The sequence below is a fragment of the Cervus canadensis genome, chromosome 7, assembly GCF_019320065.1.
Source record: "Cervus canadensis isolate Bull #8, Minnesota chromosome 7, ASM1932006v1, whole genome shotgun sequence".
NCBI classification, from domain to species: domain Eukaryota; kingdom Metazoa; phylum Chordata; class Mammalia; order Artiodactyla; family Cervidae; genus Cervus; species Cervus canadensis.
Genome location: NC_057392.1, coordinates 91385527 through 91457615, shown reverse-complemented (window position 1 = coordinate 91457615; position 72089 = coordinate 91385527). Strand labels below are relative to the sequence as shown.

The 72089-nt window shown below is 41.7% G+C and overlaps 1 protein-coding gene across 2 annotated transcripts; it reads right to left on the bottom strand.

The window, feature by feature from the left end:
• Positions 1-12760: 12760 nt before the first annotated feature.
• TM4SF18 (transmembrane 4 L six family member 18) lies at positions 12761-40299 on the bottom strand. 2 transcript variants are annotated; one of them, XM_043474051.1, is made up of 6 exons: positions 40038-40299; positions 39747-39940; positions 36232-36321; positions 20326-20468; positions 13916-14096; positions 12761-13163 (listed from the first exon to the last, which is right to left on the bottom strand). In XM_043474051.1, the coding sequence occupies exons 2-6, from the start codon at positions 39921-39923 to the stop codon at positions 13149-13151; spliced, it is 606 nt and encodes a 201-aa protein (XP_043329986.1). In that variant the 5' UTR covers positions 39924-39940; positions 40038-40299; the 3' UTR covers positions 12761-13148. The 2 variants fall into 2 exon arrangements, with proteins under 2 accessions (XP_043329986.1, XP_043329985.1); XM_043474050.1 differs by having other exon boundaries at positions 40042-40296.
• Positions 40300-72089: the final 31790 nt, after the last annotated feature.

Below are 72089 nucleotides of genomic sequence, written 5' to 3'. Positions count from 1 at the left end.
TCCAGGAATTGCCAAGGTGACACTGGAATCTACCTTGGTGAACACAGCTCATACCCTGGAAAGTAAATTTTTCTATTCTGCATCGTTTTAAGATTTTACCAGGATGCTCCAGTATTCTTGCCTGGAAAATCCCATGGATGGAAGAGCCTGGCAGGCTACAGTCCATGGGGTCGCAAAGAGTCGGACACGACTGAGCGACTTCACTTTCACTTTCGTGCATGCATGCTCAGTCGCTTTAGTCGTGTCCAAATCTGTGTGGTCCAATGGGCTGTAGCCCATGTTATTCTCCAGGCAAGAATACTGGAGTGGGTTGCCAAGCCCTCCTCTAGGATATCTTCCCAACCCAGGGTTTGAACCCGCATCTCTTATATCTCCTGCATTTGTGGGTGGCTTCTCTACTGATAACACCACCTGGGAAGCCCTTTTACTAGGATATCTATCCCTAAACAATATGCTGTTTATTTTTGAAGAAAAAATAACAGCAAACAAACCTGTTTGTGTTCGGAAAGGGCAACAATGCCACTGTTTTTCCTGAGAGAAGATAAGCTGAACGTCTCTGGGTCACAGTCTGGTTCCACTCCAGCTCTCAGGAGTGGAGTGCCCTTAGGAGATCCAAACCATGGAGAACAGAAAGAGCAGGAACATCAGCTGCACGAACAGAAAGAGCAGGAACATCAGCTGCACGAACAGAAAGAGCAGGAACATCAGCTGCACGTGGCTAAGCCAAACCAAATACAGATAGAAACTGTGGCCAGGCTTACTGGCCTGAGGTCAAAAGGATAGGATATTGGCATCAGGGTTCTTGGTGATGACTGTCCTGGGCATTTCTGTCTCTCAAGGCACACCACGCCAGTGGGCTGGTTCCTCTACATGTGTGGGCAGGTTTTATTCTAGAACTTTCTCTCCCTTCTTTCAGGGGCTCCCCCGACCTCTCTCCTATGCTTCGTCTTTTGCTTCCTGGGCCCTATTCCGTCCTCTTCTTGGAGGAAGAATAATTCTTTCCTTTTGGTGAAGTGCATTCTCTCTGGGGGGCCCCCTGGTGGCCCAGAAGGTAAAGAATCGGCCTGCAATGCAGGAGACCCCGGTCTGATCCTTGTGTCAGGGACGACCGCTGGGAAAGGAAATGGCCACCCACCCCAGTATTCTTGCCTGGAGCATTCCATGGATGGAGGAGCCTGGCAGGCTGCTGTCTGTGTGGTTGCCAAGTCAGACAAGACTGAACGACGAACACACACACATCATAGAAATAACTTCCTTCAGAATTTAAAAGGCACAGCTCCACAGTCCTTATCTAATAGAGCTGCTCAGAAGCTTAAAGCCAATATGATTCCCTACATTTTGTGTTTATATGTGACCTGTTCTTTTCTCTCTCGAAGCATGTAAACTGTCCTCTTTCAGTTGGGGAGAGGGTAGTTTAAACTTCATTTGGTCTATTTTTTCCATCTGGATATGCATGCTCTTCAGTTTCATGGAACGTTCTTGAATTATAATGACTTCTGCCCTCCATTTTTTCTGTTGTAGAAATTCCTGTTATTTAGTATTCAGTTTCTCAGACTGACTGGTTCTCTATTTTTCTTAGTTTTTACCCCATTAAAAATATATATATTTTTGCCGCTCTAATGTCTGAGTAATACCTTGACTTAATTTTCCCAGTCTTCTACGGAGATTTTGTTTATGCGGTCTTATTTTTAATTCCCCAGAGCTCTTCTTTTGTCCTATGAATATTCCTGCTAAAATAGCTTTCTTTTTTTTTTTTTTTTTCATGAGCACAGAAACTTCTCTTCTCTTTCTGAGGAATGCATGATAATTTGTGTTTTTTTTAAGCTTTTTTTTTCTGCAAGTTGGTTGCCTCCAAATTGGTGTTTATTTAAATTTGTTCTGATCTCTTGTCTTTTCTCTGGGAGGCTTTCATCAGATGTCTGGGGGTCCTTGTCTATCTGCTGATGGCAATGAATGAAGGAAACAGCTGACTGGGATTGAGTGTTTGTGTGTGTGTGTGTGTGTGTGTGTGTGTGTGTGAGTGAGTGTGGTGGGGGGGGCGGTGGCTTATGGGCTCTGAACTTCGCTTCTGGGTGAATTGGTTGAGCCATTTATTGAGAAATTTCAAATATCATTATAACATTGAGTTCGCCAAAAATTATTTCAGGTTTTCCCATACCAGCTTATGGAAAAACCCAAATGAACTTTTGGGCCAACAAAACGCTGTCCCATGGCTACTGGGACAAATAACCATGAACTTAATGACATAAAACACACATTTCCTGTCTTACAGTTTTGGAGAGCAGGAAGTCCAACATCAGTGTCTCTGGACTAAAATTAAGACTTCAGCCGGCCTGGATTCGTTCCGGGATCTCTGGGCAAGAAGTCATTTCCTTGACTTTCCCAACTTCTCCAGGCTGGCTGCATTCCTTGACTGACCCCCTTCCATCCTCAAAGCCTCCGGAGCAGCAGCTTCTCTCCTCTCCGATTCCCATTTCTGTTCTTTCTGACTCTGCTGCTCTTGCCTCCCATGTGGCTACATTGGACACATCTGCATAATCCAGGATAATCTCCCCATTTTAATATTCTTAATTTGATCACATCCACAAAGTCCATTTCAAGGTAACATATTCAAATGCATGTGTAGCCACTCAGCCATGTCCAACTCTTTGTGACCCCCATGGATTGTAGCCCACCAGGCTCCTCTGTCCATGGGGATTCTCCAGGCAAGAATACCGGAGTGGGTTTCTTTGCCCTCTTTCAGGGGATCTTCCCAACCCAGGTATCAAACCCAGGTCTCCCGCATTGCAGACAGGTTTTTTTTACTGCCTGAACCACCAGGGAAGCCCAAAATTGCCATATTTACAGTCATAAGGATTAGGAGGTGGACATTTGCAGAGGTGGAGGGTATTATTCAGCCGATCAGGCTTCCCTCGTGGCTCAGACGGTAAAGAATCTGCCTGCATTGCAGGAGACCTGAGTTCTCTCCCTGGCTCGGGAAGATCCCCTGGAGAAGGGAATGGCCATCCACTCCAGTATTCTTGCCTGGAGAATCCCTCGGACAGAAGAGCTTGGTGGGCTACAGTCCAAGGGGTGGCAAAGAATTGGACATGATTGAATGACTAACACTTTTGCTTTTCACTTATTCAGTCTATCACAGTATCTACATTTTTCCTCTTGTACTGGCCAGACTCGTGGGAAAGAGACTCCAGCTTGGAAAGTAAAATAATGGCTGCTGCTGTTATTAGTGGGATGAGAGGGCTTGGAGATGGGGCTGCCTTCATAGTCATCAGTCAACCAGTCCCTTAATCTCTGGTTTTGGTCCAGTAGCCCTATCTTTGGTGAACCTGGTTCTCCAGTTCAGAGACCCTCTGTTTGACCATTTCCAGAGAATATACTTTCAGATGTCTGCCCCTTCCCAGTGGCTTGGGGAGAAGAGGGGACGTAGGGATCCACCCAAACCTTCTTGTTTTAGAGGTCTTCCTTTATTCCCAGTTCCAGAGGAATCTGGTGCTATCCACTTGGGAGTATTTTGAAGATTTCAAGATATAAGTCAGGTTTTCACAGTTTACCCAGTGATAGCTTGGGATTTTCATGTTTTTTGAGTTGTTTTTTTCAGTTACATCTCATCAGTATGCTTCATAGCTTCCAAAATTTTATTGCTGTTGTCTCCTCCCATGATTTGCCCACATTTGTTAAGACATAATGTCTTAAAAAACAAAAAAACCTATTTATTGTAAATCTAATGTAATATTAGGCAGGAATGAAATTATATGTGTGTGTGCATGTGTGCACTTGTATGCATGTGTGTGTTTTCATATTAACCTAGAAAAATCTTTTATTTTGAATCGCTTGTGTTCCTTGGGTCAGGCATGGGTTGGCTCTTACCTGGGTGGCCAGGTTTGCAAAACCTCCCCACCTGCCCCATTACATACCCTCAAACTTGATTCTTTGCTTAGGTTTCCTGCCAAGACTGGAATCTTGTCCCTAATTCCCATTTTCAACTCACAAAGCAGGAAGCAGAACTGGCTGGAGTCTTGCTGGATGTAAGTAGTGTTTTCACAATACTATACTTGAGTTGCCTCTACTCCTTATAGTTATTCTTGTGTTGTTGGAAGAGGGTGCTTTTGCTATGACCATTGTGTTCTCTTGGCAAAACTCTGTTAGCCTTGGCCCTGCTTTATTTTGTACTTCCAGGCCAAACTTGCCTGTTACTCCAGGTATCTCTTGACTTCCTACTTTTGCATTCCAGTCCCCTATAATGACAAGGACATCTTTTTTTGGTGTTAGTTCTAGAAGGTCTTCATAGAATCATTCAACTTCAGCTTCTTCAGTGTTACTGGTCAGGTCATAGACCCGCAGTGATTTTGGAGCCCAAAAAAATAAAGTCTGACACTGTTTCTACTGTCTCCCCATCTATTTCCCATGAGGTGATGGGACCAGATGCCATGATCTTAGTTTTCTGAATGTTGAGCTTTAAGCCAACTTTTCCACTCTCCCCTTTCACTTTCATCAAGAGGCTTTTTAGTTCCTCTTCACTGTCTGCCATAGAGGTGGTGTCATCTGCATATCTGAGGTTATTGATATTTCTCCCGGCAATCTTGATTCCAGCTTGTGCTTCTTCCAGCCCAGTGTTTCTCATGATGTACTCAGCATATAAGTTAAATAAGCAGGGTGACAATATACAGCCTTGATGTACTCCTTTTCCTATTTGGAACCGGTCTGTTGTTCCATGTCCACTTCTAACTGTTGCTTCCTGACCTGCATACAGGTTTCTCAAGAGGCAAGTCAGGTGGTCTGGTATTCCCATCTCTTTCAGAATTTTCCACAGTTTATTGTGATCCACACAGTCGAAGGTTTTGGCATAGTCAATAAAGCAGAAGTAGATGTTTTTCTGGAACTCTCTTGCTTTTTCGATGATCCAGTGGATATTGGCAATTTGATCTCTGGTTCCTCTGCCTTTTCTAAAACCAGCTTGAACATCTGGAAGTTCACGGTTCACGTATTGCTGAAGCCTGCCTTGGAGAATTTTGAGCATTACCTTACTAGTGTGTGAGATGAGTGCAATTGTGCGGTAGTTTGAGCATTCTTTGGGATTGCCTTTCTTAGGGATTGGAATAAAAACTGACGTTTTCCAGTCCTGTGGCCACTGCTGAGTTTTCCAAATTTGCTGGCATATTGAGTGCAGCACTTTCACAGCATCATCTTTTAGGATTTGAAATAGCTCAACTGAAATTCCATCACATCCACTAGCTTTGTTCGTAGTGATGCTTTCTAAGGCCCACTTGACTTCGCATTCCAGGATGTCTGGCTCTAGGTGAGTGATCACACCATTGTGAATATCTGGATCCTGAAGATCTTTTTTGTACAATTCTTCTGTGTATTCTTGCCACCTGTTCTTGATATCTTCTGCTTCTGTTAGGTCCATACCATTTCTGTCCTTTATTGAGCCCATTTTTGCATGAAATGTTCTCTTGGTATCTCTAATTTTCTTGAAGAGATCTCCAGTCTTTCCCATTCTGTTGTTTTCCTCTATTTCTTTGCATTGATCAGTGAGGAAGGCTTTCTCATCTCTCCTGGCTATTCTTTGGAACTTTGCATTCAAATGGGAATATCTTTCCTTTTCTCCTTTGCTTTTCACTTCTCTTCATTTCACAGCTATTTGTAAGGCTTCCTCAGACAACCATTTTGCCTTTTTTGCATTTCTTTTCCATGGGGATGGTCTTGATCCCTGTCTCCTGTACAATGTCATGAACCTCCGTCCATAGTTCATCAGGCTCTCTGTCTATCAGATCTAGTCCCTTAAATCTATTTCTCACTTCCACTGTATAGTCATAAGGGATTTGATTTAGGTCATACCTGAATGGTCTAGTGGTTATCCCTAGTCTCTTCAGTTTAAGTCTGAATTTGGCAATAAGAAGTTCATGATCTGAGCCACAGTCAGCTCCTGGTCTTGTTTTTGCTGACTGTATAGAGCTTCTCCATCTTTGGCTGCAAAGAATATAATCAATCTGATTTCGGTGTTGACCATCTGGTGATGTCCATGTGTAGAGACTTCTCTTGTGTTGTTGGAAGAGGGTGTTTGCTATGACCAGTGCATTCTCTTGGCAAAACTCTATCAGCCTTTGCCCTGCTTCATTCCGTACTCCAAGGCCAAATTTGCCTGGAGTCAAGGTGCTTCTTGACTTCCTACTTTTGCATTCCAGCCCCCTATAATGAAAAGGACATCTTTTTTGGGTGTTAGTTCTAAAAGGTCTTGTAGGTCTTCATAGAACCATTCAACTTCAGCTTCTTCAGCGTTACTAGTTGGGGCATAGGCTTGGATTACCGTGATATTGAATGGTTTGCCTTGGAAACGAACAGAGATCATTCTGTCGTTTTTGAGATTGCATCCAAGTACTGCATTTCGGACTCTCTTGTTGACTGTGATGGCTACTCCATTTCTTCTAAGGGATTCCTGCCCACAGTAGTAGATATAATGGTCATCTGAATTAAACTCACCCATTCCAGTCCATTTTAGTTTGCTGATTCCTAGAATGTTGACATTCACTCTTGCCATCTCCTGTTTGACCACTTCCAATTTGCCTTGATTCATGGACCTAACATTCCAGGTTCCTATGCAATACTGCTCTTGACAGCATCGGACTTTGCTTCTATCACCAATCACATCCGCAACTGGGTATTGTTTTTGCTTTGGCTCCATCCCTTCATTCTTTCTGGAGTTATTTCTCCACTGATCTCCAGTAGCATATTGGGCACCTACCAACCTGGGGAGTTCCTCTTTCAGTATCCTATCATTTTGCCTTCTCATACTGTTCATGGGGTTCTCAAGGCAAGAATACTGAAGTGGTTTGCCATTCCCTTCTCCAGTGGACCACATTCTGTCAGACTCTCCATCATGACCCGACCGTCTTGGGTGGCCCCACACGGCATGGCTTAGTTTCACTGAGTTAGACACGGCTGTGGTCCTGTGATCAGATTGGCTAGTTTTCTGTGATTGTGGTTTTAGTGTATTTGCCCTCTGATGCCCTCTCACAACACCTACCGTGTTGACTGCAAGTGTCTCTTAAAATTCTGTGTTTTCTGTGTTTCTCTTAAAATTCATGGTTCTATGGAACCATGACGACACCTGGTTCCACCAGAACTTAACTTTTCTCAAATCTTGGGCTGATAATAGCTCAAAAAACCAGTATTCATATCAATTGTTTTACCGCTGGGGGATGACAAACCTCATGCTTTCCTATTTCAAAAATGCCTATTGTGGGAGAGCGGCCTGGTGAAACTCCATCAGCCTTGAGGTATCTCTCCTGTCTGATTTATAGATTTCTAACAGATATAAAACATCCAGCTAAAGACTAGCAGAGAGGCACTCTCCATCCCCCTTCTGATGTCTATGTCAGAAGTTTTCTCTGCCCCTTTTTCACTTTAATAAAACTCTGCTACACAAAAGCTCTTGACTGATCAAGCCTGGTCCCTGGTCCTGAAGCTAAATCTTCTTCGGAGATCACAAATCCGACATCGTTCACCATAAGCTCTCACATGTATGGGTGTGAGAGTTGGACCATAAAGAAAGCTGAGCACCAAAGAATTGATGCTTTTGAACTGTGGTGTTGGAGAAGACTCTTGAGAGTCCCTTGGGCTGCAAGGAGATCAAACCAGTCCATCCTAAAGGAAATCAGTCCTGAATATTCATTGGACGGACTCATGCTGAAGCTGAAACTCGAATACTTTAGCCACCTGATGAGAACTGACTCTATGGAGAAGACCCTGATGCTGGGAAAGATTGAAGGCAGCAGAAGAAGGGGACGACAGAGGATGAGATGGTTGGATGGCATCACCAACTGGTTGGATATGAGTTCAAGCAAGCTCTGAGAGTTGGTGATGGACAGGGAGGCCTTGGCAAGCTGCAGTCCCTGGGGTCACAAAGAGTCAGACATGACTGAGCAACTGAACTAAACTTAGAGTTTTTCAGTGAGAAGGAAGTGTGTTGGCCAGAGGCTGGGGTTTTAGGAACCTGATGGCCGTTATGGTCACAGTCTCAGAGCGGGCGGTAAAAGCTGGTCTCTCCTGCACTCTGTCTAGCCTAGCAATGCCTCCTCTTACCTTAACTGCGTTCTCTCCCCAAACCTTACACCCTGTGCTATTCCTATGACCGTGACTTCCTTCTACCCTCTGTCCCTTCTGCCGTATTTGTGGCATTTCCAAGTCCAACCCTTTCAAATCTTCTCTAGCTGCACTTGGATTCAGGGTTAAGTCACCATGGTTCTAAGAGCTTTATATGTACTAACTCAGTCTTTGCAACAACTCTATTATTATTCCTGTTTTACAGATTCAGAACCTGATGCACAGAGAGGTTAAGTAAACTTGACCAGGGTCACCCAGCAAATAAGGCAGAGCCCAGATTTGAATCTGAGCAATCTGACTCCAGAGTACATCTTTAATCCACGATGTTTAGGCCACTTATAAATCTCATCCATGTGTCAGACCCTATTTTATATATATATGTGATATAATTTTGTATATAAATACATCTTATGTTATATAATATAAATATACATATATAATAGATAAAGTAAATATACACATATAATAGATAAAGTTACTACACACAGACACACACACACATATATATGCTCATTTAATCCTCATAGAAACTATAGATCAAACAAACAAAAGGAAAGATATTGAAGATATGAACAACAAAATTAGCAGTTTACCTGATGGACACTTATAGAATCCTATACCCAGTATTTGAAGAAGACAAAATATTTAAGTACAAAGAACACTTATAAATTTCAGCCAGAAAACAAGCCTTAAAATGTTCATAGTATCAGAATCATATATGCCACATTCTACGATCAAAATACATATAAAGTGGAAATCTCAAAAAATAACAAAAACTCATATATTTGGGAATTTTAAAGCACATTCATAGCTTAAGAAAGAAATTATAAAGAAAATTAGAAAATATGTATAACTTAATAACAAGTTAAAGACAACATTTCAAAGTTTGTGAGATGCAGCCAAAGTAGTACTTAAATAAAAATGAATAAACTAGTCCCATCCTTGCCCATGGTTTCACCTTCTGCATTTTCAACTGAGGTCTGAAAAAATTAAATGGAAAATTCAAAAATTTAATTAAATATGCTTTAAATTGCATGCCTTCTGAGCAGTGTGATGAAATCTTATGTGGTCCTACTCTGTCCTGCTTGAGATCCCCAACCATTGACATCATCCACTCCCCACATCTGATCATTATTGATATCATGGCTCAATGATCCAGATAACTGGAAACAGATGATCCTCCTGCAGAAGATCAATAGTAGCCTAACTCTATGTCACAATCCCTTCATCATTCACCTTATCGCATCACATGGTCATTTTATTTTCTCATATTATAAGCAGCAGCAGCAGAAAGGTAAGCACAGTACAGTAAGATATTTTGAGAGAGATCACATTCACAAACTTTATTACAATATGCTGTTATAATTGTTCTACTTTATTATTAGGTATTGCTGCTTTTTTTTTTTTTTTACTGTATGTAATTTGTAAATTAAACTATCATAGGTTTATAGGTGTAGGAAAAGAAGGTAGGATGAATAGGGTTCAGTATTACCCATGGTGTCAGGCATCCAGTGGGAGCCTTGGAGTGTATCTCCTGCAGATAAGAGGAGACCACTATGGTCTTTTTTCTTTAACTGATTTTTGGCTGCGCTGGGCCTTTGTCGCTGTACACAGGCTTCCTCTCGGGCGGCGAGTGCAGCTTCCTCTCCAGCTGTGGTGCTCACTGCAGGGGCCTCTCGTCGCAGACCACAGGCCCCAGGGCATGGGCTTCAGCAGCCGGAGCCCACAGGCTCAGTAGTTGCAGCCCACGGGCTTAGTTGCCTCACAAAATCTTCCTGGACCAGGGGTTGAATCCATTTCCTCTGCTTTGGCAGGTGAATTCCTAACCACTGGATCATCAGGGAAGTTCTAGGACCATTTACATGCTTACAGGCTTAAAAAAAGAAGAAAATTAAAAATTAATAAACTAGGCTTTCAATTTAAGTCAGAGAAAGTACAATGAGGAAGAAGCAAGGAAAATAAGAGAGAGATAATAAATATAAGAGCATAAATGGACAAAATAGAAATCATTCTCCGTTAGGATTAATTTGCGATACTCAACCTCTCTGAGACTTAAAAAATGAAATAGGTCCCTTCTTAAAAGTGTAAGGAAAAGGTTATCATACACAGTTTCATGTCCAGTTCTTTCCTATTTTAAGGTCCTCAAATGGATTGTTCAGAAAGGATTAGAGGATACTTTTTTTTTAAATGACATTATTTTTTCTAATTCTTCAAGTAATGCATTTTCAAAGGAAAATGTGGAAACATAGAACAATACAAAGAAAAGAAACACAACCCATGGTCTCGTCATTAGGTGATAATTATTAATTAACTTTTAGGTATTTTTTCTATGTCTGAATGTTTGTACATGTCCACATGTAGTTTCATGGTGATTTGAAAATTTGGGTTCAAACTGCATAGAAAGGTTTGTATACAGATGTTTTACTTAAAATTGCAGCATCAGCATATACTCTTTTTTGGCCATACTGCCTGGCTTGTGGGATCTCAGTTCTCTGACCAGGGACTGAACTTGGGCTAGGCAGTGAAACTGTGGAGTCTTAGTCACTGGACCACTAGGGAATTCCTAGCATATACTCTTTAAATATAAAAAAGAAAATTGGATGGCTGGTTAATATTTGATTTACTGATAGATATACTGTACTGAATTTGACTGTGCCCTTCTTGTGGCTTACCTGATCGCTCAGCGGGTAAAGAATCTGCCTCCAATGCAGGAGACACAGGAGACATGGGTTTGATCCCTGGGTTGGGAAGATCTCCTAGAGGAGGAAATGGCAATCCACTCCAGTATTCTGCCTGGAAAATCCCATGGACAGAGGACCCTGGTGGGCTACAGTCCATGGGTCACAAAGGGTTGGACATGACTGAGCAGCGAACACTTTCTACTTTCTTTCTTCTTTCTTGTTAGAGAATATTCCCAATTGGGAATATTGGGAAATTGTTCAGCTGACATCGATTCACAGTCCACTCAATGTGTGGTACCATACTTAATCTAAACACCGCTGAGAGAGTCTTACTGACAAAACCGGGGGTGCTGACCTGCTATAAGTTCACTTATAAGAGGCTTTCAGAGACCTGAAAAATGAGACTGCTGGCATGAAGAGCTTATGGACATGATAAAGTAATCAGAGAACCTCTCTGATGTTGACTTTCTTCCTTATCTTTAATTATTTTCCTGATGGCATTGTCTGCATTGCTTCATTTTCTGTTTTGCAATTCAAATTTTCAAGGAAGAATAACCACCAATCTCATTTGGACAGTGTTTGCCTTTAGCCTAAATCACCTGCTGCTAGAGTAACAATAGGTTGCCTATGACTTGGGTGCTGCTCCCAGCTCTGTTAGTTAGGTCCCAGGCATGGGGATCATGTGGTATCCAACATGGCTTGCTTTAGGATACTCACTAGCTTCAGCAACAGCTGTGGACTGGGCAGCTTCTTTAAAAGAAGCTATAGGGTGAGCTATAGCTATTTCCATGGCGTCTGAAAGAGTCAGACATGACTGGGTGACTGAACAACGAACAATAGGTCAAACAGGCACCAAGGAAAGAGCCGTTCTCCAGACTGCTGGTTACTATTGCCCAGCTTTGGCATAGAGCAGGTGTTGGTAGAGCAACATTGACAGTGTCAATGGGGAAAGGCAATGGGGAAGAGACAGAAGTGTTAAGGCCCAGTGGGCCCATAATGGAGACAGATATTCAGTGGGGCAGCCACAGAGAGCAGAAGAGCCTGGCATGACTGTCCAATGTCAAGCAACTCCTATGCCCACTTTGTGCTAGGCCCTATGGATGATGGGAAAATATAAGACATGACTGCTGTCCTCCAGGAAGTTACACCAAGTATAGGTAGAAAGCTCATAAGTGTTTTACTTTTTAAAAAACTTAAAAAAAAATAAATACAGTAGTGGTAACTTCCCATGACACAGGCATCAACTAGTCAGTGGTCACTTTCTCTAAACCACCGAGCGTGTCCTCAACTGCTCATTCATTTCAAGTCAACCTCTTGTAGGCCACCATAGTCACCACTATGACTGGTGGTGACACCACATAGTCTCACTAGGAGTGAGAAAATAAGGCCAAGGGCTCAGTTACATTGTATAAGTTTATATACAACTTTTTTTTTTTTTTTGGCTAATCTATCTCACTACTTTCCCCACTGAACATTGACTGAAGTGTTATTCTGTGATGTTTACAGATAGTCAGGATTGGAAAACATTTGGAAAAAGCATATTCTTTTAAACTTTTTACAGTAAAAATATGTTTTTTTAAAAGTATTTGAAGAGTAAAAAGTAATAAAGAAAACATGGAATATATAGAAGAGTGGGAAGGGTCACCTGTGACCCAAATCAACCACGGCTGGCATTTCTGTGTAAATCCATCTAGATTTAGTTTTTATCCTATATTTTGATTGTTTGGTTTTGTTTGTTTTAGATAGCTATGCTTATACTGCAAATATAAATTTGTGACCTGCTTTTTCACTAGTACAACTCATAATCTTTATTTATTTTTTTATTTTTTGGCTGCCCCATGCAATGTGTGGGATCCTAGTTCTCCTACCAGGCATCAAACCCTTGCCCCCTGCACTGGGAGCTTGGAGTCTTAACCACTGGACCACCAGGGAAGGCCCCAGTACTCATTATCTTTAAAACATCATTTTATATCATATTACAAAGAATGTACCATGCTTTATTTAATCCTTTCCATAAAGTTCTATTTTCTGGGTATTTCTAATTTTCCAGAATATTAAGTGATGTTCAAATATATGTGTTTGCATTAAGTTTTATCTTGTATTCTTATTTATTTTCAGAGTGAAGTTTATTGAAGTTGGATTTATTTGATTTTATTTTATTTTATTTGATCAAAAAGATATGAACATTTCTGAAGATCCTGACACACATAGCCTTGAAAAAATTTTTAAAAGGACAGCATTGCAGTGAGGACAGCAAACACCATCCGGAGAGAAAAAAACATCATTTGAATGTGACCCTCCAGTCCATTCAGGAGACACAGGTGGATGGCCATATCTTGATAAAGAAAAACATTCTTGTCCTTGTCAAATGATTCCAGGCTATAAAAAATGAAGAAAAACAAAGTGAGTAAACTTGACTTGATTAATGATCCATAATCCAAGTAGCAACTTAAATTTATAGTTTACATTCTAAACATGTTAGAACTAGAAAATATCTATTTGAAACTACTAGAAAAGGTATTAACTATTATATGTTGCTAAACAAGATGCAGGATGTCTCATTCTTGATTTCTCTTTAGTCTGAACTTGCTGAATAGTTTTAGCAGTTTCAACCATAATTAAATTAACATTAATATTTTAGCAGATGAAACAGAAGTACTGTCATTTCAACAGGATAAAGACATATTTCCCTTCTTCAAAACCACTAATAACTCCATAATAAAGAAAGATTATTATGAATAGCTGAATGTAGCAGCGTTCAAAAGAGAAGTTACTTCACTGGGATTAGGTTGTGAGCCTTCAACAATTTTATGAACAGGGACATTCTCAATGAATGGCCAGATTTATTTGAGCTTTGAGTTATTTCTACATAGAAATGTTGCTCATTCAAAACACGTGTTGTTTTCACCATGGAACACAGAAGGTGATTTTACAATTATTCCTTTGGTTCAGTCCATTTAGACAAGCCAACAGACAGACTGGAATATAAGAAAAAATTGAGATATTAGAGGCTGGGTAAAGATGAGGGCAGTAGGAATGGAAGGAAAATGATGCAATTCCAAAAAGTCTTTCAGCAAGACACATTGAATCCTGGACCGTGGAGGGACAGATGCCAGTGGGGGGTCTGTTACCTGGATAATGACTGAATAGGTTCCACAGAGGGTCTTGGACAGCTGAATGACCACTCTGATGAGGCAGACAACCACTTGAAGCCCACTGAGAACTATGAGAATAGAAAATAAGATGATGTTCCACTCCACTACATGCGCGGGTTCCAGGCACTGAATCCATTCTCTGGAATCTGTAAGGAAACTGAGAGAAGAAGGCATTTGTCAAATGATGCATGGCCAAGCCTAAAGACTTGGTCCAAGGAAGAAGGCTGCAAGTTGTTGTATGTTTGGGAAATTAATGTGTATGATTAAAAACATAATGTTATTCAACATTAATTAATCTGTCAAATTATCAAATATAAATATTGAACATGGGGTATGCACAGCACTGGACTATGTTTATGGTGATCATGCCTCAGACAATTCTAATTCACTTAGGAGACAAGATGCATACTGATGAATTCAGCGGCAATGAGAAGCTGCACATGTCAACACCAAGAGAGGCAGAGACTGACCATTTCCTAGGAGCCCGAAGTTAGCTTGGGCTCTCAGGAACAGGGCTGAGCTAGCAGTGGATATAAAATAACAGGTGGTAAGACAGCAAAGAGAAAGGATGCTAGTTATTCCTATACTCCGTCCCAAAGTCCTCTGTAACAGTGGTTCTTAAATTTGAGCATGCATGCTCTGTTGTGTCCGACTCTTTGCGACCCCATGGACTGTATCCTGCCAGGCTCCTCTGTCCGTGGGATTTCCCAGGCAAGAATACTGGAGTGGATGCCATTTCCTTCTCCAGGGGATCTTTCCAACCCAGGGACTGAACCCGAGTCTCTTGTGTCTCTTGCATTACAGGCAGGTTTTTGCTGAGCCACTGGAAAAGAGTGAATTTGAGCATACATCGATTATCTGGAAGGCTTGTGAAAATGCGGACTCCTGGGCCCCAGCCCATAACTTCAGGTTCAGAAGGTCTGGATGGGACTGGAGACTTTGTGTTTCTAAGTTCTCAGGTGATGCTGCTGGCCTGGGGTCCACTGTATGTTCTGCAGCTTTTAAGAAGATTGAGCTTATGAAGGGAAAATGCAAAAGACCCAGCGGTTTGATTCATCTAGCTAAGCACAGGATTCTGAGGATTAAACCATCTTCACTTTAAGATAATCTTAAAACCACGCTGAATTATCCTGACTGACTTTTGCCCACTTCCAGGTCAGTTATGGCCATTAGCATTTCTCCAAATGTGACACGCTTTGTTGAACTAAATTGAAACAAAAACTGATCGCCTCAAAAAAATTGAAAAAAAAAAAATCCCCCGAAGAAAAACAATCAAGTCCAATTTCAGGGCAGAGTTGTTTATAAATATCTTGTTAATAACAAGATGATTTTTCCCAAAGCAGCCATTCAGGCAACCTTGGTGCCAGCCAAGTGACACGTAACTCTCCTTCTTCCCTTTCTTCGTTTCCTTTTCTCAGTGTTTTGGGACATTCAGAGGCAATCTTGAAAATTTCTTGATATTGCTAATGGATGTCTCAAGTGGTAAACAGTACTGAATACGGACTCAGAACTCCTGAATCTGTAAGATCTAGGGCTAGGGACTTTACCTCTTCGATCTGGACAATGGGTGTAAAATACCTAACCCTAGGGTTATTGTGAATATTTGATGAGAGGAATGTAGAAATGCTTTGGAATCTATAAAGCATGATGCAGATGTAATTTCCTGTGATCATTTCCCAAGAGCCACTTCATACACCCTCCTAGCCCTAGTTCAGTCTCAGGTACTGGGAAAGATAATCACTTCAAGATCCTTTCTCTAGACTGTTCCCAGTCTATCATTTGCACAGATCATCCAACACCTTAAAGGAAGATGACTTGCAAGATTTCTATTTTTATCCTAGGAGATGGTTCTATTTATTTTCCTTGCATAAACAGAGTGAGGCACTAGCAGGAATAGTACACTGGCAGGATCTGGGAAGCAACAGAGAAGTTCGCCCTGGTGTTCATTCTTTCCACAATCTCTATACACAGTTTAACACAGCATTTACTTCATTATGTTATAAATATATCCACAGCTATATCTGTGTATCTAGTTCCTCACTAAATAGTGTACTGTGAGAACACTGCAGTGATTTATCCATCTCTGAACAGGCACATCTAAGGCCTAAGGCAGTGCCTGGCATATTGCAAAGATCAACAAATGTTTGTTGAATGGGACTGATTCAGGATCCTCACTGGTCAGGATGCCAATGGCTGAACTTGCCCACCACTTAGCAGATGGAAGACATTACATGGTAAAGAAGGTTATGCAAAGCCATGATTTTAATAATAAAACTTGGCATGTTGACAGATTATCACATTCAATTTGTGCTTTCAGTTCAGTTCAGTCGCTCAGTCGTGTTCGACTCTTTGCGACCCCATGAATCGCAGCACGCCAGGCCTCCCTGTCGATCAGCAACTCCCAGAGTTTACTCAAACTCATGTTCATCGAGTCGGTGATGCCATCCAGCCATCTCATCCTCTGTCATCCCCTTCTCCTACCCTCAATGTTTCCCAGCATCAGGGTCTTTTCCAATGAGTCAGCTCTTCGCATCAGGTGGCCAAAGTATTGGAGTTTCAGCTTCAGCATCAGTCCCTCCAATGAACACCCAGGACTGGTCTCCTTTAGGATGGACTGGTTGGATCTCCTTGCAGTCCAAGGGACTCTCAAGAGTCTTCTCCAAAACCACAGTTCAAAAGCATCAATTCTTTGGCACTCAGTTTTCTTCACAGTCCAATTCTCACATCCATACATGACCACTGGAAAAACCGTAGCCTTGACTAAATGGACCTTTGTTGGCAAAGTAATGTCTCTGCTTTTTAATATGCTGTCTAGGTTGGTCATAGCTTTGCTTCCAAGGAGTAAGCGTCTTTTAATTTCATGGCGGCAGTCACCATCTACAGTGATTTTGGAGCCCCCAAAAATAAAGTCTGACACTGTTTCTACTGTCTCCCCATCTATTTCCCATGAGGTGATGGGACCAGATGCCATGATCTTAGTTTTCTGAATGTTGAGCTTTAAGCCAACTTTTTCACTCTCCTCTTTCACTTTCATCAAGAGGCTCATTAGTTCTTCTTCGCTTTCTGCCATGGTGTCATCTGTATATCTGGTGGTTATTGATATTTCTCTCAGCAATCTTGATTCCAGCTTGTGCTTCTTCCAGCCCAGTGTTTCTCATGATGTACTCAGCATATAAGTTAAATAAGCAGGGTGACAATATACAGCCTTGATGTACTCCTTTTCCTATTTGGAACCAGTCTGTTGTTCCTTGTCCAGTTCTAACTGTTGCTTCCTGACCTGCATACAGGTTTCTCAAGAGGCAAGTCAGGTGGTCTGGCATTCCCATCTCCTTCATAATTTTCCACAGTTTATTGTGATCCACACAGTCAAAGGCTCTGGCATAGTCAATAAAGCAGAAATACATGCTTTTCTGGAACTCTCTTGCTTTTTCGATGATCCAGCAGATGTTGGCAATCTGATCTCTGGTTTCTCTGCCTTTTCTAAAACCAGTTTGAACATCTGGAAGTTCACTTCTGTTTAATTTTCAATTATGTGAAATGATTATTACCTCCAGTTTACAGAGTCTCGGAGATATCCAGACATTTGTCTAAGGCCATACAGTTTGTAAGCAGAAGATGGGGAGACTTGAACCTAGATTCACAAGCATACAAGCCCTGTGCTCCAAGGCTGTCATCTCAGCAGAATGTTCTCTTAGGTTTGTGTGAATTTCTAGAGGGAAGTGAACCTGTGTGATTTATTTTTGATTCTCTAGCACCTAATCCAAGGCCTGGACATAGTAGGTGCTTAATAAATATTTGTTGAATAAATGTACATACAAATAGCCAGTCTGGGGTGGGGGGGACTTCCCTGGTGGTCCTGTGACTAAGACTCTGAGCTCCTAATGCAGGGGGCCCAGTTGTGATGCCACATGCCGCGACGAAGATCAAAGATCCTGCAAGGGACAACTAAGGCCTGGCACAACCAAAAAATACATAAAATAAAAGTAAATATTTTAAAAAAACTGATTTGGGCAACTTTCACATTGAAATTGGAGCCTTATTTGGTTTGGTGGTGGGGAAATTTTAAGGGTTTGACAGCATAAAAAATGACTCCTTGTACCCATTGGGACTTTCTACATTAAGGCTCGCTTTCCCGAGCCCCTTCAGTCCCAAAGGAGTGTCTCCTCCAGGTGTTCAGAAGAAAACTGAAATAATTTTCTAGGTTCTCAGACCTGAAGGAGAGTTCTGCTCACAGCATGTGGCAGCTTGTGGAAGCTTTGGAATAAAAGCAACTACGGGCGCAGAAGCAATTATGTTCTCCAGCAGGATGAGGTGACCATGTAAGACCTGAAATGCATGTGAGCTTTGTTTTCCTTTTTAAAATAATTGCTTTTCTACTTTTACTTTTGGCTGCATTAGCTCAGTAGTGGGTCAGTTAGTCGCCCCAGGGCATGTGGGATCTTGGGCTTCCCAGGCGGCTCAGTGGTAAATAATCTACCTGCCAATGCAGGAGATGCAAGAAACTTGGGTTTGATCCCGGGGTCAGGAAGATCTCCTGGAGAAGGGCATGGCAACACACTGCAGTATTCTCGTCTGGAGAATCTCATGGACAGAGGAGCCTGGTGGGCTACAGTCCATGAGATTACAAAGAATCGGACACGACTCAGCATGTACCCGTGTGGGATCTTAGTTCCTAGACCAGGTATCCAACCTATGTCCCCTGCATTGAAAGTTCAGTTCAGTCGCTCAATCATGTCCGAATCTTTGAGACCCCGTGGACTACAGCACGCCAGGCCTCCCTGTCCATCACCAACTCCTGGAGCTTGTTCAAACGCATGTCCATCGAGTCAGTGATGCCATCCAACCATCTCATCCTCTGTCGTCCCCTTCTCCTCCTGCCTTCGATCTTTCCCAGCATCATGGTCTTTTCCAATGAGTCACTTCTTTGCATCAGGTGGCCAAAATATTGGAGTTTCAGCTTCTGCATCAGTCCTTCCAATGAATATTCAGGACTGATTTCCTTTAGGATGGACTGGTTGGATCTCCTTGCAGTCCAAGGGACTCTCAAGAGTCTTCTCCAAATCCACAGTTCAAAAGCATCAATTCTTCAGCACTCAGCTTTCTTTATGGTCCAACTCTCACATCCATACATGACCACTGGAAAAACCATGGCTTTAACTAGACTGACCTTTGTTGGCAAAGTAATGTCTCTGGTTTTTAACATGCTGTCTAGGTTGGTCATAGCTTTTCTTCCAAGGAGCAAGCATCTTTTAATTTCATGGCTGCAGTCACCAACTTCAGTGATTTTGGAGCCCAGAAAAATAAAGTCTGTCACTGTTTGCATCTTTTTGCCATGAAGTGCTGAGACCAGATGCCATGATCTTCGTTTTATGAATGTTAAGTTTTAAGCCAGTTTTTTTCCACTCTCCTCTTTCACTTTCATCAAGAGGCTCTTTAGTTCTTGCCATTGGAAGGCTCTTCCTGCCTTGGGAGGTGGATTCTTAATCACTGGACCACCAGGGCAGTCCCATGGATGAGACTGAACGATACAGCCAGTCATGGGGAATTGAGAAGAAAGTGTAACTTCCCCAAGGAAAGGTACAGACCCTCCCTCATTTATTCCGTTAGAGTTCTGAGCACAGAATGAGCCAGGGAGAGATTCAGTGGATCTCTCATATATCTCTGTCTGGGCCCTTCTTCTCGAGCTGAAGGGCCTATGAGTCCAGCACAATGCCAGTGCGAGGCATTCTGTAATCCAGGCGTGGGTCCCTCAGCGCCTGACTGAACTACCAGCCTTCAGAGCAAGACCACCTCTCGCACTCTTCTTGAGGACACACTCAGTAAGCTCCCGGCTGCTTCCACAAACTCCTGCACCCACTGTGTTCTTGGATCTCAGACCGCACTTCGCTGCCCATCCTGCCTGGTTCTACCTCTGTGTGGCTGCTGATGGAATAGCCCCAGATGACACCATCCGAGCGCACTGTGACGCTCTCCCAGCCAAGCCATTGTACATCTGTAAGAGTCTACATTCCAGCGTGCCTTGGTCACAAAATAAGACTGACCTCTCAGAACAACTGAGATCCCCAAAGCTCCAGCAATTGCCAGACCACAGTAACCACGAAGCTGTTCTGCAGTAGAGCAGAAACATGTCTTTCATCTGGAAATGCTCATGACAGCCTCAACATGCTGTCATGCATGTGGCATTAAAAGACTGGAGGAAAAAATAGATATATAAACAATGATCTATGTAGGAACAAATTGGTCAGGATATCAGTAAACTATTAAGAAAGTTCTGGACTAAGGTAGACACACAGAACCGCAAAGGGATCACGGAAAGTGAGTATGAGCATGAAGTCACGTGTTCCTGACTTTCAGATATCCTCCCAAATCAGGGAATTATTCCTTACCGTCCTGCAGTGCCTTCAAAGGCATACTCCCAGCCATCAAGGGTACGGCAATACGGGCCTTGAAGAAGGCCCAGAGCAGATATGACCAGGCAGTATCCAGAGAAAGCAATTCCGAGAGCAGAAAAGATCATCGACAGCACTGTCTAAATTAAACACAGAAGGAGGTTAGTGCCACAGAATGAGATAAGAGGATACTGTAAGCAAATGATCAGGTAGGTAACCTTCCCCTACTCATCCAAGCCTAGTGCAGTCTGTGCAATACCAGTGTTCACAGAAAAATAGAAACATTTAATCCAAACCCACTTGATCTGAAAAATAAGTTTTTAAATGATTTTTTTCCTTGGCATGTCACAGAGAAAATTAGTTAATTTACTAAATTTCTTCCTTATTTTCCCCTGGAAGTTTGGTATCAAAATAATGATTAATTCATACATGAATACAGTGAAGAGATATGATCAATCAATCTATACTTCTTTATTGAAGACATGTTATTTCCTAGCTAAGGTGGGTTCTCTAAGAATCAAAAGTTATGATCCTTGTTTTTCTCTTAAGAAGATGATAATTGAATATCTTCACATACGGTACTATGCAGGGAAATAGCAGGTGTTAGCCTTATTTCCTTGGCATGTCACAGAGAAAATTAGTTAATTTACTGAATTTCTTCCCTTTTTTCTGGAAGTTTGATATCAAAATAATGATCAACTCATACATGAATACAATGAAGAGATGTGTGTCAATCAATCTATACTTCTTTATTGAAGACGTTATTTCCTAGGTAGGGTGGATTCTCTAAGAATCAAAAGTTATGATCCTTGTATTTCTCTTAAGATCATAATTGAATATCTTCACATATAGGAATATGTAGGGAAATAGCAGGTGCTAGCCTATATGGTCATATTTATACTCAAGTGAGAATGGATTGATGGGGAGCAAAGTGTTTTCATTTGGGTAGAAAGAATGAGCAATGTTCACTGATAGATCTATACAAGCTAAGTTGTGAGATTAAGTAGATTGGTCTGCTCTAAAAGGGAATTCCACATCTCTACAAATGACCTAATTTTGTTCCTTTTTATGGCTGAGTAATATTCCCCGTATAAAATAGATAGCTAGTTGGAACATGCTATAAAGGACAGGGAGCTCAGCTTGCTACTCTGTGATGACTAGAGAGTGGGATGGGGGTGCTGAGGGAGCCTCAATATACCCGAGGGAGGGGATATATGCACACATGCACAGCTGATTCACTTCATTGTACAGCAGAAACCAACACAACTTTGTAAAGCAATTATACTCCAGTAAAAAGAATAAGAAGGAATTCCTGCAGGGGAGTAGAGGGGAGAAGTTTATGAAGACCAAATGGGCATCGTGCTGATACTGGGAAAACAGGGTCGATGGGACACGACCCAGCTTATAAAGTGAATGCAGCTTAGGAGATCCAGGCAAAAGATGTCCTTGGATGCTGGGTCAAGGAGATCAGACTTCATCCTTCTGGGCAAGTGGCTTCCCTCCTCCCACAACTTTTCATTAAAAATTTTTCAACTTTACACAGAAGTTGAAAGTATACTGCCCTTTACTCAAACTCACCTCTTGTGGCATCTACCACTTGTGCTTGCTCCCCCTCCCTCCTTCTCTGTAGGTATGTGTACATCTATACACACATCAATTTATTTATCTAAATACACATTTACTACATTTTTGTTGCTTAACCATTTGAAAATAGGTTGCAGGTATTGGGATATCTCATCCCTAAACACCAGTACTTATCTTCCAAGAATAATTATATTCTCTTACTCGGCAATTGGTTTTCACTTTTTTGTACAGGAGCCAATGAAGGTTTATGCACAAGGTTACATCTCTTTAATTTCCTTTAATCTATACTATTCATACTGACTTTTTTTCTTTCAAGATATTCAATTATTTTTTAAGAGTCCCAGCCAGTTTTCTTGGAGAAAGTCTCACATTTAGGGGTTTTCTGATTGTTTCCTCACAACTGGACTTGGATGAAACATTTTGGCAAGAACACTTGATCTGTGTATGTCCATTATGGGCCTCTCACTGCTACTGATGATGCTAAATTTGATCTCTTGGTTAAAGTGCTGTCCTTTGGATCTATAAATGGATATTTTCTACTTTGCAATTAGGAAGTAATTTGCAAGCTAGTACTTAGATACTGTCATATCTTGTTCCCAAAAGACATTTCAATGGATGGATTTGGCATCTACTGACCCTCATACTCACTGATGGCCAATTATCATAATCAGTGGTTGCACTATGTGCTCTGCTTCATCGCCCAGCTGTGTCTGACTCTTTGCGACCCCATGGACTGTAGCCCGCCAGGCTTCTCTGTCCATGGGGATTTTCCAGGCAAGAATCCTGGAGTGGGTTGCCATGCCCTCCTCCGGGGGACCTTCCCAACCCAGGGATCAAACTGAGGTCTCCCGCATTGCAGACAGTTTCTTTATCATCTGAGCCACCAGGGAAGCCCAATGCTGCTTTCTAATTCTATCATTTTTCACACATTTGTAAGTTGTCATTTTTTTGCACAGTAGAACTTCTATTTCTTGTTTCTCTTCTCTGCCTCTCTCTTTCTGCTTTATTGTGGACTCATGGATTTTCTAATTCATGGTGTTATAACTCATAATTGTTATTATTTTAGGTGCTCAAACAGCCCAAATATGACCAGTGGGAGCAGCCCTTCACATTGATCCCTGGGCCCTTGGACATATGCCTGTCATCCTTGAGCCCATCCTTGCTTTCCGGCACAAGGTATTCCTAGATCTGCAAGGTGGCACTAGTGGTAAAGAGTCCACCTGCCCATGCAGGAGATGTGAGTTTTATCCCTGGCTTTGGAAGATTCCCTGGAGAAGGGAATGGCTATCCACTCCAGTATTCTTGCCTGGAGAATCCCATGGAGAGAAGAACCTGGTGGGCTATAGATCGTGGGGTCGCAAAGAGTCAGACACAACTGAAGCAACTTAGCATGTAGCCCTGAAATAGCCCTTTTCCCAACAAGCCATAGAATTAGCTTTTGGGCAAGGAAATGACATGAGCCAATAAATTATTTTGGAAACTTCTTATAACAAGGGTGGCCTAACAACCAGAAGTGAGTGAGCCCCAAAGAAGAATTCTGTGTGGAGAAAACGTCAAGTCGTGTTGACAAAGACATGCACTGGATGGAAAGACATTAAAGAGGCAATGAGTAGCTAGAGATGGGCTGAAAAAAATTCCAAAGTTTGGGACTTGAATGAAAAAGAGACAGAAATTGGGATGTCAATAAATGTAGTTTGGTTAGGGAGAAAATTTAATTTAGTTTTAAAAATGTTGATTTCAAGTGAGAGTAGGATGGCCAAACAAAAACATAGAGAAGCCAGTTGATAAATTCAAAAGATGAGATCATTAAAAATGAGAAGAAAAGACCTGTGATTTTTGGAACAAGTTATCTCAAATTATATTTCTTTCTTTAGAATTATTTGGTGAATGTAACATTGATATCAATAACCTCAGATATGCAGATGGCACCACCCTATGGCAGAAAGTGAAGAAGAACTAAAGGGCCTCTTGATGAAAGTGAAAGAGGAAAGTAAAAAAGTTGGCCTAAAGCTCAACATTCAGAAAACTAAGATCATGGCATCCGGTCTCATCACTTCATGGCAATTAGATGGGGAAACAGTGACTGACTTTATTTTCGGGGGGCTCCAAAATCACTGCAGATGGTGACTGTAGCCATGAAATTAAAAGATGCTTACTCCTTGGAAGGAAACTTATGACCAACCTAGACAGCATATTAAAAAGCAGAGACATTACTTTGCCAACAAAGGTCCATTTAGTCAAGGCTATGGTTTTTCCAGTGGTCATGTATAGATGTGAGAGTTGGACTGTGAAGAAAGCTGAGCACTGAAGAATTGATGCTTTTGAACTGTGGTGTTGGAGAAGACTCTTGAGAGTCCCTTGGACTGCAAGGAGATCCAACCAGTCCATCCTAAAGGAGATCAGTCCTGGGTGCTCATTGGTGGAACTGATGTTTAAGTGGAAACTCCAATACTTTGGTCACCTGATGCGAAGAGCTGACTCATTGGAAAAGACCCTGATGCTGGGAAAGATTGAAGGCAGGAGGAGAAGGGGACGATAGAGGATGAGATGGCTGGATGGCATCACCAACTCAATGGACATGAGTTTGGGTAAACTCCGGGAGTTGGTGATGGACAGGGAGGCCTGGCGTGCTGCAATTCATGGGGTCACAGAGTCGAACATGACTGAGCAACTGAACTGAACTGAACAATGATACATGATAATTATGGAAAATCAGAAAAGAAAGTATTTTAAAAATGAAAGAAAGAGGGAGGGGGGATCGGGATGGGGAATACGTGTAAATCTATTGCTGATTCATGTCAATGTATGACAAAACCCACTGAAAAAATAAATAAATTAATTAAAAAAAAAGAAAAAGAAAAATGAACTAAGAAAAAAAAAATGAAAGAAAGAAAGAACAATTATGTTTTGTTTTCCTATTTGATATTAGTGATCTCATTGGCAGCTTCACATAGGATGAAAGCTTTTTTAAATTATGTTTCTCATATTGATTATAATAGAGTTTTGCCTCCTCATAGGATGAAACAAATAGTTATTTTTGCTGTAGATTTCTTTTATACTTTGTAAAAAATATTACCTATTCATCAAAGCCATCTTTGAAAAAGGAAGAAGGATGTTTTCGAAAGACTGAGTTCCTTATTTACCAAATGTAGCCTTAAGCAGTTTGCTGAAAGGATAAGTGGAGAATTTTCTCATTTGCAGAAGTTGCAACCATAGCATAATACATATATATGTATACATATATAGATTACACTCTAATGAGAGGATGCACAATTAAAGTAGTCTCAAAATAAAGTGGGAATAAGACTCTCTCTGAGTCACAGTCTAATTTTCTATAAAATGTAGATGATGCAGATGGTTATAGCACCTAGGGCTAGTTCAAAAATTAAAGGATAGAATGCATATAAAAATTATTTGAAAAGTGAACAATATGATCGAAACATTATCTACTATTTCAAGTGCTGTTCTTTGGCCAAGATTTGTTTTCCAAAGATAATGACCCACAGAATGTTGGCAGAAAATGACACTCCACAGAGGCAATGATAGCAACCAAGAAGGTCATGGGGTTCAAGTCTTGCTGCTCCAATATATGGCATCTTGGCCTATTAATATCTTAAGCTGAAGGTGTTTGAGGAAACAGCAGAAGCAGGAAGTTCACTCTATCTGACCTCCCCCACGTTTTCACCCTTCTTCCTTGAAACAGGTCATAAAACTCCCATGTGAAAAGCACCCTCCCTGCACCAGGAGGAAGGAAGACATTCCTACCATCAGACTGGAAATTTGGGGACAAGAAATCTGTGTAAACTTGTTAAGCTAAACCTTACCTTCCGAGGTACTTTTTCACCATTTAGGACTCCTAGCCCAAACCCCTCCGACTTGCCAATTCTCTGCAAATTTATTGTTGTTTCTTTGTCTAAAAGGTATAGAAGCTTCCTACTCTGGTCTTATCTTTGGGTCTTCATTCTTTTGTGTAGACTCCTGTGGAAGTCTCACCAAAACACAGAAATATTTTATAAAATCTGTATGCTTTTCTCAACTTGTCTTTGTCAGTTTAATTTTCAGACCTAGTTAGGGACCCTCAAAAGGTGGAGGAAAACTTCTTTTCTTTCTTACAGTTTCTGTCACCCACCATGGAGCGCCATCTCCTGAGGACACCCTGCTCAATCCTGAGGTTGTAGTCAGAGACCCTAGACCTCTGACATAAGCTGGCAGAAGAATTCTTGCTGAGTTAAGTTTCTTAGATCTCTGCCTGGGTGGGCCAGATGGACAAAGGTGATAAAGATCCATTCCTTTCCAGATTCAGATTGGCAGGAGAAAAGCGTTTGTAAGAATTAGTTTTTGAGATTGTGACTCTGATTACAATTTGGTTTTGGGATACTCACTGGTTATTTTTTTTAATATTTATTTTTATTTATTTATTTAGCCATGCTGGGTATTAGTTGCAGCACACGGGGTCCTTGCTCTTCATTGCAGCATGCGGGATCTAGCTCACCGACCAGGGATGAAACCCAGGCTCCCTGCACTGGGACCTCGAAGCCTTAGCCACTGTAGCAACAGGGAAGTCCCCGAATTGGTTATTGATCCTTTCCCTCCTAAAAACAGGTATTGCTTCCCTGATTGTCTCTTGTTTTGTGTCCTCAAAACTTGGCTTGGCTTTCTGCCCACCGGGGCATGCAAATGTCAGTTCCTGCTTTTGCAGACAGCCAAATGTCAGATTGTAAGCCCTGTAAGTATGACTGTACAGAAATGTGATTGTGCCCAATTTGTGGCTAGCATCCTCCCAACTGCCCTTTGGAGAGATTGTCTAAGTCTTTTTTCTTTTGGCTATTGTATAGTCAGGCCCCTCAAGATGGCCGTTCTTTTGCTGTCTGTACATTTCCTGTCCAACCAGCGCCTGCTTCACCTACACTGACCATCCTATGTACTTGCCTCAGGCCTCAGTTAATGATTGTTCTTATTAAAAGACCAGTGAGAGGCGTGCCCTTCTGATGGTTTCCCTGGTAACTAATGAGCCAACTGACATAAATTCCACTATAGCTGGCAAACTCCCCCGCCCCCACCACCCCAGGGAGTGAAGACTGCCACCATATCCTGCCTGCCGTCCACTGCATGTGGATGGGGGGAGTGTCACTCAGGACCTTGCTTCAAGGGTGTAAGGGCCCCCATCCCTTAAATCTCTAATGTCTCAGCTGCTGACTCCAGGAGCTCTCCTCTGTCTTGAAGCTTGTAGGCCTGTGGGGTGTAGCCCAACAGCCATCTTTGGAAGAGGTGTTGGATCTTAGAAGGCTGTATCTCTTATACGCTATTTAGGGACATCTTTTGTGCCCATGGGCTTCCATGGTGGCTCAGACGATAAAGAACCTGCCTTCAATGCTTGAGACTGGGGCTCGATCCCGGGGTTGGGAAGATCCCCTGGACAAGGGAATGGCTACCCACTGCAGTATTCTGACCTGGAGAATTCCATGGACTGAGGAGCCTGGCAGACTATAGTTCATGGGGTCGCAGAGAGTCAGACACGACTGAGCAGCTTTCACATTTGTGCCCATGCTTAAGTGCTGACTTTGAGTCACTTGATAAGTATACCTTTGGTTTAAACACTTGAAACGTTTTTTTAAAACGTTGTATGGTTAGAAGCTGGCTGAATTGGAGGTTGATATTCAGAGATTGATAGAAACTTTTTTAAAAAAGCTTTCTCTCCTAAGTGGCAATAACGCTCTGAACTCACAGGAAAAGAAAACACGCAGAAGGCTTTGTAGAATGATTTATGAAAATGTTCCAAACACACGCAGATCTAAATCTAGAACATAGAGATATTTCCATTTGCATCATAGCTGGAAATCGTCTCCCTGATATAAGGAAACAACTTGAGGATAATGTAGTCTAATGGGCAGGTCAGCCTCTTGCTGTCACTCAGGCTACAAATCAACTCTTCAAGGAATGAAAATGCAATTGTCCTTGTCTTACAAACTGAGTCTTTACAAAACCAGAAATGCAGCTGTAAAACCAAAAGTTCACCAAACCTTACCAATCCCCAAGCCTCTTCTAACACAAGATGTTGGCAGAAATTATGAAAAATAAGAAACAGTTATAAGAGACATTATGAAAGACTGGAAACAGAACAGTTCTGCACTTAAGAAAAAGAAGAAAAAATTTAAGCAGGGTTACCCCAGTCCTCTGATAATAGACAAATATGTCCTAAAACTCCATCTGAGAGAAACCTGTATCTTTTCTCTGTCCCTCAGAGGTTACTCTTACCATGTCATTGAAATGTAAACATCCCAGGAGACAGCTAAACCACTGTTCACAACCATCTGAGTTGAAGGGAAAAAAGGAAGAGACCTAAAAAAATCAAGCTATTATGAAAGCTTCCTGACTCAAAATCTAGCCCACAGTCCCCATAAGTTTACTTGTCAAAGGCAGGTACAAATCTTAAAAGTGATCTCTGCTGGTATCAGTAAAAAGCTTTGGATATAAGAATGGAAAACCATAACTTGTTTTATCTGCACTTGAAGAATTATAGAAAAATTTGGATTCTTCTGTAAACTAATGAGTTTTGTATTAAGGTACCTGACACATGGCTAAAATTTAAAAAACAAAAGCTATAAGATCTCTATTTGTGTCTGTCTATATGCTTATTTGGACTTCCCAGGTAGAGCTGGTGGTAGAGAACCCGCCTGCCAAACCAGAAGACTTAAGAGACATAGGTTCCATTCCTGAGTCAGGAAGATCTCCTGGAGGAGGGCATAGCAACCTACTCCAGTATTCTTGCCTGGAGAATCCCCATGGACTGAGGAGCCTGGCAGGCTACAGTCCATGGGGTCACAAAGAGTCAGACACGACTGAAGCGATTTAGGACACACATAGGCCCATATGCTTGCTTCTTCCATGTGTGTATGTTATAGGGACTTCTCTTGTGGTCCAGTGGCTAATAATTCACCTGCCAATACAGGGGCCATGGGTTCAATCCCTGGTCTGGGAACTAAGATTCCACATGCCGCAGGGCAACTAAGCAGTGGGCGACAATTACTGAGCCCATGAGCAACCACAAAGAAATGAGAAAAAAATGAGAAAGCCCTCACACAGCAACAAAGAGCCATGCGCTGCGAATAAGACCCACTATGGCCAAAAACAAATAAGTTTTAAAAATAATAAAAATTTTAAAAATATGTTTATGTTATAGTTGTACAATATTTTCCTACCTCCCAATGGTATCACCAAATTAATTTGTAAAATCTCTCAAAGTTCTATTCAAATTAATGTAGAGATAAAGTTAAGTTTACTTAAACTCTCAAAAATATAAAAACCGATCCAAAGCTTCAGTCTTGATCTGGAATAATCTGGTAAATAAAGCTAGTTTTTACTTATTTTTAAAAATTTATTTTTACCTGGAGGAAAATTGCTTGACAATGTTATGTTGGTTTCTGCCATACAACAACAGGAATCAGACATAAGTACACGTATATCCTCTCCCTCCGGAACCTCCCTCCCACCCCTCCCCTATCCTACCCCTCTAGGTAGTCACAGAGTACTTGCTTGAGCTCCCTGTGTTATATAGCAACTTCCCATCAATAAAGCTAGCTCTTCAATTGTTGAAAAATTTTTTAAAAGGCATGTCTTTAGAGTTGTCAGCATTAAATATAATGCAGTCATACAATATTTTTCTACCTAGGTGAAACAACCATACTAATCTGTACTAGATGTTTGAGATGATACAACTATAAATTCAGCCTAAAACCAAAACAAATAAGAAAAGTGAATTGTTTAATGTTTGCCGAGCACAGTAGTTAAGAAAAAAGAGAGAGAAGTTGTATGATTAATTTTTAGGTGCTTTGTTTCTATGATTCTTATGTTTGCTTAATATATATATGTTATAAAATTTGTCAACCAGAAAAATAATAAGATAATAGCTAACTTTGTCTAGCGTCTCATAAAATTTTTATGAATAACCTAAGCATGATTAAGAACAAGTGAATTAAATAAATGTATGATAAAAGTTTGTAAATAAACTTTTCAACACTAATTATGTTTTATAAAATGTCTACTTTAAAATAGCTTCCTCCCCGAATAGGAAGATTAAGGGAGATTAAGATTTACAAACTTCCAGTTGAAAAATAAATTAGTCACAGCTGAGATATACAGCAAAAGAAAACAAAAAACTTCCTAAATCTTTTTGCTAACTTGAAACTTTAAAGTTATAAGTTAAGTGATAGAAATTAATTAGATATCTAGATCATTTCTGAATAAGATATACTGAAACTTTAATTACTGAACATAAGTTTGCTTGCTTTTTTCTTCCTATTACAGTGGAAATAAAAACATTAGAGCTTGTAGGTGAACACGTCTTGTGCCACATTGAAAAAATGTATTAATATTACGAGGGAATGTATAATTCCAGAAATTATGACATAATATGATATACTCACAAACTTTCCAATCAATAGAATGTTGATATGTAACAGTTCATAATTGCTTGCTTCTTAGTTTACACTAAAAATTAAATTTTCTAAAGGTTAAGAATTCTAATTAACATATATAATTAAAGTTTGGTTCAGTCATGTCCGACTCTTTGTGACCCAATGGACTGCCGCACGCCAGGCTTCCTGTCCATCACCAACTCCCAAAGCCTACTCAATCAAAGTTACTAGAAGAAATAAAGGAATGACTCTGTATGGAAGGAAAGTGGGATGTGCTTTTGATTAAAGGTATGAGTTACAGAGATGAGTTTTTGTTAAGGGAAAAGAGTAATTCCAAATAAAATAATTGGTTGTTTCAGAAAGTGGAAGAGGAGAAAAAAGGACAAATTGGCTGAATATAGAGAGTTGAAAAGAGAGAGAGAGGAAATTTTATGCCGTCAATTTGGCTTGAAAAGTTGTTGTTGTTTCACTAGGTTGTGTCTGACTCTTTGCAACCCCACGAACTGTAGCCCACCTGGCTCTCCTGTCCATGGGATTTCCCAGGCAAGAATACTGAAGTGGGCTGCCATTTCCTTCTCCAAAGGGTCTTCCGGGGCCAGAGATCAGGAACCTGTGTCTCCTGCTTGGCAGACAGATTCTTCACCAATGAGCCACCTGGCAAGCCCCCAGTGTCAAAAGTACATGGTTGGAAGGCTAGAATGGGGTCTTATTCCAAATTTTATTGGACTGTTGGTCTCCTCTTGATTAGAAATCATGAAAGGTGTTTAACCTTTTGTGTAATCTACCCAGAAGCAAAGATTTTGTGTTTTATCAAAATAATTTCCTGGGCTTCATGTTGTTTTTACCACATCTTTGATTATTTAAGGCAACAGAGTCTTCATTAGAGTCAAAGGTTTTTGCTTGTTTGTCTGTTTTGTCTTACAACTATGTAACTTTCTGTATTTACCTTTGAAATTGTTTATCTTTAGTGAAATGGATCACAAGTATTGTTTCACAGTGACTTGTGATCATATTAATATTTGATATTTTTGACAAATTTACCCAAAATCACATTCTAAAGTCTTTTTGACCTCCAACTAAATTTGGGATTTTCCGAGGACCAGTGAAACGTCTCTATAATATTTTCTCTTTCCTTAAAAAAAGAGAGAGAAGGAGAGGGAGAGAATAATTAGATTTACTTGATATATTAAATTACATGGGAAGCTTTGTCAAATAAGAAGTGATTTTTAACCTTTCTAAGTTATATTTGTAGGGTGCGTGTTACTAATGTAAATGTTCCACGAATTATATGGCATTCCTAGAAAAGTATGTCCTAATACAATGTGTGTGTGTGTGCGCTCAGTCATGTCTGACTCTTTCTGATCCCATGGACTCTAGCCTGCCAGGCTCCTCTGTCCCTGGGATTTCCCAGGCAAGAATACTACAGTGGATAACCACTTCCTCCTCCAAGGGATCTTCCCAACCCAGGGATCAAACCTGAATCTCCTGCATTGGCAGGCGTCTTCTTATACCACTAGTGCCGCCTGGGGAGCCCCAGTATAATGTTATCAGTCATGATTCTAGTTATTATCTTAAAATGTTGTATGTCTCAGAAATAATCAAAGTTTATTGTCTTTTGTATTATGTTAAACTCTTATTAGGGCTTCCCTGATGGCTCGATGGATAAAGAATTCATCTGCAACACAGGAGATGTGGGCTCAGTCCTTGGCCAGAAAGATTTCCTGAAGGAGAAAAGGAGAACTCACTCCAGTATTCTTGCGTGAAAAGTTCCACGGACAGAGGAGCCTGGTGGGCTACAGGCCAAAGGGTCCCAGAGAGTTGGACATGACTGAATAAGTAAGCACACAAAAACTCTCATCAGGTCTTTGACCATGGCCATTTTAAAGACTTTTGTCATTTACAGACAGTCATTGTTCTATTCTGATGCTTTTGCAGAAGTGTTTATTTTCAAGGAGATTCATAGAAAGAATGCTAACAAGTACAGGTTTGTGATAACTTTAACAGCATATCACTGAACTGAGTAAAACTTTCCAAAACTCTTATACAACTGATGGATCCATAAAATGGTTAACACAAGGTCATGCAGAAGAAAAATTAAGTACGTGGAACTGATGAGTTATAATTGTTTATTACTTTCTCTTTAAAATACTGCTGGTTCCTTAATGTTTTGCTCTCCATATTTAAGGAAACTGTTTTCTCTTTTCTCTTCAGCTATCTATGTCTTAGAGCAATTTGGTAAAGTATACCTTTATGAACAAAGATGAAATAATTACTTTATCTTCCTACCTGATCCCTCCAAAATTTGAAAACTCTTAGTGACTATTTTTATTTTTCTGGCAATATAATTATTTGCATAAGTTCAATAAGAATCTGCTCTTCTTTAACATGACACAGTTGGAAACCTTGGTTATATTACCAAGGCTTTGACTAGAATGTCGTGTTTGAGAATGTGCATGGAATTATATGTGACCAGACAACTTTAAGGAACTAAGGTTGACTTTGTGGAGCCAATGAAGCCCCTTGGAAACAGTGGCCTGGTACCTTGCTTACAGGATTCCCAGCGGCTTTAGCAGGTGGGTAAGGAAAGTCACTTCCTGGCAGGTGCAGAAATCTCACGATATTTGGGGGACCTAAAGAAGAAAGACATTAACTCAAATCTATGGGAATTTTACAGAAAGTCTGATGGCAATCCTTGGCTTGTCTTCCTAGCCTGGGGAGAGGATTAGAAAAGTCTCATCCGAGGTTCCTTATGAAAAATTCCAGCAAAGAGGACATTAAAAGAGCCTATATGGTCATCACTATTCTTGCTGAACTTATGTAAATAATCAGGCCAAGTTTAATGTAACTAGACTTATTTCATAAATGAATTAGTCTTTGGCTGTCTCTGATAGAAATGAGGGTGATTGTATAGAAAAAAATGGAAAATCATTGGAAAATCATAACAAACTTTGTGGATATCAGATTCTAGTCTTATTCATTGTCTTTGAGTTTTCATTATCCACCTATGCACTGGATTGGATCCTAAATTCTTTTAGTTTCTTTCAATTTCTGGCTACAATTCCCCAGATTAAGGTTTCCAAATTTTTCTTCCACCCTTCTGACTTGGAATCATTAAGAACTAAAACTCCCCCTTTTCTAAAACTGGACAAGCTAAAGCTAGGCAACTTGATATAAATTTTAGAGAAAACACCACAATAGCTCATGTTAGGCAATCAGTCCCTGCTGCTGTGTGAAGCTCTCAGAAAGTTCAGCAGAACCCTTGATGACTTTTCCAGAGACATTCAAGCTGTGAGGCAGAAAGCTCTGTCAGAGCTTTCCCAGCTCTCACTCCATCTGACTCGGAGTTTCAGCAACTAGTAGACTTCTCAGTTAGAAACCTTCTCAACTGGCCACACTCGGGACTCAAAAACTGAGTTCATAGTTCATTCTAGCTATTAACTTTTTGTTTGTTTTTTCATGCGAGTGCCCAGGACTGAGAGACTGATTCATTGGGTTATTGGACAATTTATGCCCTCAGTTTCTGGACTGTGAAACTTCTTCAGGGAAGTTTCAGACAGAAGAATAATGGGGTTGAGGACACACTACCCCAAAATACGGCACCTTGGCACATTAATATCCTAAGCTGAAGGAGTTTGAGGAGACCACAGAAGCAGAATGTTCACTCAGACCTTCCCTACCCTCTCACCCCTCGTCCCTGAAACAAGTCATACAACACCCAGGTGAGAGGTACCATCTCTGAGCCAGGAGGAAACATTCTTATTACCAGAGTCTGAAATTTGGGGGTCAAGAAATCTGTACTAATAAACCTTTGTCTTCCTAGTTACTTCTTCACCTTTCTCTATCCTAACCCAAATCTGTCTTAGTCATTCTTCACAATTTTATTGCTTTGTCTAAAAAGTTCAGAAGCTTGCTGCTTTAGACACATGTTCAGGTCTTCATTCTCTTATGAAAATCACCATATACATGTAAAAATTCAATATAATTTGTATGCTTTTTCTCACGTTAATCTGTCATCAATTTAATTCTCAGACCCAACCAGGGATCCTAAGAGGGCTGAGGAAAACTTCCTTCTCCTCTACAAAATAAATCTTGGCTGACCTAAATTTCCACTCTAGAGCTTCAGAAGTTACAAACTGCTTCAGGCCCAAATTTGGCCTGCAAGATGTGTTTAAATGAGAATTAATTGCCAACATTTTATAATTGTAAGTGCTACTTAAAAACTCTATATTTCCACTTCCTGTTGAAAGCTGAGAATTACTGCCCAGTGTTGCAGTGGTAACCACTGGTTGGATCTGAGCAGCGGTCCCCTCTCCTCCTTAAACACAAAATTTGCTCTAAAGTCTACAGCCTCGCATATTTCATCTTTATCAAATATTTGGCGTCTGGGAGCACATCAGTTGGGATCCCTATTCTAGATCATACTTTGAAAGAACCAAGCAGGGAATCCAAGGAATTCTTTCTCCCTTCCTCCTGCTCTTCTTGCTGAGATGCCAGTCGTCTCATGCAATGTCAATTGTAAGACAGTATCAAAACGCTACACTATTTCTAGCATCAATTTGTGCTGGAGATGGTAATAATGAGTTAAGGCAAACTGACCACATGGATTTTTATTAGATACTTAATGGTACAAACATTTATTTTCTAGAAATTTCCTGAGTATCATACGTTAAAATTTACTTGAATCCATTGCTTCACCTAAACAATTTTGAAAATTTTTCTGTAGTATCATACCAGCAGTCACTGAGGGTTGTTTGAGTCAATCGGTTAAGAAAACAGACCCACAGAGGGAACATATTTCAGTCTTCTAACTCTTCCTCCACAAGAGCCACAGTGGTAAATTAAACAGCTAATTCAATCTTTCAAAAGCAACAGTCAAGGAAAGCAAGCCACACAATCTTGTCTGCACATTTAAATTTGATTGCACCTGGGACCAACTAAGTCAGGGTCTCTGGGGGTGGGATTCTAACACCAAGCTCCCAGATCATTGCAGTGTACAGCCATTGTGTACAGCTATTGTTGCAAAGAATGCCTCCAAGACTCTGGTAAAGCTCCTCCTAGTTAATGAATCATATTCTCTTTGAGTCACAAGTGACTTATCTATAAGAAAGGAATAGCAATAATATAATTCACTGAGTAAATGTGAACGAACTGTGAAGTGTTATGCAAATATGAATAAATGATAATGAACATGAGGAGGGGAAGTTGGATAATGGTGGAAATACAGGAGCCCAGCACCTTCTTGTTGAGCATAAGCTTAGAAAATGTGGTTGTATTATTCTTTCTTGATTCTGTTTTAATTATTTTTAAAGTTCCAATTTAAAAATGTACATAATACATACAGGGATAAATCTCACGCTGCTTGGAAGGAACCAGACACAGAAGATGAATATTCTGTGATTCCATTTATATAGAATACAAACTAATCTATAATGATAAAAAGCAGATTAAAGGCTAATCTTTTGGGGATGATGGAAATGTTCCATCTCTTGACTATGATGGTAGTTTCATGGGTGGAGTTAACTGTCAAAACTCATGGAATTTTGCACTTTTAATTGAAGCCATTTACTGTTTGTAAATTAGCCTCTGTAAACTTGATAAGGGAAAAAATAGATTCACAGAAACCCAGTTAGGAAGAGGTAGTATTATATTCTAACTTCATGTATCTTTAAATCTTGAATTTCTAGAAGAATATAAGCAGAACAAAAGTGGAGGAAAAGTGTATGCAAAGTGGAAGATAATTTTTGTGGAAGGAAACTCTTGGACTCTAAAATGAAAGGATCATGGAAAGGGTACAATAGTGTCAGTATCCTTGTGTTTCTGAGTGAGAGGAAAGAAAGTCAGAGCCCACTCAACTGTTCTCAGTTGAGTATTCAAATACTGTATTCAAAATACTGTTTGCTCTTACCATGTATTTTTTGCTGCAGTTTTCACTCTGGCAACATTTATAGTTGTTGTCACTCTCCAATATAAGAAGAACTGCTGCTACTACAAGCATCTATAGTAAGGAAGAGAAAAAATATAAGAAATGGAATACAGTTTGCATTCAAGCTCATAACCAGAACTCGATGTTTCAGAGCATAGACTCTGGGATCTGGTAGATCTGGGTTCATATCCCAGCTCTTCCACTTAATAGCTGTGTAAACTTGAGAGTCCTTTCCTATAAAATGGTGCTGAGAACTCACCTCCTTAGATTATTATAAAGTATTGCATGTAAAATTTTAAATAGAGTGCTTGATTTATAACAAGTGACTGATAAATATTGGCTATTATTATCATGGTTATCAACTATGAAAGGCTAATGATTGGACTGCCCTGCAGTCTAACGGTTGGGAATCTGTCTGCCAATGCAGGGAACATGGGTTTTATCCTGGCTCTGGGCAGATTCCACATGGCCCAGGACAACTAAGGCCGTGGGTCTCAACGTGAGAGGCCATTACTGTGAGAAGCCTATGCACTGCGACAAGAGAGTATCCCCCACTTGCCACAAGTAGAGAAAGCATGCGCGTCGCAAGAAGACCCAGCACTGCTGCTGCTGCTGAGTCGCTTCAGTCGTGTCCGACTCTGTGCGACCCCGTAGACGGCAGCCCACCAGGCTCCCCCGTCCCTGGGATTCTCCAGGCAAGAACACTGGACTGTGTTGCCATTTCCTTCTCCAATGCATGAAAGTGAAAAGTGAAAGTGAAGTCGCTCAGTCGTGTCCAACTCTCAGCGACCCCATGGACTGCAGCCCACCAGGCTCCTCCATCCATGCGATTTTCCAGGCAAGAGTACTGGCACAGTAAAAATTAAATAACTAAAATTTTAAAAAGAAATAAACAAAACTTTAAAGAAACAATGATTAAGTAGGAATAAATAATATGGACATGAGATTACCATTCTCTGTAGCAAACCTACACTTCTTACTGACTCGGTTGTAGAACAAAGGAAAACCATCCTCCAGACCTTGGCATTTTCCATCCTCTTTCCACTTTCTGCCCTCTGAGAAGGCAGGTGAAAAGTATGGTTAATCTGAAAGTAAATCTCTTAATCCAAAGAAAAGTACATTCAGATCATCTCAGATTCAAATTTTCCAACGTATTTTGCCTGTATCAACAAACTGGGAAAATTCAGTGTATTCTACTTCCCTCTCTTGATATCTTAGGCAAAAGATTTAAGTTCTGGAAAGAACATGGATTTCTTTATATTACAGTTATTGGTTTGGCCAAGTATGAGTCGTGAATTGTTTCTGGCAAATTCTCCACCTATCCTTTTCTCCCACTGTTCAGTACTGAATCTTGCAGCAGAGTTAGCCCATTGTTATGTTACTGCTTGGAGTGAGCATTCCCAGTTTCCAAATTCCTTCAGCCCATCATTTATTTATCTATGCACTTAATTATTTATCTATACTCCTCTCTTTTCTCCTAAAAGGATTTGCTCTTGAAAGAGTATTTTTCAAGAAGTCATAAACAGTGAAAAATAGAAAATAGGTTCTTTTCACAGTTTTTAATTTTACATGGACTATAAGCAAAAGTTAGTCCTATATTCCCCTTCTTTCAACACCATTAGTTATCACAGTTTCAAAGAGATTCTGGTTTAACTTTAATAATGCCTTGCAAAGCTCCTGTTTATTACAATTATGTATTGAGAGAAAGAATGGCAAGATGAGACACAGTAAATTAGGTGCCAAAACCAGCTTCGTTACAATACTGTTAGAAATAATTAAACCTAAACCCTGGAGTCCTGTGTCAAAGCAGAAACACAGGCATGTTCTGTGTTGAAAGAGAAACTGCTTTCTCTTTTTATTGTCGAGTATAACTGCAGTACAGAGGACTCAAGAATAATGGAGGAAAATCACCAAAAATTCCACTTTCTCGTGTTTTAACTATTTACTCCCATATGTGTGTATCTTATACAGCTGCAACCATAATGTATTCACAATTTTGTTATATCTATTTTCCTTAACACAAAATAATATGCACTTGTCCACGTTGTTACATGTTCGTAATTACAACTTTCATCAGTTATGAAATTAATAGACCATGATTTATTTGGCCATGTCTGTACTACGATGCTTCTAGCTTTTTGCTATTGTAAATAATGCTGATGGGCTACAGTCCATGGGGTCGCAAAGAGTCGGACACCGTTGAGGTGACTGAGTACATGCATGCAGATCGTGCTGCCATAGGCATCTGTGTATACGTTTCTTTCCTTATTTTGGACTATCTCCTCAGAACGAATTCTCAGATTTAGGATCACTGAGTCAAAAGACAAGCATTTTCACAGATCTTAATATATCATATCATATCTCCAAAAGGCTTACATTTATTTATAATATCGCCATGAACATCGATTATATACCTAGCATATAGCACCTGCAGTAGTACTGGGTATTAATAATTCAAAGTTTATTAATTTAATGTGAAAGTGGTAACTAAATGAAACCATTTTTCAGCATAGCTATTCAAATATTACAAAATTAAACACCCACAAAGGTGTAGAGATAGACTACAATGGATTTTCTTTTCTGTTATTATTAGCGTAGGAAAGTTACAGCACACAGTGTGGGAGTTTTTAGAAATGATATGACCAGGAAAAATGTCTTTTCCTCTGAAATGCCAACATGATTTATTACCAGTTTGTTTTTAAACAGCACAAAGTCATCAGGAAAACGTTCATGGATTCTTACTGTAGATACCTTGATTTAGTTTTCAAAAACACCCACTATCATTAGGGGTATAATGTCAGACAATTTAATGATGGTATGGCCCATCCTTCATTCAGTATTAGTAATCACAATAGTCACTGGCTGCCTACAACATGTCAGTCTCTATCCTGGGCATTTCGTACATGAGATTTTATTTAATCCCCACAATTTCCCTGAAAAGTAAATGTCATCATTCACATTCTTCAAATGAGGACACAGAGGCCCAAAGACATCGAGTAGCTTGCTTTAAAGTCTCATGACACAAATGGCAGAGCTTAGGCTGGAACTCAAGTTTGTCTGAATCTTCAAGTTTATGCCTTTTCCATGGTCTCAATACCCCTCCAAGCTAGTGAAACCATGAGTGTAAACAGAAAATCCATTCTGGAAAAGGGCAGTGCTACTGGAGATTAAATAGCATAAGTTCATATACAACTTTCATGAGGACATAATATTATGTCCACAGCTTTCATGAGGACATATTTCTACGACCCACCAACTTTTAATAGGACTAATTTCCTGCATTGCTGAAGCTATATAAATAAGCAGTTTATTGAAAACAAAGCTACCTTCCAAGTCCTCACAGACTTCCTGCCTTTTTATCCCCATCCATCTTCCAAATCCCAAACCCAGGACTCATAGAATGATTTTCCCATGATTCATCATTTTCACTAGGAACAAGTTAATTCTTAGTAAAAACTCCCCTTCAGCAATCCCAAGTTCTCCAAAGTTACACTTACCATGATACCTGAGAAACAGATTCCTTCAAAATACCAGACGTAGTTGGTGAGTTTATTGCTGGATGCATAGGAAGCTTGCCCATTGGGGAAATACAATAATATGTTCACAATTATACTCCAAAGTGCAAGAGGAATCAGCAAACTACTCAGGCAGCTTCCGCATTTCCGAGACCCCATTCTACCCTGCTCAGAACCTGCAGGAGATTTCAAGAGTGTAGAATTACATCAAGCCTGTTTTGTTTTGTTTTCCCCCCTACCTGTCTTTTTTTTTTTTTATTTTTTCGAGATTACCTACCACTTTCTGGGTCAGAGCCCTTCAGTTCATATTCATGAGGAGCCAGGACTCGGACAGAAACGCAGCCCAGGATCTTGTCGATGTGGAAATAGTGGTTTACTGTCTGGAGAACAATAAACAAAGATCGACTGGCTGAGGAGCTGAGCTGGTCTTCCTCCTGTGCCAAAGGAATGCGATGCTTTCACCGCTTTTTAAAATAAGTCATTTTCCTCTGAGTTAGAGCGCTCAGGACGGAACCCTGAGCGTGTTTGCAGAAGGAAGCTGGGGTGGGGGTTGGAACTGAGTCTCGCAGGTTTCATTCCAAGCAAAGGACAGGGCTTAAGGAGGAAACGACCAAGGATCTTATACCGGCATGGGATGTGCAATTTGCTCAAGTATTCTGACTCTATGTATCTGTCTTTTATTTAGTATTCTTTTTGTTTCTCTTTGCTCACTATTCACCAAGCACTGTTTAAACTACAGGGGACACAAAAAGGACAAAGAAAGGGGCAAATTGGTGGCTGAAGAAACAAGATATCGCAGTTGATGAGTTTATTGGTGGAAGACTGAAACAGCTTTCCTCTTAAGAGTTCACATCTTTATCTCTACTTCTCTGAGAAATAATAACAGGAATAAATTCATATCTCTTACTGTCTAGGAAAAGGAGGTTAAAAAAAGTTGGGTGATTTGATTATCATTTTATGAGTAATAAGTCTGAAGTGAATTGAGGAATGCTCCCTTCCAAATTATTGCCCTAAATTTAAAGAACCACAGACCTCTCTAACTCTGAGGACATAAGGAGAAGGTTATGGGAAGGAACCTTGGCACTAATATGTTAAATATAATGTAGACAGTGGTTTAAAGAATTCAAGGTTTGGAATTCCCCAGTGGTCCAATTGTTAGGACTCTGCCAAGGGCTTGGGTTCAATCCCTGGTTGAGGAACTAAGATTTCACAAGCTGCATGGTGCAGCCAAACAAAACGAAACAAAAGAATTCAAGGGTTGCCTGACCTCATTGCCACTGTTTCTACTAGTAGCCTCAGAACACTGCTCGACAACTTTCTTAAGTCTCAACTTCCTAATCTGTGAGATGGGAATTAAAAAATGGTACATTTCCCACAAAGATAAATGTGTGGGTTAAACAAGATTATATGTGCAGAACAGTGTCAGATGATAGAGATGCAGCAAACAATAAATGGAAGTTATCATTAATAATGAAAACAGGAGTTACAGGAACACAATGGGAAAAATGGTACAGAAATCAGAAATAAAGTCTGTTTATTTCTCTTGATACCCAAAGAATTTTGTATCATGAAACCTTAAAATGTTGATCCCAAAAATATTTATGTTTAATTTATTATCTTTTGGAAAGTATTAATTCTCTAGAACATATTTGCTTTTAATTTAAGAGAAAAAAACTTATTTTATATAAATATTTAAAATTTTACTGTACTTATACTTTTTTTAAAAAGTCAAGCTACATGGAGCCATATTTGGATTCAAACAAAACAAACCCAGAAACTAGTTGTCTTAAACTATAAATTGTTGTTGTTTCCCTAAGTCATGTCTGATTGTTTTATGACCCTGTGGACTATAGCCGACAAGGCTCCTCTGTCCATGGGATTTCCCAGGCAAGAATACTGGAGTGGGTTTCCATTTCCTTCTCCAGGGGATCTTCCCGACCCGGGGATGGAACTCAGGTCTCCTGCTTGGCAGGCAGACTCTTTACCCCTGAGCCCCCAGGGCAGACCCCAATATCAAAATTGCATCCAAGCTAAGTCGCTTCAGTTGTGTCCAACTCTTTGCAACCCTATGGACTGTAACCTACCAGGCTCCTCTGTCAGTTTTCAACATTAATAATGTTTATTCTATAGACATTATTAAATCATTGGCAATTAGTTGATATGTCAGTCTTCAGCCCCTTTCCCCTCCCCAGAGGTTGCAGAGTGGGGGTGAAATTTCTGAACCTCTAACCAGATCTCTGGGATTAGTTTTGAATAGAAAAATGACTTGGCATGTTAAAAGGCTCACTCTAGCTGTTGCATCATGATTAGGTTACAAAGGGTGTGGGTGAAAGAAAGAGATGAACTCTGAAGCCATTTCACCAATCCAGTGTTCCCACCAATGACAGTGGTTCGAACAATGATAGTAGTAGAAGAGATGGTGATAAAAGGCTGGGTTCTGTCTATATTTTGAAGATAGATCCAATAGTATTTGGTGACATACTGGCTGGAAGAGAAAGAGAGGAGTCAAAGATGACTATGTGGTTTGGGGCCAGAGAAACAGGAAGAATGAAGCTGCCATTTACTGAAATGAGCAAAACAGCAGGTTGGGCAGGTTTGAGAGGGGAAGAGAAGATGGTTTGTTTCAGACTTCTCAAGTTTTGAGACACTTCTTAGAATCCAAGTGGAGATGCCAATCAGGCTGTTGGATACACAAACATGAGGTTCAAGGAATAGGACTGGGGTGGAGTATGATAGTTGTCAGTGTATGGACAGTATCTGAAGGCACAAGACTCTGGGGGTGAATGTAGATTAGAAAAGAGGTTCAAGGACTAGGTGCTGGGGAGTCCAGAGAATAGAGTTTGGGGATGTGAAGGGGGAGTCAGCAAAGGAGGCTGAGCAGTGGCCAGGGAGTTGGAAGAACCAGGAACTTATCCTGAGAGTTGAATTCCTAAGTTGAGAAAGAAGTAGTCAGTTAGAGTTAAGACTGCCTATAAAGCAAGTAATGTGGGAGGGCCGAGAAGTGGGTATTGGCTTTAGCAATATGGAGGTCATCAGTGAGCCTGATAAGAGGAGCTTTAGTGGTAGGACAGACATTGAGTCCAAATGGAATGGGTTCATTAGAGAATAAGAAAGGAGAAAGTGGAAACAGAGAGAAGAGAGAACACTTTTTGGAGAGTTTAGCTAAAGGGAAAGTAGGAGTCAAGGGAAAAAGTTTAAAGGGAAAAATTATAGCACATTTGTATACTGATAGGAATTTTTTGTTGGGAATGGTGGAGGGGAGGGGAGCGCAAGAGAAAAATGAGATAATTGATAGAGTGGTGTTTATTTTTTTTAATTTATTTATTTGGCTGCATCAGGTCTTAGCCATGGAAGACAGACTCTTCGTTGCCTCATGTGAGACCTTTTGCTGAGGTGCAGAGACTGTTCAGATGTGGCGAGTGGACTCAGTAATTGGGGTGCATGGGCTTAGCTGTTCCACGGCATGTAGGATCTTAGTTCCCTAACTAGGGATTGAACTGTGTCCCCTGCACTGCAAGACAGAGTCGTCGTCACTGGACCACAAGGGAAGTCCCTGGAGCAGTGTTCTTGAGTCAGCGGGAAGCAGCAAGAGTGTCTGCACAAATGGAGGAACTGGCCTAAGCTAGCAGCCCGGCTGGTTCATTCTTAGTAACAGAAGTAAGACAGAGCATGTGGGATTGGAAGTGTGGGAACTTCTGAGGGTTCCTGCATTTCCAGTGAAACTGGAAGCAGGCTTATTGGTTGAGAACGAAGATGGGGAGAGGGTATTACAGGTTTCTAGAGAGAGAAGAAGGTATGAAACTGTTCCCTAGGAAAGTGAGATGGTGAAAGGTCTAGAGAGAGGTGGCAGATGCCAGAAGGCATGGAGGGCCCACTTAAGGTCAAGAGTTTATAGTGAGACTAGACGCATGGTCAAGAGCTTTTCCCAGGGCAGTGTGACTGCAAAGGCATGGGCAGAGAGTGGTAAGAAAGCTGGAATCAGCCAGGATTTGGACTTTGCCAAGCAAACATCATAAAGAGAGAGAGAAACGGGGGAAAGGAATCAAGAAAATATATGAGAGTGATTATAGTGATCAACTATGGAATCTAATCCAAGGAAGGAGGGAAGTAAGGACATGAAAGAATCTGAGCAACAGTTTAAAAAAAAAACAAAAAAAAGAAGAAGAAGAAGACTGGATTTGTGTGTCCTAATGGAGTTGAAGAATTATTGGTTTGGGGTAGCAAAGAGGTAAAGAGCTGAAAAGATAGAAGGTAGTGATTGAGATGAAGAGATGCTGGAATTTGAAATTAAGATGCTTCAGTATTCAGCAAGAGGAATGTATTCATTACTACCGAATTATATAGTTCAGTTCAGTTCAGTTGCTCAGTCGTGTCCAACTCTTTGAGACCCCATGAATCACAGCACACCAGGCCTCCCTGTCCATCACAAACTCCCAGAGTCTACTCAAACCCATGTTCATTGAGTCGGTGATGCCATCCAAACATCTCATCCTCTGTTGTACCCTTCTCCTCCTGCCCCCAATTCCTCCCAGCATCAGGGTCTTTTCCAATGAGTCAGCTCTTCGCATCAGGTGGCCAAAGTATTGAAGTTTCAGCTTCAGCATCAATCCTTCCAATGAACACCCAAGACTGATCTCCTTTAGGATGGACTGGTTGGATCTCCTTGCAGTCCAAGGGACTCTCAGGAGTCTTCTCCAACACCACAGTTCAAAAGGATCAATTCTTCAGCGCTCAGCTTTCTTTAGTCCAACTCTCACATCCATACGTGACCACTGGAAAAACCACAGCCTTGACCAGATGGACCTTTGTCGGCAAAGTAATGTCTCTGTTTTTTAATGTGCTATCTAGGTTGGTCAAAACTTTCCTTCCAAGGAGTAAGCGTCTTTTAATTTCATGGCTGCAGTCACCATCTGCAGTGATTTTGGAGCCAAAAAAATAAAGTCTGACGCTGTTTCCACTGTCTCCCCATCTATTTCCCATGAGGTGATGGGACCAGATGCCATGATAGAGACATGGTTAAAATAGTATGTTTTATATTACGTGACTTTTACCATTTAAAAAAAAAAAAAAGCTTTAAAAAAAAGATGTTTCAGTATTTGGTGAAGACAAAGTCTAGAGGTGTATTTTGGGTTGAACTGTGTTCCCTTGAAATTCATATGTTGGTGCCCCATAACCTTAGAATGTGACTATATTTGGAGAGAAGGCATTGTTAGAATGAGGCTGGTAGTGTGGACCTTAATCCAACCTGACTAATGTCCCTGTAAGAAGAAGTTTGAACACAGAGAGAGATACCAGAAGTGCCTGTGCACAGAGAAAAGACCATAGGAGGACTCAGCAAGAGGATAGTCATCTGCAAGCCAAGGAGAGAGGTCTCAGGAGAAGCCAAGCCTGCCCACATCTTGATCTTGGACTTCTGGTCTCCATTACTGTGACAAAATGCACTTCTGCTGTTTAAGCCGCCTGTACTGTGGTATTTTGTCATGGCGTCTCTAGCAGACTAATACAAGGTGTGACCACGGGAGTGAGTAGCTGAAGCAGGGTGGCTACTTTACCCAAAGCAAGAGAATTGGAAGAAAGCAGTGGAGATGGTTGAATATTGCACCAATGCCTTGAAATCAATGTTAAAATCAACGATTATGACAATGTCAGTCCAGGAGAGAATGACCGCACGGGGAGAGCCAGGTACTAAAATCTTCAAGGAACAAAAGAAAGGAACTTTGATGGGATGTGAATTGAGGTGGGGCAGAAGACTGTAGTATCATCTAGCACTGAAATTTACAGTCTCTCCAGCCAATAGTTAACCATCTCTCTCCCATCCACTTTTAAGCAAAAATGTTTAAAAAAAATTTAAAATGCTTGATTTGGCTTTTAGATTTTCTCACCCTGAGACTTCTGTCTTAGAGATTCTAACAGGCACTGAAATAAGGTGAACATGAAGAGGAGAACAGGATAATCTCTAAAGAGGGTAACTGGTTACCAAGAAACCCAGAAAGAATGGTGTTTTACCAGACTTACTTGCGAGGCTCTAAGAGGGTTTAGTTGAGCCTTCATAGAAGTTCTTATTGCCAATATTTTGCACTGGAGAGGAGTGACTAAGAAGACCTTTCGATAAAATTTATGGAGAGTGGAATTGTTGAGCAGTTCCTACCTTGCATCATTGCTATGGCTTCCAGGAATTTTTAGTGTCAGCAAGGTGAGCTCCCAGTCAGAGCCCCCCTCAAAATTATCATGAATTGACATCCATTGAGTATCTTTGTCCCGGCATTGTGCTAAAAGCTTTCACATACATTAAAAACAGTCACAAAATGAATTCTTACAGTTATACTAAGGTGAAGGCCTTAACTTCATTTTGCATGTAAAAAAATGGCTCTAAGAAAAAAATTTTAAAACTTTGCCTGGGAACTAGAAGTTAAGCCCAAGACTTAAGACATCTTTGCCTGGGAACTAGAAGTTAAGCCCAAGACTTAAGACATAATCTTTGGACTCTTCCACCATGTTCACCCTGATCCGATACACTTCTATGTATTAAACCCCCTCATCTTCATTGCAAATTATTTTCTTCTTTTTTGAAAAATGATTTTATTTGTTTATTTTTGGCTGCCCTGGGCCTCTGTTGCTGCGTGCGGTCTTCCTCCAGCTGTGGTGCGCCAGCTTCTCTTGCGGTGGCTTTTCTCGTTGCAGAGCAGAGCTCTAGGCATGTTTGTGGAGCAAGGGCTTAGCTGCCCCGCAGCATGTGGGATCTTCCCAGACCAGGGGTCGAATCCATGTCCCTTGCATTGGCAGGCAGATTCTTAACCACCAGGGAAGTCCTACAAGTAGGTTTCGAGTTTGGATACTTGGGTTCCTCGATAATGGCTGCCTACGTTGCTGTTTTGAAGACACATTGGTTTCAGTGTGAGAGCATACAGGCCAGATAGTTTGGCTAGATAGATTACTTATGTCTGCTGTGGACATGGGGTCAGGGAGAAGCAATGTGCCTGGCTATTTCCCAGTCTTGGTCAAGCCCCAAAAGATGTCTCTACTGATGCTTCCATGTCGCAGATAGCTATAGATATTTTTTTTTTTTTGGGGGGGGGGTGCACAATCCATCACCATTTGGAAGACTGTTTAGTAAGGGTGACAGAAGTGAATGAATAGGGTACGAAAAACTTGATAAAATTGTGAAAAGGGGAGATGAGCAAACTCCTTGTCTTTGGTTCTCATTAACGAGAGCATCTAATAAAGTCTCCCTGGACAATTAAAGAAGTTATTTAATTTCATTCCTAAGAGAGTTCATTCTTAACCTGTCTCCTAAAAAAAAAATATCTGGACTTATTTTTTAAAAACCTTCCTAAAGCCATGTGTCTCCAGCAAAATCCCAATTTTCTTGCCAAGGAATTCTTCCTAAATCAGGATTTTCTTGCAGGAAGCGTCACTGGTTTGCTGTGCTTACTGGCTACTTTTGGCTTTGGCTTCCTGTTCCCAACAGTGGAGCTGAGGAAATCCGCAGGATGTCTGCTCTGAAGGGATGGGGTGACTCAGCAGGAAAGGCTCCACCTAAAATAGTCTCGGTGTGCAGTTTCTGAGTCACTCTGGAGTCAGAATTAATATATGATCCTGGAATTAATCCCACAGGTGGTGGGGAGTGGAGAAGAAGGAAATATCTGAAAGAAGTTTAGCAAAGAGAAAAATCTGCCACCAAGATAAAAGCTGAACTGCAGAAAAGGCTAACATTCAGAAAGAAAGTTCATTCTGGGAGTTCAGAGTAGGTGCGTTGGGATTTCCCTCACTCACCGTGGGTACAAAGTTTGGATCCCAGTCCAGTGTAGGGACCCGCTGGGAATGGATATTTCCTTAAAAACACAGCAGGAGTTGAATAGCTGTGTAAACAGACATGGACCGCTGGGATGCAGTCCCCTTGATTTTGGTGTTTATAATTCTTTCTCTATCTGGCCCAAAATGTCTATAGGGCTGCTAGATTCTAGGTTTATCACCAACTAATGATAAATATCTAGCATATTGCCTCCTGAGAGACAGGAAGGCATATATTAATACAGTTTTTATCCACAGCTCCCCAAGCAATATTCTGTATTTGAATGACCTCTCAGAACCTTGTTGTACTTCCCTTTACCCTCTCTCTTCTCCCCGGCTCCCAGCCCTGAGTCCATTTATTTATCCCAGCTCTTCACAGGGAAGAGAAACCATATTCTGTCACTTATTCTTTTTTCTTGTTTAAGATTTTAAAAAGTCTTTTTTAAAGACCATTTTAAAAATGGACCATTGGAAAAGTCTTTATCGAATTTGTTACAATTTGTTGCTTCTGTTTTATGTTTTGATTTTTTGGCCATGAGGCATGTGGGATCTTGGCTCCCCAGTCAAGGATCAAACCCCCATCCTCTGTTTTGGAAGGTGAAGTCTTAACCAGTGGACTGCCAGGGAAGCTCCAGGCTCTCATTTATTCTTTGAATAGGTATTGAGCAACTACTACACAGCTGGGAGACTGCAAGGCAAAGAACACTGGTCCTTGCCCGCAAGATGCTCTGCCCAGAGTCTGGTAGAAGAAATAGGAAATTTCGACAAAACCTTTGTAATACAAAACCTTGGCTCTCCAGTAGTTTTAAGCATAAGCTTCTGGAAAGTACAGAAATTCGCAGGAACCTGCCTGAATGCAGCTGGGAGTTCATAGGAGATTCCTTGGAAGGGAAGGGACAGAACTGAGTCATCTAGTTTAACAGAAGCAGGTAGCAGGGCAAACCAAGAGCCGGTCCAAGATAAAAGTTGACTGGTGGATAAAGGCTGTGTATAAAGCTCGATGGGATCTTGGTTTGGAAAACAAGCACCATGAGATACATTTTGGGGACAGTTGAGAAAATATCAATATAAATAATGTTAGACAATATTAGAAGTGGTTTTAAGCTTTTTTGGGAGATAGTGGTGGTGTAGTTATATAGTAGGTTGTTCTAATTTTTAGGAGACAGATATGCCTGAAACATATTTGGCAAGTGGTTTAGCAAAAATCTGAAATCTGAAATGGCTTTTCAGAAGAAGAAGGGGGAGAAGAAGAATGGATGCAATGCAGACAGACAAATGAAGCAGATGCAACAAAATGACAAAATTGTTGAACTGAATTTGGATGTTCATTGTACTAGTTTTTAACCCTTCTGAATTTGTGAAAGTTTTCATGAAAAATAGTTGAAAAAAATAGTTCCCTGGTAGACAGTTGAGTAAATACCAACACTACCCAAAATTCAGAGGGAATACAAAGTGGAGAATAAATGCTCTGCCCAAACAATTGCCTTACGCTGCACAGAAGCACTGCGTCGGGCCAGAGCGTGGTCCACCCTGTAACTTGGAGTCAGTAGTCTTGGGTGTGTCCAGCTCCCCAGGTAGGACACAGTGGATGTTGTTGGTGGAGGGGGTTGGTGAGAAGGAACTCAGAGCTCGAAAAGTCTCAGCTGTATGCCAGTCTGGAGAGCCTGAGAAAGTTGTCAGTCTGACTTTGACTTATCCTGAGAAAGTCAAAGTCACGAAAGAGTGGAGGACACTTTAGAGACTGGTTCTGGTTTCAATTTGAAGGATAGATCAGAGTTTGGAAGGCATGGAACCAAGATATCATTCCAGAAACTACTGCAGTAATTTCATCAGAAATAAAGAAGGCTAAATGCTGGTGAGGATGCAGAGCAGCAGAAATTCTGGTGAGAAATTGCTGGTGAGAATGCAAAATGGCACAGCCACTTTGGAAAACAGTTTGGCCGTGTCTTACAAAACCAGATGTACACATACCGTATAACCCCAACAATCTCACTCTGAGAGGTTTACTCAAGAAAAGTGAAAATATGTTTAGGAATGTTTAGAGCAGCTTTTTTCATAACCACTAAAACCTGGAAGCATCAACTGGTGATAGATAATAAATAAATTTCACATTAATGAATGAATACTATACAATAAAGATGGAGGGAACTACTGATACTACAGCAGCGTGGATGACCCTTAAAAGCGTTACGCTAGACGAAAGAAGTCAGACTGCACGCTGGATGATTCCACTGATTGGACATCCTGAAAAACACAAAGCGATTGGCATGGAAATGAGATCATTGTTTTAAAGGGGCCGGTGTGGAGGGAAGAGCTGATTATAAAGAGGCACACAGAACTTTCTGGGTGATAGAAATACTTTATATACTTTATACAGCATTTTCATTGCGGTAGAGATTACACAGTTATATACATTTATCAAAGCTGTGTACCTATAAAGTGTGAACTTCACTATATAGAAATCATATCTCAACATACTTCACTTTAAGAAAAAAGAGAAAAAGAATAATAAGACTTGAGGAATGACTGGATAGAGAATAAAGGAAAGAAAAACAAGATATATTCCAATGGTCAAGAAAACATAAATATTAATAAAAGAAGCAGTACCTGATATAGCCAGTTAACTGCTGCAAGAATCAAATGCTGAACTTAGTTACATTGAGGAGTATTTCAGAATGTATTAAAATAATTTCATTTTATGTTATTACTTCAGTGGCCAATTTGGCACAGGTCTGAGGAAAGTGTTACTAACTTTTAAAAGCATATAATGGATTCTTGAGAAGTTTGTGTTCTGGGAACACACAGAGAAAGTTTCTGTGTGTATAAATATGCATGCCCATGCCTGTCTCAAAGCATCTGATGATACTTTTCCTTGGAATATGTTTTTCACTGATTTTATGTTCTTTAAACAATTAAAATGTGTCAAAATGCTTTCTTAGTTCTAATTAATAAAAAGTAGTAAATATTAATTTTTAAAAGAAAAATGTCTATAATACAGTGACAGAAGTTGGCATGGAGATAGTTTGGAGAGAATTTAAGAAGGTAGAATCTTTTCCAAGGAGTGATTTTTCAGGTAAGATATGCTTGCACGTGGGCATATGGACCAATCAAGTAAGAATACTATTTGTTAAGAGAAAAGACTGGAAATGATCTCCCTCCCTACCAGTAGGAAACTACTTAAATAAATTATGGCATAATTCATGCCATGTAATGGCAGTCTATATAATAATGGAATACTATACCACTGTTAAAGTGAGATAAATCTATATGTGTTGATATGCAATGATGTCTGAGTTAGAAAAACACAGTACGTTACATTACTATTTATATAACAAAAGGGTATGATCTATGTCTCTATCTAGATACCTGTCTATCTGCTTATACTCTATAGGTGTAGGATATCTCTGGAAGACCATGACAAGGAGCTGTTTTATCTGTCAGGATCCATTCAGGAGACAGAAATTACACAATAATTTGAGTAGTGAAGCTTTAATGTGGAAAATGATGAATAACTTACTAAACGTAGGAGAATTCTGAAGAAAACTCTAGGGCTTCCAACACTGGGAAGACTTAGCTTTGGAGTTACCTTAGGGCTGTAAGAAACCAAGACTCCACTCTTGAAAAGTGTGCTCACGGCATGGAGGCAGCAGATGGAAAACCACCTGGTTTGCTGGCTTCACTTGCTAGGATCATGGCAGCAATGTTTTATTTATTTGTTTGTTTGTTTGCTTTTTGATCTGTCACCTCAGGCGAGGGAAACAAAAGCAAAGAAACACAAATGGGACATCATTAAATTTAAAAGCTTTCTCAAGAGTGAAAGAAACTACCAACAAAATAGAAAGACAACCTACTGAATTGGAGGAGATATTTACAAATGATATGTCTGATAAGGGGTTAATATGTAAAATGCCTGATGTGAAGAACTGACTCATTGGAAAAGACCCTGATTCTGGGAAAGACTGAAGGCAGGAGGAGAAGGGGACGACAGAGGACAAGATAGTTGGACGGCGTCCAGCATCTCCCAGAGTTTGCCCAAGTTCATGTTCATTGCATTGCTGATGCCATCCAACCATCTCATCCTCTGACACTCTCTTCTCCTTATGCCCTCAATCTTTCCCAGCATCAGGGGTTTTTCCAGTGAATCGTCTGTTCACATCAGATGACCAAAATACTGGAGCTTCAGCTTCAGCATCTGTCCTTCTAGTGAATATTCAGGGCTAATCTCCCTTAAGATTGACTGGTTTGATCTCCTAGCTGCCCAACAAGGGACTTTCAGGAGTCTTCTCCAGAACCACAGTTCAAAGGCATCAATTCTTTGGCATTCTGCCTTCTTTATGGTTCTGCTCTCACAACCGTATGTGACCACTGGGAAGACCATAGCTTTGACTACACAGAGTAATGTATTGGCAGCGGAGGAATGTCTCTGCTTTTTAGCGTTCTGTCTAGGTTTGTCATCGCTCTCCGGCCAGAAGCAATCGTCTTCCGATTTCGTGGCTGCAGTCACCTTCTGCAGTGATTTTGGAGCCCAAGAAGAGGAAATCTGTCACTACTTCCATATTTTCCCCTTCTATCTGCCATGCAGTAATGGGGCCAGGTGCCATGATTTTAGTTTTGTTTTTTTTTTTTAACATTTAGTCCCCTTCAAGGATCACTGCCTTGTTGGGGTAAAACGGCTTGTGTAACTCAATGAAGCTATGAGCCAAGCCATGGAGGGCCTCCCAAGACAGACGGATCATAGCAGAAAGTTCTGACAAAATGTGATCCACTGGAGGGAATGGCAAACCACCCCAGTATACTCACTGTGACAATCTCATATATATGAAGTTGAACTGTATAAAAAGCGAAGAAGAAGACATACTAATGGCCAGCAGGCACATAAAAAAATGCTCAACATCATTAATCATCAGAGAAATGCAAATCAGATCTACAATCAGATATCATCTCTGTTATAATGGCTATCATCACAAAGATCACAAGTGACAAATGTTGATGAGGATGTGTTGGTGGGAATGTAGATTGGTGTAGCTACCATGAAATAGTATAGAATTTCCTAAGAAAATTAAAAACTGATCTACCATTTGACTCAGCAATTCCATTCCTTGGTAGACGTCCAAAGAAAATGAAAACACTAATTTGAAAAAATGTATGTACCCCAATGTTCATAGCAGCATAATATGCAACTGTCAGACTATGTAAGCAACCTACGTGTCCATCAGCAGATGAAGAGGCAAGATGTGATATATACATATGAAATATTAATGAAATATTTTGCAGTCATAAAAAAGAATGAAATTTTGATCTTTGCAGCAATACGGATGGATCTGGAGGTTATTATGCATAGTTAAATAAGTCAGAAAAAGACATATTTCATATTTCACATATATGTGAAATCTAAAAAATAAAAGAAACAAATGGATATAACAAGTAATAAACAGACCCATGGGTATAGAGAACAAAGTAGTGATTATAAATTGGGGAGGGGCAAGATAGACAGAAGTGATTAAGAAGTACAAACTATCATGTATAAAATAAATAAGATACAAGGATTAATGAACCACACAGGGAATATAACCATTATTTTAAAATAACTTTTTTAAGCTTTTCTGGGGGCCATGCCATGTGGCCTGTGGGATCTTAGTTCCCTAACCGGGGATTGAATCTGGGCCCCCTGCGTTGGAAGCATGAAGTCTTAACAACTGGACCACCAGGGAAGTCCCCGTAATAACTTTAAATGGAATATAATCCATAAAAATATGGAGTTGTTGTGTTGTATACCTGCAACTAATATAACATTGTAAATCAACTGTACTTTAATTTTAAAAAATGTGGCTCAGATGGAAAAGAATCCTGCTGCAATGTGGGAGACCCAGGTTTGAACCCTTGGAGAAGGAAATGGCTACCCACTCCAGTATTCTTGCCTAGAGAATTTCATGGACAGAGGAACCTGGCAGGCTACAGTCCACAGGATCACAAAGAGTAAGACATGAGTCAACACACACTAGGGCTGAGAAAGGGTACCTGAGAAAGGGATGAACTTGGAGGAATGAGCTCCTCAACACTGGACACAGACCTCCTTGGAGAAGGGGCAGGCCCACTGATGGTGGAGTATTTTGCTGGATTGCTGGATTGCTTGAACTGGTTCACAGTTGACAAACTTCAGGTCACAGGCCAGGCTGACAAGCGGGGAATTCCTCAACCAGGAAACCTGGAGGCTGGGGCTGGCGGGAAAGAAATCACTTGCCATGGGGTGGGGAGGGAGAGCTGAAGAAATTCAACAGGAAACTGCCTTGTGGAAAGAGCTGTGGAACTTGATGGGAAACTGACTGGGCCACGACTGGACTCACTGGAAAGCTGCCAGGAAGCTGTGTCTCTGAGCTGGCCCAGGGGAAGCCGGCTGGGGTACCCACGGAACTTGCTGGGTGAGATCCATTGTTGGGACCAACACAGCGCCACAGAAGCAAGACCAGAAAGCCCACTAGAACCAGGAAAAGAGGCCTATTTGTCCTCCAGAGTCTCTCGGCGTCCTCTACTGGCAGAGTTTAACACTGTGTCAGCTGGCAAGGGAAAGCTGTTTCATTATCACCAGCAGAGAAATGAAGGGGGCATTTGGGACTAAAAGGTAATAAATTCATAAATGCCACAGCTGGTAACAATTGTACCTGGGGAGGAAAACTGGTTTATCAGGCTCAGATGTGAAAGAGAAATTTACATTTCACTGCGCGTCTTGCTACTGTTTGATTTGGCAGAGGGGCATTGCAAAATTTCTTTAATGCATTATACTGAATTTCATATTGTAAAATAATAATGCTGTTGATGATAGTAGTACACCAGTCATCATTCCAAATGCTTTAACTACACTAAATCAGCTAACCTTTCCCCAGGGCAGTTACTCTTCTAAGACCCAGTTTTTATACTGGAAAAAACTGAGGCGCAAAGAGGTTAAGGGATTTGTCCAAGATTAGCCGTCACATTGTCATGGTGACTGCAGCCATGAAATTAAAAGACGCTTGCTCCTTGGAAGAAAAGTTATGACCAACCTAGACAGCATATTAAAAAGCAGAGACATTACTTTGCCAACAAAGGTCCATCTAGTCAAAGCTATGGTTTTTCCAGAAGTCATGTATGGATGTGAGAGTTGGACTATAGAGAAAGCTGAGCATGAAAGAACTGATGCTTTTGAACTGTGGTGTTGGGGAAGACTCTTGAGAGTCCCTTGGACAGCAAGGAGATCCAACCAGTCCATCCTAAAGGAAATCAGTCCTGAATATTCATTGGAAGGACTGATGTTGAAGCTGAAGTTCCAATACGTGGGCCACCTGATGTGAAAAAACCCTGATGCTGGGAAAGATTGAAGGTGGGAGGAGAAGGGGACAACAGAGGATGAGATGATTGGATGGCATCACCGACTCAATGGACATGAATTTGAGTAAGCTCTGGGAGTTGGTGATGGATAGGGAAGCTTGGCGTGCAGCAGGCCATGGGGTCACAAAGAGTCGGACATGACTGAGCAACTGAACTGAACTGAACTGAGCAACTGACACTTTCACACTTTCATGGTATAAGATAGATATCTAGTTTTATCATTTTTGAAATGGTAGTTCAGTTGTCCCTACACCATTTTTTTAAGGTTAATGTTGATATTTTCCCTAGTGACTGTCTTAATCATTTACTAAATTTCCATATATACTTGGGTTTATTTTGAGATGTCTAGCCTGTTCCATGGGTCTGTATGTCTATCTAGTCATGTATTTTTTAACTGAAGTTTAGTTGATTTACAACATTAATATATGGAAAGCAAATTTGTGGTTATCAAAGGGGAGAGGAGCAGAGAGTGGGACAAATTAGGGGTATGAGATTAACAGATATCGTCTATTCATGATATATTTTAAAGAATCATATGCAAATATTATTCCCCATTACTCTTGAAAATAATTTTTTGTAAAAGTTCAGTGTACATGTACTTGATGACTAATGGAATTGTTAGGGGAAGCATACTGACTGAAACTGCTCATCCCGGCCAGGCACCATAGTTACCATTTGCATGGGTTGTTTTACGACGGGAGGTCCTGGTAAGGAACATGGAACCACCAACTGGAAGAGTTCTGGAAAGGTCAAAGGGCGACACCGTGTGTCCAACCAGCTCCCAGAATCCTTCTCGTTGGCGTCCATCTTGGCTGAGTGATGTGTGCACCACCAGGAAGTGCTCTGAATTAGAACAATTGGCCAAAGACCACCCGGAAACTAATCCCATCACCAACCCAAGACTGCGGAGTGGTTCTCCTGGGTTCCCTTGCCTTCCTGCTCTCCGCCCAGGGGCCTTTCCCGATAAAATCTCTTGCTTTGTCAGCACGTGTGTCTCCTCGGACAATTCATTTCTGAGTGTTAGCCAAGAGCCCACTTTCGGGCCCTGGAAGGGGTCCCCCTTCCTGCAACAGAATGTGGGAGTTGAAATAAAGGAAAGTATCCAGGCTGACTCCCAGACTTCTTTCCTATTTGCCATGAGTTGGTAGTAAAGCTGTTTGTTGACAGGCGCCAAGGAAAGGGTATAAAGAAAGCAGATCAGCCAAGAATGGGAACCCTGCATCACACCAAGTGTGTGAGCAGGAAGAGGACTGAGAATGTCCAGTTGGAGGGGTGTGTATGCGTCCGCTAAGGCCGCCATAACAAATTACCACAAACTGGGCGGCTTAAAACAGCAGAAATTTATTGTCTTACAGTTCAGGAGACTAGAGGTCCAAAATCAAAGTGGCAGCAGGTTTGGTTCCTTGAGTTTCTGAAGCCAAATCTATTCTGTGCTCAATCATCCAGCTTTGGTGCTTGCTGGCAATCTTTGGCATTCCTTGGCTTGAGCCGAATCCATTCAGTCTCTGCTTCCGTCATCACATGGCCTTCATCTCTGTCTTCACAAGGGCTTCTTGTAAGAACACTGAAAAGTGAAAAAGTGAAGGTCGCTCAGTCGTGTCTGACTCTTTGTGACCCCATGGACTGGTCCATGGGATTCTCCAGGCCAGAATACTGGAGTGGGTAGCCTTTCCCTTCTCCAGGGGATCTTCCCAACCCAGGTATCAAACCCAGGTCTCTTGCATTGCAGGCAGATTCTTTACCAACAGAGCTACCAGGGAAGCCCATAAGAACACTAGTCATTGGATTAAGGCTTATCCTAATCCATCTAACTAACCATCTTAACCAATTACATCTGCAAAGATCCTATTGTCAAATAAGGTCACAGCCTGAGGTTTTAGGTAAACATTAATTTGCAGTGGTGAAGGGGGACACTATTCAATTCAGTATTAGAAGGGAGGAAACCAAGGGGGTAGAAGCAACATGAAAATCAAGGGGAGTCAATATCAAGATTCAGTAGATCTAGTGCCTTGGAGACATCAAGTGAAACATGCCCAGAGAATCACCCACTGCTGGCCATCTTCTTGCCTCCACTATCCAACCACCCAAATTGCCTTTCAGCTGCTATTAATAAAAACTGAAGTCTGTCCTGCCCCCAGGTCCTATCCTTGCTGGTGCTTACCTGTCCTGGCTCCTGGGCACCATCTCACCCTTCACGTCTCCTCTTGGAGCCCACAGGGCAGGCTTCACACCCATCCTAGACAAATGTAGTATATCCAGTGCCTTCCACTATGCTTGGTGCACAGCTGATTCTTAATAAATTTTTTTAATGAATGAATGAATGTATTAATTAAATGACATTGTGCAAAGCCCATTATCCAATAAGTTGCTTGTTTGTTATTGTTATCATTTGCTATATTTTCCTCTTACCAATAACTCAAACAGCTCACCTTCTGGTACACATTTACATAACAAAACTCAGCTCTAGCCTTCTGCAGAGCGTGGACTCTCTAACTGGTTATTTAATTATTCATTTCCCAAATAAAAAATTTCTCATATGAAAAATTTTATTTAACACTTAAAAGGTACTTACAATGTTCTGGCTGTTTTAAACATTTTGTAAATATTAACTAATTTAATTCTTATAACAAGTTACTGACTTTTATGTACTTTTATTATCTCTAGTTAATGAAAAAGGAAACTGAGGCACAGAGGTTAATTTTTTGACTGAAGTCACACAGTTGGTAAGAATTGAAACTGGGATTCAAACAAGGCAATGGGATTCTAGATGGAGTCTGTGCTCCAACGGGCTTCTCAATATACCTTTAACCTTTCCTTAGATGGGCGGTTGCCTTTTCCATGTAACCCTTCTGCAGTGTGAGATAAAGAAATCAGCTAGCAGCTTTCTTCCATGGTCCCTACAGACAAGCTCCACCTCTGCATCTAGGTATTCATAGCACAACACACATAACCCCTTAGAACACGCAATAGTGTACACTTGCTAGGCCGTCTTAATCAGATTTAGGAAAGTGTTAACCAGATTGGGCCCTCGTTGAAGCTTGCGTCCATGGTCAGGAAATCAGGACTTTCAGCTAGGTAGAAACCTAGGCTGGGCTCTCCCAGAAAAGGAAGGTTTGCATCAACTAATCAGCGTTCTGCTCAGCACAACGTACCAACTGGCTCCAAGCAAGGCTTCTCTTTGCTCTGTGTAAGGATCAGCCTTGCAATAGCCAGTCTGCTCTTGCCTGGTGTAACCTTCTTGTTCCAGGTCATGTTGGCCCATAACCACCCCGCCTCGAACTGTACAGCTAATTGGAGCTCCTTTCTATTTGCTAGACAGGATACTGCCAGATTCATGAACTGATGAACCAATAAGATCTTTAAAATTTATTCCACTACCTTTCATTGTTTAACAAAAGAAATGCTTTCAAGAGTCACCATAACCTGGAAAGAAAGAATTCTGCTAAAACAAACAAAGGGACCCAAATCCCAAATGAAACAAACAAATAAACAAAAAACCCTAGATTTACATAACAAATTAAAACCATTCATTTGAATGCTGGTGACTTTTCATCCTCAGTAAAACTGCATGGACCTTTGTGCTTTATATTTGCATAACAAAAACTCATTACAGTAGTTATTTTTCTGCAAAAAACGAGTCATTTTTACCAAGTAGGCCTAATTCCTAATCATTTTCCTGACCAGTTGCTCAGTCATGTCCAAATCTTTGCCATCCCATGACTGTAGCCCATCAGGCTCCTCTGTCCATGGGATTTCCCAGGCAAGAATATGGAGTGTGTTGCCATTTCCTTCTCAAGGGGCTCTTTCCTTCTCCCTGGAATCAAGCCCGATCTCTTGCATCGTCAGGCTGATTCTTCGCAGCTGAGCCACTGGGAAGCCCCCACCTCCTAGACAGTGTTCTGCAGGTTTATCATAATAAGTTACCGATTAGAATAGTAAATAAAGTGCACTGCAGTATTGCTTTTGTGAAACCTTGCATATAGAATCGCTATGTAAAATGGTCTCTATCACAACTTTGTTACAGGGCGGTGGAAAACTTGGCTCTAAATAGCAAAAACCATAATTTGCAGGGGTTTTTTTGTTGTTGTTGTCTAAAAAAATGCAATGTCTAATCTCTACTGGGTATTGGATTTCATTCATACAGTATTTTACAGTTTGTGAAACGTTTTCTCGACATAATCTCGGTGACCTAAGAACAGCTCCGTGAGGTTTGCAGGAAGAACATTTTCACCTCCATAAACACACGCAGATAAGCACGCTGAGAAGGCACAGGATGGACTTGCAGACTCCCTTGGCTGGGTTGTGCCCCGTGGCCCTGGTAGTACCCATCTTTCTAACTCCAGCTGCACCAGGCCTCCCAGAACTGCTGGCTGAGACACAGGCCTGAGTACTGAAAGAACTCCCGAATGCCTCAGGAAGTCAGAATTATTGGTCCCTCAGTCAATTTTTAGTGACAGATTTTAGAGCTCTCTCCCGCTGCTTGTTTCCAAGACAACAACTAGCACAAATGTGGGTATGTAAGGATAAAGCCATTAGCAACTTCCCTGGTTGCCTGGGGCCAAAGGACAAATCGGCTCACTCTTCATACTCAAATCTGCTCACTCTTTATATTCAGTTAGACCCGTGGGTTCCAAGTTTGGCTGCACGTCAATTCATGATGTGCAGAAAATCCTGAAACCCAACACACAGTCCAAACCAACAGCATCAGACTCTGAGTTGGCATCTGGGCATCTGTAGTTTCAAAACTTCCCCGAAGAGCCTGACATGTAGTCTGTATTTGGTCAAGATCCAAAGAGTTAGAGAAACATGGTGAATCTAATCTGGTTTAAACCCACAACTCTTTATTAAATGGAGCAACTCTTGATTTGAACACAACAAAAATACATGGGCGATCTGATTGGTCTACAAATTTTTGAGTCACTCTCATTATTACAGTCAAGCTCAATTTACAGAGCACTTCTGCTCAGCAGCGCATTTTGCCGGTATTATCTGACTGAAACCTCCTTAGATGTGGGTATTTTCTCCAATTCTCAGGTGAGGAAACTGGGGTACTTGGGCTCAGCGACATGCCCGGGATCACACAGCTGCTAAGCGGTGGAACTGAGAAATTGGAATCTAGCACTCGACGCACCTAACTTCAGAACAGCGCTGCCCGCCATGTGAATGACTGACTGCGTGGACTGGTTCTGTGTTTGGTTACTGGCATCTATCTCTGTCTCTCAGAATCAGTCGCGGCAGCTGAGACTGGCTGGGATCTTCCTCCTCTCTCCTCTTCCTATGCTTCTGTCCGGCCAAGAAAGGCAATGCTTTGTTCGGTACCAATTCCGGGCTTCAATGCCCAGCCCCATCTGATAGACGGTGGGGCTCATACACTCCCGATTGAATGTATGACACTCCAAGCCACGTGGTCTACACCCAGTTGACTAATTGACACGGTCCTATTCCTAATAAGGTGGCGTTCCGGGTGACTCGGTGGGTAAAGAATCTGCCTGCAATGAAGGAGTCACAGGATCCATCCCTGGGCTGGAAAGACCCCCTGGAGGAAGGTGTGGCCACCCACTCCAGTATTCTTGCCTGGAGAATCCCATGGACAGAGGAGGTTGGCGAGCTACAGCCCACAGTGTCACAGAGTTGGAGATGACACATATTCCCAATAAATCTAAGAGTGATTTGAGAAATCAATGCTATGGTGTTCAGCTAGGGACAAAAAAAAATGAAACATTTCTTCAACAGGAAATCGACAGTGAGTAGCATGAGTAACTTTCCCAGGAAATTCTTAAAATATTAAACAGTTCCATTTAAGTATGTAGACCCTTGAGCTAACGTTACTTTAGAGGAAAATGTAATGACCCCAGAGGAGTCCCATTTGAAAGTCAAAAACTGAGTTCTCCCCCTCGTCCCTGTTCCCCCTTTTCAGAAAATAAGTCGGCATATCATTTGGTGAAAGAGGAAGTGAAACAAAGCTATGTCTAGTGGCCTGGAGCGTGATGCTCAGGACTCCAGCAGAACCTGCAAAAGTCAAATGATGTGGTTATAGATTTTCAGAAATGTTAGTCTATTTATAACGTTCGTTTCAGAATATATGTAACCAAAATGAATTGCCCCAACAACTCAAAACAGCAATTCTGAAAAAAATCGCTGTAGCTCCCTGTGGCCTAGAAATGAGGTCATTGTCTCCCTTTTGAAGCGCACCCTCTCCAATTATTTAAGTCTGGACGCAGGTTGGCCAGGCAGCCTCAACCCCAGAGAAGAGGCATTTGATCCAGGGCTGTCTTTACTTCTCTCGGCCACACGGTGTCGCTGTCGAAGCCAAGTTGGTTCACCTTAAAATGCTTCCTCTCTGGGAGGAGCCCTTAGGATGAGAAATAGATACTTCTGTTCACGGAGCTCCCTCCCAAGCTTTCTTCCAGTGACGGCCGAGGGAGAAGGTGGCAGCATATTTTCTACCATCTATCCTCCTGACTCCCAGCTTCCCAAACAGAAAGGCTTTCTCAATATTGTCTTTCCCTAGGCAGTCTGTGCTATTCACCCTTCATTTACGTGTCTCCTATGGCATAAATGATACGTATTCTCTTAAAGGAAAACTCTCCCCAGGAGTCCACAAGGTATTTTTCATCCTGGTTCATAGAGAAAGGTAGCTTGTACTTTTCTCACTAAAAAAGTGAAGAGATACAAGAGCAGATCATTTCCTTTGACAGGGCTGAAATAAAATAATACAAAATATATTGCTATCTATCATTTTTATTTTTCGATGAAGTTATAGATTTGCAGTATAATAACATTGTGATAGTCAGTGTATCCAACCCCTTGGCAGTGTTTCATCCTTCTATTTCTCCCCAGTCCCAGACCTGTCCCTGTTTTTACAATATTCTGCTTAACCTTGATCTGGTCTTATTGTTGTTGTCCAGTCGCTAAGCCGTGTCCGACTCTTTGGGACCCCATGGATTGCAGCACGCAGTCTGATCCGGTCTAATGACATGTTTATGGAGAAGGGGGTGAACTTGATCCAGTCCAGTGCCCTTTCTGCCACACAGCACTGCATCTCCATTTCTGGAGAATACTCCCAGTCTGGGAAGGTCAAGGATTTCCTTAGATGTTTGATGAGAGATGGAAATGACTCAAGGTAGATGGGCAAGGCAGAGCCCAAGGCATCTGTTCTAGTTTTCTGCATCCCTCCGTTGACCACACATGTCTTTTTCCAGGGACCGGTGAGTTCAGACTATAGCCTATCTTCAGAATAGCCTCACTCTCCTCCCTATTTGTCCCTCTCTCTATCCCAGGCAAAAAATACCCCCATGTGGGGTTTCCATCAAAACTGACAGCAAACATGTATGATTGTCTTGGCCACCTGGAGTTCCTGTTCTCCTTGGGGAACTACCCTCTAGCATTCTGTGTGACCCTGGTGGGTTTGGCCAGTCCCAACCACCCCTCGCCACCCGCTTGTATGATCCATGCCCAGTACTGAGGCCACAAAGAATAGACAGCCTTATGTGAGGCCTTAAGAATTATAATTCAGAAGACACAGATTCAAGTAAATTGAAAGAGTGCGCTGGGAAAAAGAAAAGGTCAAGCGCTTACAAAGACAAAAGCCACAGGGCGGTTAAAGTTGCCCAGTGAAGACTGTGATCACTCTGACCCACGTCAGAAAATAATTTTAGGGCAGGAGTTTGATAAGTAGATAGGCCACCATGAGTTATGTTAGAGTAAGCGTCTGATAAGTATCTGGAGTAGGACAATGCATGGTCAAAAGGTCAGATTCCATCCAGGCTGAGACGGGTACATGTCACACTTTTTCAACGGCCCCCTGGCTCTATTTTAGAGTGTTCTCTTGGTAATGTTCACTTCATTTTTATTTTCCTTCTACACCAGACAGTCAAAATACCCAAACTCCAGGGCCACAGCAAGTTGGCTTTGCGGCCCAAGCGAGGCAAATATGGCCTCTCCCCGGAATTTTATTTATGAACACTGGAAGAGATGGCGCTTTCCTCTGGCGTCCATGAGCTAGGATGATAAATCATTTAATTCAGGAATTATGGGACACTATGCATTCTGCCCACACACTGCCACATGGAGGAGGGTCATCTGCAATAAGAGAAACGAGGGCCGCACAGCAGGTGGTGGAGAGATGGAAGATGGCAGAGAGGAAGAGGACACGATGTATAGACAGCCCTGGGTGAGGCCTGGAGTCTCTTGAACTCATTGACGTCCCAGTCCAGTTTCGGTCACATTTAACTTACTTCCCCTTTCAGATTTTTCCTCTGTGCTGGATAATAAGAAATAGATTTGGCCTTTGTCTCCAGTTTCTGGCACAGAGCTCCTAAAACCCTTGGAATTTCCTGAGTGATAGGGATGTTTTTGTTATTCGTAATTAACCCCTTTTGGTCAGACCTGAGTTTGCGCTGATGCAGTGACTTAGGATGACAGCCCTAGAGAGCCTCAGGATGGGGCTGGTCACCAGAAAAACCCAGCGATTAGAAGGTTAGAAGGTTTAGCCCCACCCCACCCACTAGCCTCTGGGAAGTGGAAGGAAGGCTGGAGATGCAGCTTTATAAAAACTCTAGAACAATAAGATTTGATGAGCTTCTAGGCTGGTGAGCACATCAAGGTGCTGGGGAGGGTGGTCCAGCAGGAGATGGAGTCAAACTCTGTGTCCATCTTCCTGGGCCTTGCCCTAAGCACCTCTCTCATTTGGCTGTTGCTGAGTTATATCTTCATAGTAAATTAGCAAACATTGTGTTTCCTCAAGTTCTCTGAGTCATTTTGGCAAATTATCAAGCTTAAGAAGGGGGTGGTGAGAACTTCCAACCTATAGCCATTTGCTCAGAAGTGTGAGTGGCCAGGACTTGCAACTGGCATCTGAAGTAGGGGCAGTCTTGGGGGGACCAAACCCTTAAATCTGTGGAGTTAACTCCAGGGAGTTAGTATCAGAATTGTATTTAATTGTTTGACCCCCAATTGGTGTCCAGATAATTGGAAAACCAATTGTGGGTTTTGAAAAACACCCCATATTTTGTCAAAATATACTGGGTTTCATTTGCTGGAGACTCTAGCTTTATGGGGAGAGCTGCCTAGCTATTCTGTGCTGGGAACAGGTATGTATGTGTATCTAATGCCCAGCCATCATGTTTGTGTTGTCTGTCTTCCTGAAGCCCAGCTAGACACATAATGTCCACGCTCCTTCGAATGGGTAACACACATCAGAAGCCCTCCGTGTGCCTCTTCCTTCGCAGCCCATTTGTCCTTCCCTCTTCCCTAAAAGGAGGAGGCAATGGCACCCCGCTCCAGGACTCTTGCCTGGAAAACCCCACGGACAGAGGAGCCTGGTAGGCTGCAGTCCCGGGGGTCGCTAAGAGTCGGACATGACTATAGTTTTATCCCCCAAGTGCATCCCTATATACTAAAACTCAGTTTTGCCTTTGTGTGTGTGTATTTGGCGAGCGGGGTGGGGTATTAAAGAAAGAATGTGTCTTACACCAAGGAAGAGGGTTTTACAGTGGGCAGTGCTTTTCAAGCTTTTCAGGGCTTGGTTCTCAAGCTTCAACGAGCATCAGAATCACCTAGAGGGCTGAGTAAAACCCAGACGGCTCACTGGGCTCCATGTCCACGCGGGCTGTGGTCCACTGGATCTGGAGTGAGGACTGAGACTTTGGATTTCAAACCAGTTTCCGAGTGACGCTGATGATCCTGGGTTAGTACCACACTTTGAGAATCATATACTTAGGATATGTGGAGTGATATCCAGGGATGTCATAAATTCATCTTCTAATAACCAGGCTTCTTTTTTTCTAAGAATACTGTGAAAATCAGGGTTCCATGGCTCCAGAATTTCATAATGCACATATTTATTCCTTGCCCTATGCCAACTGATGGTGATTTGCTTAGCTGATCCCCTTGTGCTCAACCAGAAAAGCCTGGGTCTGAGGTCCAATGAGCTCTTGCTATATCTAGAGCGCCCATCTGGTGCCAAACCACGGCTCTGCAAAGGTCAGAAGAACTAGTGTGGCCAAATTCTCTTGGGTGACTAGCCCCTAGAGCTTGGACACATTTCTTTCAAAAGAGAGATTACTGAAACCCTAAGAGTCTCCATTTTGCACCTGGAAGCCAGAAGGAAAGACTCTCACCTCCAGCTATACCAAATAACCAAACACAAAATGTTCTTTTCAGCATCCTTTCACCTTCATCCCATTTGCCACTATGGCTATACTGCTGAATAAACTGAAGCTGTAAGTTTGATGGTGGTACAACCTAGGATAGTACCCATCAATCAGGAGATTGGAAGACTCAATCTCTTCCAACAAAACTCATGTGAAGTAAAAAGGAAAATGCTGAACAAGGGAGAAAAACTAACTTTTTGTTTCTTATTTCCTTTTCATCAGTCCTTGTGTTGGGTGTTGTGGTAGCCAGTCTCCAAGATGGCTCCAGGGATCCCTGCCTTCCAGGCTCTCCCCTCTTATCTTATACCAGGGAGGGCCTGTGACCAATAGAATATGCCAGAAGAGATGGCATGTAACGTCTGCAGTTCTCATCTTTCCATCCTGGGCTCTCTCTGTCTTTCTCTCGGATAACTCACTCTAGGAGAAACCAGTTGCCTTGGTGCAAGCAGCTCAGCGGGAAGGATCACATCGCAAGAGACTGAAGCTCCCTGCCCAGGGCCACGCGGCTGCTTAGTACACACACGTTGAGAGGTTTTATTTTCACTAGACAGGTCGGTGTGATTGCTAGGGCCAAGCTGGACTCAGTATAGATTTTGTTCTTGATTATAGATCTCACAATTGCAATTCTCAGAATTCTAATTCTCACAATTCTCATGTTAGTCAAGGGAAAGTTTTTTCCTGATTTTTAAAAAAATATTTATTTATTTATTTGGGCTTTCCCGGTGGCTCAGATGGTAAAGAATCTGCCTGCAATGCAGGAGACGCGGGTTCAATCCCGGGGTCCAGAAGATCCCCTGGAGAAGGGAATGGCACCACACGCCAGTCCTCTTGCCTGGAGAATCCCATGGACAGAGGAGCCTGGTGGGCTACAGTCCGTGGGGTCACAAAGAGTCAGACACAACAAGCAACTAGCATGCACATACACGTAGCGCCTAATGATCCCCCCTTTTTTTTTAATGATAGAATATCAGAGATGTAAGAGATGCGAGTTTGCTCCCTGGGTCAGGAAGATGCCCCGGAGAAGGGATTGACTACCCACTGCGGTATTCTTTCCTGGAGAATTCCATGGACAGAGGAGCCTGGTGGGCTAGTCCGCGGGATCACAAGGAGTCAGACACGACAGAATGACTAGCACCTTCACTTTCTCATTTGTTTATTTGGCTATGCTGAATCTTAGTTGTGGCATATGGGGCCTTTAGCTGTGGCATGGGAACCCGTGGTTACATCCTGTGGGATCTAGCTCCCTGACCAGGGACTGAACCCACGCCCCCTGCATTGGGAGCAGGGAGTCAGCCACTGGAACACCAGGGAAGTCCCTCTTTTCTGGATTCTTATTCAGAACTGCCCTGTACATTTCCTCTTTGTGATGAGAAAATGTACTCACATATGGCTCTTTCACACCAGCCCAAGGCGGCTTCTAAGCTCCTTATAAGAGCTGACCTGAGGGTCCAAGCCAGCATTCTCACACATATTAGGCATCATCACTCCCACTGGACGTATGAGGGAAGAGACATGAAGAAACTTACTTACGGTAACAAAACTAGAAGGTGACACAGCCTGGCATTCACCCAAGCTGTTCTTGCTGTTGTCCCTCCCGCGTCACTGAGCCTTCTCCAAAGAACAGTGGGGTGGCCCCTCTCCTGGCCTTAAACAATATTCACAGCAAAGCAAAAAAAGCTGCCAATTCCTGGGAGAGTTTTCAGTGGCTCGGAATCTGTCTTTTACATGAATAGCATGCTGCCTTTCATCTTGGGAACAGAGGAGTGTTTCATAAACATCATCTCATTAGTCTTTACAGCACCACAGCTTTTCAAACAAATGAGTTAATGTTTGCAGAACAGTCCTTGAGATCTGAAGACCATAGGCACAGTATGAAGAAGGTGCAACATTATTCTAAAGCCCGAACAGCCGTCACAGAGTCACAGCCTTAGTGAGTTCTTCTGTGAAAGTGTCAGACTTTCCAAGTCACGGAGATAGAGGTGGAATTGAGGGAGGCAGAGCCAACAAAGCCATCTCTGATCTCCAAACCAGAGATGGCTTTGTTGGCTCTGCCTTGGAGAGGGAGCAAATCTTTCACACGGAGCTGCCAGAGGGGATTCCATTGGCTCTTCTGATCCATTGTCGGTGACTGCCTGATGGGCTGAGTAGGGAAGGATGCTAAGGCCATGTCTGGGTACTGGCACGGATTGGTGATGTCTCCCTTGGGGACCGGACTGGAGAGTTTAAAGCATAGGTCCAGGAATTTGCCCTTCTTGCTGCAGATCAACCTTGGCTGCATATTGGAATCAGTCGAGGAGCTTTTTAAAAAACAGTAGTGCCCAGGACTCATCCTAGACCAACTGAGTCAGAATTCCAGGGAGTAAGTATATCTACATATTTTTAAAGTGCTGGTGAGTCTAATTGGCATCCCGAGCTGAGATTCACTGCTGTGAGATTATCACTTCCTGGGGCAGTAAATCGGAGAAGACAATGGCAACCCACCCCTGTACTCTTGCCTGGAAAATCCCGTGGACGGAGGAGCCTGGTGGGCTGCAGCAGCAGGGAGTAACTCTCAGTCTTGACCGTACACTGGGATTACATGGGTTGTATGAAAAGTTGTACGTAAATGTGTATGAAAACTTTATCGATGTCTAGATTGCAACCCTGTATGCCCTGATTTAATTGATCTGGGGTGTGGCTTAGACGTTGGAAATCTCAAAAGCTACAGCAAATTTTTTTTCTACAGACTTAATTTTTTAGAGTAGTTTTAGGTTCAATTTTAGGAAAACTGAACAGAAAGTGCGGAGGGTTCCCGTACACCCCGTGCCCCCATGCAGACACAGCCTCCCCCATTATTAACTTCCTCCACCAGCGTGTACTTCTGCTACAATTGAGGAATCTACAATGACACAATATAATCATTCAAAGTCCATTGGCTACATTGGGGTTCACTGTTGGTGTTATACATGCCATACCTGAGCCCCATGCTTCCATCTGGGCCGTCTCCACGAACCACCAAACTCTGATGTCCTCAGCTGCATAGGGAACCCTGAGGATGTGGACATGAATATTTCTCTCATTATTCAGCATGAGACTCATCATTGCCTCTAGGGTGACGCTTCCCTGAGCCAAAGAAACACACAGTAGTTCACAGGTTACCTGACTCATGACTCCCTGACCCTCTGGCCATGGACGCTGAAGACTGAATCACCAAGATTGCCTTTGCAGAAACTGGTTACTAATATGTCATTTCATTTCTGTCTCTTTCCAACCTCCAGTCTTGCCTGTCACACACCTTTGGAATGTCGTTCTCCCCTACCTGCCCCCGGCCCCTACCTCTGCACCAATGCCCAAGGGAACTATTGGCAAATGCAGGAAGTTGTTTTTCAACCTTTGCAGGTCTTTGTAGATTACATATACCACTGCCCATATGCACATATTGGATTGGGCAAAAATTCATCTGGATTTTTCTGTAACATCGTATGGAAAAACCCAGTGAATGTTTTGGCCAACCCAATACAAGAACACCTTGTGATAAACACATATGGACTCAGAAATGGAATTTGCGGGTGGACTGACTTGATCCTAAACTATGGAGGGATGAAACGTCTGACAACTGGATTATCATATCTGTGAAATTCTCTTGCCTTTCCCACTCAGAGAGGTCTTCCCCTTGGAGGCCAAGATAGCTACAATAGAAATTTTTCTCCAAAATTGTGAAAATTTTTGGAGAAAATTTTTCTCTAAAATTGGGAGTCAGGATTCCTCCCAAACCTAGGGAGCTGTATTGCTTAAAGGGCACATAACATTTTCCCTTAGAATTGGAGCAAGATCGGCACACCCATTCAAGAGTAGAAGAAATGGACAGAGTACACGTCAGAGTTCCTGTCCACTGAACAGGCAGCAGCTAATTACACGAAATTTTCTTTTCACTCTAAACTCCTTGTTGTCACTGAGTGTGTTAGCTGCTCACTCATGCGCAACTCCTTGTGACCCCATGAACTGTAACCCGCCAGACTCTTCTCTGCGTGGAATTCGCCAGGCAAGAATACTGGAGTGGGTAGCCATTCCCTTCTCCAGGGGATCTTCCTGACCAGGGATTGAACCCAGGTCTCCTGTGTTGTAGGGAGATTCTTTACCTTCTGAGCCAGCAGGGAAGGACTCCTCTAATCTGTATCCTCTGTCATCATTTAATGATTTTCTCATTTTCCAGCTCTGTGCTTTTCTTTTCATCTGTCCTTCACTTCTTCCCAAAGCTGCAGTTGTAGGGTTTGATAGTTAAATAATCTGGGAAGTTTTGAGTTAAACAGGTTTTTCCATAAGACTTCTCAGTGCTCAGGAAATGCGTGTGGTGAATCTTCGGGAAGATGTGTGTTGTGTGCACTCTTTCTCGGACTTTTTCTTTTGTCTTTCTTCCTCCCAGACTTTTCAAGGACATGTCATAGGACATCAGTTCGGTTTAGAAGGTACTGATAAAGTCTCAGTCAGAGACTGCTATCCCTTCCTCTGTTCTGGGTTGAATTGTGTCCCCTTCAAAAAAGATATGTTGAAGTCATACTACCCAGCACCTCAGAGTGTGACCTTATATGGAAATATGGTCTTAGCAGAGGTAATCTTGGAGAAGGAAATGGCAACCCACTCCAGCATTCTTGCCTGGAAAATCCCATGGATGGAGAAACCTGGTAGGCTACAGTCCATGGGGTCGCAAAGGGTCAGACACAACTGAGTGACTTTACTTCAGAGATAATCTAGTTGAAACTAGACCTTTAGAGTGAGCCTAAGGCAACACAACTGGTGTCCTTATAATTTGGACACAGAAATAGATACGCAGAAGGAAGATGATGTGAACAGACACAGGGAGAAGATGATCGTCCACAAGCCAAGAAATCCCTGAGGCTACCAGAAGCTAAGAGAAGCTTGAAACAGCATCTTCAGAGGGACTGAGGTCTTGATATCAGACTTCTGGCCTCCAGACCATGAGACAATAAATTCCTGTTGTTCTAAGCTATCCAGTTGTGGTAGTTTGTTACAGCTAGGAAACTAGGAAGCTATTGTCGTTGTTTAGTTTTTGTTTAGTTTCTAAGCCATGTCCAACTCTTTTGCGAGCCCGTGGACTGTAGTCCTCCAGGCTCCTCTGTCCATGGGATTTCTGAGGCAAGAACACTGGAGTGGGTTGCCACTTCCTTCTCCAGGGGATCTTCCCGACCCGGGGACTGAACCCAGGTCTCTTTCTTGGCAGACAGATTCTTTACTGGTGAGTCACGGGGGGACTAATACATCCCTTAATATCCATGCTTATAGCTAGATGGCAGGTGAATTGGGTTCCCTTTTTTCTCTCTCTACTTCTTTTTGTAAACTTTTTGAGAAATTTTATAATAAGCTTAAGAATAACAATACTCATTGTGCTCCACTTCCATTGTAATGGGACTTCCCAGGTGGCTCATATAATAAAGAATCCACCTGCAATGCAGGAAACATGGGTTCAGTCCCTGGGTCAGGAAGTATAGGGCTCACAATGTACAATCCAGAAATATTGAACCAGTAAGTGATTGGCAGTCCTCTGGCAGGAAGATATGCATTGAACCAGTAAGTGATTGACAGTCCCCTGGCAGGAAGATATGAACCAAGCTGTGGGATTGCTGGGCCAAGGGGAATCTCTGGGTCCCCTGAGATGCCAACTAAAGCCCAACAAAACAATCTCCATTGACAGTTTGATTCCTTCACAAGACAAAAATAAACTTACATCAAGTTCTTATATGCACCAAAAAACGTGTACAAGAATGACTATAGCCACATATTTCCTGAAAACCACACAAAATATCCATTAATAGAATTATGGGTAAATGAACTGTTGTATATTCAAACCATGGAGTACTATACAACAAAGGAAATGAACAAACTACTGCTACATGAGGTGACACAGATGAATCTCAAAAATGTCACAAACTCGAACCATCTATCCCCCACCCTGAACGTGGATACCGAGGACTGAAATTATAAACCACTTCACGGTTTATTCCTCCACAGTCTTTGTTAGCACGGGCTTCCCTGGTGGCTCGGGTGATAAAGAATCTGCTGCGATGTGGGAGAGCCGGGTTCAGTCCCTGAGTCGGAAAGATCCCCTGGAAGAGGGCATGCAGCCCACACCAGTATTCTTGCCTGGAGAATGCCCATGGACAGATGAGCCTCGCTGGCTATATATAGTCCACGGGGTCACAAAGTCAGACGTGACTGAGCGACTAAGCGCACACACAGTCTTTGTTGGCACAGTTTTACTCTTCCAGAATACTCTTTAAAAAAAATTATTTGTATTTATTTGATCTCACTAGGTCTTAGTTGCAGCATTCAGGGCCTTTAGTTGTGGCATGTGGGATCTAGACCCCCAACCAGGGATCAAACCCCAGGACCCCTGCTTTGGGAGCACAGAGTCTTGGCCACTGGAGCACAGTGAAGGTCCCTATTCCAGGATGCTCTTGCCGAGACAAATAACTTTATTCACTACAGGAACTTCCTGAGAGACCCATTATCTCTTCAACAGTGAATGACAGCAACTTCCATCTCAAAGAGTCTTTGAACCTCTCACCTCAAAATCCTTGCCTTGCTCTTCTCATCAATCCTAAAAAGATATCATAATTCTTATTAATCCTAGTCAAGCCTTCCCATCAAAGGACTCACCTTAAACCAGAATTAAAATCTCAAATTCATCTTTTTCCTGCCCCCTCCAACAAAGCTTTATCAAGGTGATGCCCTCCCTGATGGCAGAGAGTAACACACACAGCTTCGTCTTATGAACAGATTGTTCTGTTGATATCTGGGGAGTCAGCAATCAACAACACAACGTGTGGTGACGAAAACCAGACACACAGGAAAACATGCTTTACAAATCAATTTATACTGAGCTCAAGAACAGGCAAAACTAATCTATGCTGATGGAAATCAGAACTGTAGTTACTCCCGGAGTACTTATTGCCTGGGTGAGGACATGAGAGGGTTTTCCGGGTGCTGGAAATGTCCTGTATCTTGATGTAGTTGGTGGTTA

Excerpts from the sequence above, each read along its gene's own strand:
- TM4SF18 (XM_043474051.1), bottom strand. The coding sequence starts at position 39,923 with ATGGGGTCTCGGAAATGCGGAAGCTGCCTGAGTAGTTTGCTGATTCCT. Across the intron at positions 36,322-39,746 it reads TCTGTTTCTCAGGTATCATG|ATGCTTGTAGTAGCAGCAGT; the intron begins GTAAGTGTAACT and ends TCCTTACTATAG. Across the intron at positions 20,469-36,231 it reads ACTGCAGCAAAAAATACATG|ACAGTGCTGTCGATGATCTT; the intron begins GTAAGAGCAAAC and ends TGTTTAATTTAG.